Source organism: Patagioenas fasciata, chromosome 2, assembly GCF_037038585.1.
Source record: "Patagioenas fasciata isolate bPatFas1 chromosome 2, bPatFas1.hap1, whole genome shotgun sequence".
NCBI lineage: Eukaryota > Metazoa > Chordata > Aves > Columbiformes > Columbidae > Patagioenas > Patagioenas fasciata.
The window spans coordinates 165249934-165322022 of NC_092521.1; the positions used below are offsets into that span (position 1 = coordinate 165249934).

Consider the following 72089-nt stretch of genomic DNA (forward strand, 5'->3'; position numbering starts at 1 on the left):
GACTTTTGCAGGTTGTCACTGATTCAATCTGTGAGCGCTAGAAACCAAACAGTGGAAACATTACTCAGTCTGTTGTTTGCTGGCATCATGTCACTGGGGAACACACCTCCTTGTCTGAGCTAAAAGAGGGGCAGGAAATCTAAAACCAGCATTAACTCCAGTAAATGTAATCTGCAAACATTTTCTCCTTGGATTAAGTCATTTCAAGGCCTTGCAAATCTGGTACAGCTTTGTCAAATAGCTTAAAAAAACAGTCGTTGTCTGAAATGGGGCCAAAAGAAATGACGACTTCTAGACTAGGTTGCAGTTGTGACTGAAAGGTTGACAATGGTTGAGGTGGGAGAGGGAGGCTGGAAGAATGAGACCAACTGGGAAGTATTGCTGCCCACGCATATAAGTCATTTGATGGAAAAGCTTTACCAAGCGAAGGCTTAGCGTAGTGGAAAGTGCATTGTATTCAGGCTTACAGCTGCTGTGTGTCAGAGCCCTGTGAGACAACTGCTCTCCTGCATCATGAGGGTTTATTACATTTAGTTCCTTTGGGTGCTTCTTGCAAAGCATCCTTTTTACTGGCTGGGAAAGAGGAATGAGCCAAACACGCTGTGATTCAGCAGGGGAGAAATGCCCTTTGAAGACAATTAAAAAGCAGCCTGGAGACACTGGGGTAAGATCAGTAGGGCTTGCCAAGGTAAATTGCCATAATGGTGACCTAAATTGGATACAGTGAAATTTCTCCAAGGAGGCGACCATCCCCTCCCTGACTTTTACCAAGGGCAAAGGCTAATTCTTAATCACACAGCATGACAGAGACAGTCTTGGGACGGGGATTTTCCTCCTCCCTTTCCCAAGACTGGCTCCCACGAGGTGTGGAGACCCTTTGACAACTTGACAAACCTCTTTCAGCACCATCCAAGTGCATTTCTCAGTCAGGGCTTTCTCCCTCTGAGCAGGGAGGACAGCCAATCTGCTTCTTTACAAAGTGAGTCTGTGTTGTCTCTTTGGCATCCGGACACACAATTTGTTACTAACCAGTTTGAAGGGCTCTGTTCTTTAAAAAAAGAGTCCTGCAAACAAGCAGAATAAGGAGACAGACCCCAAGTGACTTGCTGGGATATTCAGGTGGGTGAGATGCCCAGTGTGTTTTCTCCACTCCTTCTCACAAATTGTTGGAAAGTGGGGCTGCCGTCCTTTAAGTGGTACCAACGGGGTTATGGTCAAACAAAAGTAAAAATAATTATTTTAAACATTTTATTTAAATATTTGGAGTAACTCTCTTATATGGACTTAATGCTGGTCTCTGAAAGGCTTCAGTTGTCTTACAGCCACCAAGGCTGGGAACTTGTGTTTCAAACTGGATCAAGCCTTTTTTTTTTTACATCTCAAATAAATTTGCAGCTTACATACGCCTTCTGGAGATTTTCTGTTGTCCTCTGTCACTGTCATAACGCTTGAAATAGCGTGTGGATGTGTGTATGAGGGGGTGTGTGCATATGTATATAGGAGTGTTTGCATGTGTACAGATCTACAGAAATAATTTCCTAGCAAAGGTCTAGGGTGCAGAGTGCCAGCTTGGTGTTAAGCCAATATTGTTATGTTCTGGGAAAACACACAAGAACTTGTATTTGGGTTATGATAAGAGTTCAATTTAATCACCACAGAAGCCAAGCCATCCCGAATTTAAGCTCAATGCAGATTGTGATAGCAATGAAGTTGCAGCACGTAGTTTTCAAAGACCATGAGCTAATGTCTAGAAAGTGAGAGCGGAGGAAAGTTTCTGGGTTTTGCTTCTGGCCCAATCACCAATTCCATTTCTGGTCTTGGACAAACCATGTTAGGTGATATTTGTTAGCCTGAAGGAAAAAAAAGGCAATGACCAAGTAAGAGCTGGTAGTGTCAAACCATAACATACATCTAAATATGGATATAGAAGACCAACAAACACCTAAGTTTATTTTTTTTCTTCCCCTGGGGTCAGATTTTCAAAGACATTGGACTGAATTAGGGACTCACATCTTAGCATTATTTTCTGTGGACTCTTAATTCACTCATATAGCCAAAAAACTTGCCCGTGATATGCCATTGCCTCAGTTTCCCTCCTTCTGACTTGGACAAAACTTCAATGCCAAAGCAGAATGATGTGTGTGGAAATTGATTGTATTTGCACAGCAATTGCAACACTAGCAGCAAACTCTGAATATTTTAATATTAAAACTACAAAAGTAAATTTATATTACCTCAAAAAGGTTTTGTGAAGTTTAATTACTTACTGTCTTGCAAATACCCTGAGATAACATTTTTATATCACGTTTATTGACATTATTTTATTGACTTATTTTCACAGGATGAAGTTATAGCCAGTATTTCTAGTTTAATATCGATCTCTCAGGTTTTCAGAGTTTAAACATTGTCCTTGTTGCACTGCAGGTCCAAGGGTATTTTTAATATTATTAAAAGGTATTGCAAAGAAAAGCATAATGCCTCAGCAAGATCTACATTATACAATATAGTGTGTAATTCATCTAGAGGATACTCTGGTGTCACACTTGATCTAAGATTTCTTTTTTCTTCTCCACATTCTGCAGAACTATTTTATTTTTTTTAATTTCAGATATCCTATCTATATATTTTTTTTACTTTTCTTTACTCAAACACTGTTTTGTGTTGTGGTTGTAGACAAAAGACTGCAACAGGTTACTTGCTGAATGCTGTATCAACTCTTCTCTTGAGAAGTACTATAAGGAAGAAAAAAGAAGACAAAAAAACCCGTTACTTTGAAAAAGTACGCAGCTGAGTTACACAAATTTCTTTATCCAAGCTGGAAGGCTAGAAAAGAAATAAACACCAATAAATTTCATGTATTTGAGTATTTAAGATGTCAGACTTTTCCTGATAGCATTATGATCAGGTATTTCTCCCCTCTTTGAGCCTTTTGAAGATTTTTTTAACATCTCCCTCACTTTCATAATACTACAAGTGCTTCAGCACATACAAAGGTACTACTTATGTTGTTTTGTTCTTTTGAAATACAGTTTTAACTCACTTGTGCCCCTTTACAGCTGTGCTGGCACAGTTCTGATCTCAACCATGGTTTACAATAAACCGTGTTGTATTAACAGCTCTTAGCTGTTCCTCTTCTCCTTCTTGAGAATTATTGCTCAAATCTCATTTCTGGTCACAAGTCTGCTTTTTTGCAGTCAAGTGGAATGAACTTCTGACCTTTTCAAATGCCTAGAACATGGATCCAGTAGTAAGGGACTTACTCCCAAACATGTTCTTGTGAAACCATCAGGGCTGCAAATTTGTCACCCAACAACTAATAATTGTAGTGTTAAGTGTGAATAAGATGGACACATCGAGGAGTGAGCTACCTTGCACTCATAGCTGGTGAGAACACATCTACCAGATCTTGCATGAAAGTCAATGAGCACAAGAACCTTTTACCCCATGGACTAGAGCTTGATGTGACAATTGAAATTTGAGAACCTCTTCCACTTAAAAACCATTGGACTCCTATTGATTAGTGAGAACTCACAAAACACTATGACTCGTGTATTCTGAGGTGTTCTCACTCAAAGACTAAGAAATGCCTTATCATAGAGCTGAGGGTCAGGGATATGCCCTAAGAATAAATTTCTGCCTTTTTCTATCCATGAAGTGATGTGAAAAGGTGTAGTTTATTAGGGCAGCAGCTGATAGATCCAAAGGTTTATAAAGGAGTATGGCCAATTCATACTATGGTAATACCCAGGGAAAAAAAAAAACAAAACAAACAAATACACCCTCCTTTTCCCCCATCAACTTAAAAGTGACTATATGGGTATTGCTGGGGGAAAGAAACACCACACCAAAACTAAAATAAAAGAATTTAAACCTCCATCTAGAAGATTTTCAAAATTTCTATCACACATTTTACCATCTGGAAATAATTTATTTCTGTGTTGATATTCAGAATTTCAGTAACACCATGTGAATGTATGTAATCAGAAGCAAGGAGCGACCTAATAACTATGGTGACGTGCCTATTGTCAACACCAAAGTCTAGAGCTCAGGAGACACTCACTCTGTTTGAAACATTTGAGCATCCTGCGTCACAAAAATCAAGTTGTTCCTGACACTTCACCCTACTACTCTCATCCAAACTTCAGATCATGTAGTCACCTTCCTGAGACAATTACATGTAGTACTCGTGTAGGGACAAGGTGTCAAGAATTCAAGAATTATTTCATTGTTTGGAACTTCCTGGGAAATGACATATACATAGTGTCATTAACAGTATTGGTTAATCAGTCTTGAAGGCAGATTTCTGCTTTTTCCTTGCTGATCACGTAGTGGGGAAATGTGCGTTTCTTTGCACTCATTAGGACAAAGTAATACGCCTTACTGTAACTGCCAGCCATTTGAAATGCTGTTTATTGTTATTACACAATGAATGCTGAGTACTAAATTATTCATACTGGTTACTGCCCCTCATTGCAATGCATCGTGCAAGGCAGAGATAAATAAAGAAGTTTTTGATCCTCTTCACTCATCCTTCAAGAACACGTCCAAGGAGAATCACTGTTGCCACAAGTTCTGTCATCTGTATATCCTACATCACCAGCTTCCCAGAAGTGGACTGGATTTATAAATGGTTTCCTGCTTTTCACAAGTCTTCTTCGATAAGCTTACAACTCTGCTTTGTTTGCAGTTTATTTCTTCCTCTACAAGTCTATACCCCCACCCTGGGATAGAAGTGGTGTTTTGCTGGCATGTGGGTATCCTGACATAGCGAGAGGGGAATGAGAGAGGGAAATTACTACACTTCCCCTTTCTGGTCAGAGAACAAATGGGAAGTTTGATGACTTTTGCTGTTTCAAAGGTCAATTGGTCACACTGTCCATTCCCAGTACTATGGTTCAGTCATTCTCTACCCTCTCCTTTTGTCTTTATGATTAACAATGCTCGGAAACCCACAAAATCAAGACAATGCCTGCAGTTTCACTTCCTGCAGGCTTTTGATCAGATAGGAGAAAATTACGGTAGAGCCACTTTCTTTACAATAAAAATGTCAAAACTTTCTAGACAACTCATTGATCTGGAAATCCTGTAGTTATACAAAACCAGAACATCAGTGAGCAGGAGGGGCCAGGGAGTTGCAGAAAAGCAGCAGGAACAAGCCAGCTCATGACCACGATGCCACAGGTATGGCCAGCCGATCCGCAGATCTGCTGGTCACAAACCCCAGATGTGTTAGGGAAGGAAATGAGGGAAATTCTTGCAGGTGGAGGATAGAAGCTGGTCGATTTTTTTTCCCAGACAGGGTCTTTTCATCCATGCCTTGCCTGGAGGATCTAAACTACATGCCAAATCCCAGCTGGTATAGCTACTATGGAGAACATGACATTACAAGAAAAAAAACAAACAAACAAATCCAAAGTAAAATTAAATTTAAAAAAAAAAAAAAACAACACCTGAGGCTGTATCTCATTTCTTCTTTTTTGAGTATATGTTTCTCTTTCATTTTTGAGACACCTCAGCTTCTGCAGATTCAAGTTCAGTGACTTTGCATGGATGAAGTCATTGAAGTGTAGTTTAACTTCAATCGTTGCATGAACTGCTCTTTGGCTGCTGGGTAGAGTTGTAGTTGCAGTTTGCATTTTGAAATAATCTGTAAAATTATCCAAGTAATTTCTTACTCTCTTTGACCCATCTTTGGATGAAGCGTCACAGCCCTTTTGGTCACATTTAGGTCTTAATGGAAGATAAGCCTTTGACACGGTATTGGCTTTTCAAGGCATTCAAAAGAACTTTTAAAATACTGTTATATTTTCTTTTTTTGACAATATGCTTATAAACACTGCAAGTCTGCTGTTAAATGAGACAGAAGAACCAGAGGGAGCTTAGAGAAAGCTGCTAGAATGAAGAAGCCAGGCAAGTAAGGTCTTAGAGAGAAACATTAAAGAACTGGGCATATGGTTGCAGAGAGAAATGGACTTTGGTGATTAACTGGGGATGGCTAAAAAATATATTAAATAAGAGACAAGAATCTGTTATTCCTTCTCATCATTACAGGCAGAATAAACGGGTTTATAAGACAGCAGGGAGGAATTAGATTAAATATTAGGAAAATTTTCATGACTACAGGAAAACCTAGGCTGTGGAGCTGGTTGCCAAGGGAAGATGTGAATCATTATCAGTACAGATCTTTGTATTTGAACAGCCATCTGTCACAGAATTAAATCCTCATTGCCGTAGTGTTGGATTAGGGTTAAAATACTTAGTTAGCTCAGTTACTGTAGCTAGAGTCAGTCTTACATAACTGGTATTCATAGTTATGGATAATTGGAGAGAAAACTGCTTTTTGTTGTTATGCCCTGTGTCTGTGAGGGACTGTGTAATAAAACAACTGGTACTTTTTTTTTCTTTTGTTCTTATTTATCCATCATTGAAAGCCATCAAAATATGGCAAATATAATGGGGTGAGTGGAGAATATCTCTTGTTTTAGTGTCAGTAAACCTCCAAAATCAATTTGTACCCTAGTGAACTAAGTAAGCGGATAGTCCCTTGTAAGGAAAAGAGGTGCAGATATGCCTTAATAGTCTAAATGACAGTGGAAAGAAATGTCATGGCAAGGTCTCCCTTCTTTGTTTATCAGAGGTTTCCATCCAGCACTGTCCAAACTGTCACAGTTTGGCACCATCTTAAGAGAGGAGATATGTGCGTGAGATAATAAAAAACGAAGCTCTGATGATGAAGGCTTATATAACAATGCACTACAAGATACTTCAAAGAGATTCACTGGGTGTGGGACAACTTCTTCTTGAGGAGACTCACTTAGACGTGACAATTCAATTTTGTGGGAAAGACATAAGGCTCAAAACTTGTCCATGGGTAAATTTCTTGAGCTAGTTTCACAAGTATCACTGTTTTGACAGATGTCTGTTCCTTTCTTCTCTGTTGCAAGTATAGACATTTTTTTCCTTACTCAGGGCTTAAGTCCAGGAAGATGCATCTGGAAGGTACCAGCAGCTTTGTGGAGTAAGCAAAGATAACAATGTTGACCAGTTCTGATTTTTAAAGATAGTGCTAAAGAGTGGGAAAATAGAGAATTTGTAGGGAAAAAAAAATTTACATAGAAAACCCTTGAGTCTGTGTAAAGTCCTGGTTAAATGATGGAGTTAGTCAGGGGTCAGACTCATCATAACAATTACACTGTAGATAACTTGAACTATCTAAAGAGGCTGAAATGGTTAAAACAGAGGTTTTGGTCATTGGGTTAATCTCATATTTTGTCATTCTACTGAGCCCTGAAGATGGTTTCAGGATTCTAAATATGTAGCCTTCAAAATTAAAATAAACCCCTGAGCTTTCTAGAAAAGCAGTTCAAACCCATACATGAAAAGACACTGAACCTGATGGCTAGCTGAAAAACAGCCAGTCAGAATCAATTCTCCCCCCAAAATTGAAAATGTATCATAAGATGTATGCATTTCATGTTGTTTTCCTTCAGAAGTTATGATGCCACTGCTTCCCTAGGTTGAACAAATTGTCTGAGCTGAGAACTATTTCTATGGTATTTAGGTTTGTAAGGAGAGATTACCTCCATGTTATTATGTCATTTCCTCAAATAAGGGTCTATGTTGCAAGATAGAGTAGTTAATTATGGTTCCCTTTCTCTTTAGTCATTCCTGAATTACCACATTGTGTAATTACTCAGTTACTACTGTGCAATCAAAATAATAATATGTTTCTTACTTTTTTCATTACTACGTAACCAGTGCAACCAGAACTCCTACTTTTTGGCCCAGCATTTTACAGTGTTAAACCATCTACAGAATAACCACAGGCAAAGGCTTATCTGTGGCACATGGACCACCAAGAGTGAACACTTAACTCAACTTGTGCTGCTGCTAACACTGCGTAGTCAACACCATGACAATCACTTGGATATCACCGACTTAACTATTTGGGCTCAGGGTGAGCTCTTCTTCAGCAATCTGCACTTGCAGACCAGAAGGCCAACCGTATCTTGGGCTGCATCACAAAGAGCATGGTCATCAGGTTGAGGGAGGTGATTCTGCCCCTCTGTTCTGCTCTGGTGAGACCCCCCTGCCGTGGAGTGGGGCAATTTACACACAATCCACCCCTCATCCCTTCACCACAATCGCAACAGAAATTCCCTATGATCATTCTACTTTTCACTATCTGTGTTCAGTTCGTGTTTTGCCCGTTAACTCTCCCAATTACTATCCTTATCTAGAATTCCTCATGCTTCACATTGGGTGCCAAAAAAGACTGTGGTCAGTTGACCTTGGCTGGATGCCGCATGCTCACCAAACTGCTCTATCACTCTGCTCCTCAGCAGGATGGGGTGGGGGCAGAAAACAAGATGGAAAAATCTCATAGGCCAAGATAAAGACAGTTTAACAAAGCAAAAGCAAAGGTCGCACATTGAAGCAAAGGAAAACAAAATATTTATTCTCTACTTCCCATCATCAGGCAACATCCAGCCACTTCCCGGGAAGCAGGGCTTCAGTACGTGTTGTGGTTGCTCCAGAAGACAAACATCATAACAACAAATGCTCCCCTCTTCTCCTTTCTCTTAGCTTTTATTCCTGAGCAGTTGCTGTATGGTATGGAATACCCCTTTGGTCAGTTTGGGTCAGTGGTCCTGGCTATGTCCTCTCCCAAGATCTTGCCCAACCCCAGCCAAAACACTGGTGTGCTCTCAACTTTGTAATTATCAATACACAGCACAGCACTGTGAGGGCTGCTATGGGGAAAATTAACTCCATCTCATTCAGACCAAATACAACCAGGGACAATATCCAGACTGAGGTTTCGACACCTTATTTTCAGCATCTAAATGTATGTAGGCAGGGGAAGAAATTGCTGGCCTTGGTGCTTAGTTTATTTGTCCTAACCTGATGTCTATTGACATTTGAGAAACTCCAAGGTAGTGAAGACACCTGCACTGGTGGATCTAGGGAACACCTGTACTATTCTTGATCAGCTAGAAGTTAAGCAGAATGAGCCAGAACATCTCTGATATCAGCAGCCACACAAGTTCAGATAACTGAATACTGTCCCTGATGTCTGAACTACACATTAAAGTCCATGGAGACCTTCTCAATATGTCAGGAGGTGATGTTGCATTAGGAAGGAAAACAAAACATCACTGCCAAAAGAAAGACACCCATCTCTAATAGGCAAGTGTTCAGTCATACTACTGTTCACTCCAGATCATGAGACAGCAGTAGTCTCTGTACTCTCAAAGATTTGTTAATGGGCAGCACAGAGAATAGAACAGAACCACTGAGTCCTGTCTTTCCTAGCAGCTGTGGTTAACTAAATTCCTTTTGTATGCATAGTACACAGGTTCTGCCATTTTTCAGGAGAAAAAAAAAAAAAAAAAAATTTAAAAAAATAAAAAAGAGCTTTCCAGGTGCTGGCCTTTAGCCCACTTTTTCTCAGCTTTTCCCATAATTAGGATAATCAGAGATTTACTTATTATCTTAACCTTTGGCCAATGATACAATCAAAAGAACAGTCATTGACCTTCCCAAGATGAAAGTAGGCTACGCAGTGGCTCAAAAGAAATAAACATAATTTTATAAAAGAATGGGTTATACTTTAGGTTATACTTTTCAATGTAGCTTTTATTGCCAAAACTTCTTGGACAAAAGTAAAAACAATCTTTAACAGTTATTAGAGTCTGGTAATGAAATAACTATCCACCTGCTTAATTAAATGCAAACGTTCCTACATCAGTGGTTTTTGCTTAGTGTCTGGGCAGGACAGTAGCAGTTTATTAGAGCATAGTCAGGAAAAATAAAGCTCATTGCTAGCCTATTGAAATAAAATTAAAAGACAACTAATAACTGTTTCTGTGAGGCTTTTTAGTTTATTATAGCATTCGACTGCTATATGTAATTCTCTGTGTCCTATGTGACTGTACTAATAATTGTCCTATTCTTTGTTAGACTTCAGCATTCTTTTGTTGCAGGCCCTTCTGCCATTATTTGCTATTAACATTAGTACATAAAACCTTATTTTTCCTAAATCTGTCTTAAATCTATAGAAAATTGTTTTATTATTTTCCATTTTCTCTTAATAATGTATTTAAAGAATCAATGAGTCACATTAACACAGAAATTTCTTCATCAGAATGTGGCATCATGACCTTTGAAGGTCCCTTCTGACTCAAACTATTCTATGATTCCCCAACTGTATCTTCTCTAAACTTTTCATGTTCGCTGTTTATTTTCACTATTAAAAGGCAGAACAGAAGCACAGATATTTGTGATAGCTGCCTGAGTTCACTGTGTAAGAGTTTTGGAGAAAGCTCAGTCAGTATATCGACCAGAGCTTCCACAATATCTCTTAGAAGGCAGAAAAGTCATGTGGTCATGACCAAAAAAGCACAGTCTTCTGTGTCCATTATCAATATTGTACCCTTGATCCTTTCCAACCAAGGTCCTCTTGTACACATCCACTGCACCAAAGACATCAAATCAATCTATAGGAAAGGAGAACAACTATAGAGGAGGGAACAGCTAAGGACAAGATGCTGCTCTTCAGATTATTGTGTATCAAGTATACATGGGTTTGTCCCTTACTAAGAATATGACTGACATTCTTGTTTTCCCCGACTAAGACTTCTTTTTTGGTCAGGAAATGTTCCATTAATTTAGAAGAGCAATGTCATGTTTATACTTCGTTCTTATTCCTCTATTCAGTGAAGACATTTTGTGATTTTACAAGGTTTGTAACTTTTGCACAATGAAGTTCACACTGAAGTTCATCTCAAAGGTATGGAATGTAGTGCCAGCTTTTAATTTGTTTTCTAGAAAAAGAAAAAAAATGGAGGAACATTTGCTTTTTTTCTCCCATTAGCTTCTGAGCTTCTCAAGAAAAAAGAGTGGAAGAATTAAATCCATTGTTCTTGCCAGTTTGACCAGGAAATGAATTACTGGTGTGAAAAATATATTTTATAAAATGTCTATTTTCTCCCCTTCAATTCTCATTTGTCTCAAAGGCCATTCACTTTGCCACCCCTGAAGACAACTCTGCTGGCAGTGCACTTCAAGGATCAGTCTCCTGTGACTGCTGGAAGTCCATCAAAGTACAGGGGAACAAGACTTGACAAGACTTCAAGACACCAACCAATCCATTGTCCAGCCCCAAGGCAGCCTCAGTCACCACTCCCATGGATGTTCATCTGATCTTTTTCAAAAACTCTCCAAAGATCCAGACTCCACATTTTCTTCATTTGATTTATCAAAGGCTTTACCCATTTTACTACCAGAAAGACTTTTCCTCACATCCAATCCAAAATTTTCCTTCAGCAGCATTAGCCAGTGTCTTTTTGTCCTATCTGACATGGGCAAAATTATTCCTGTCGCCTTTCCAAAAGTCTTTTTATAATACAAGATGTGTCATGTATCCGCTTCGTTTTCTCTTCTGGCATAAACCATTGCTTTCCTTCTGACCTTTCTCCTTATGCTGCAGTTTCCTGGCCTCTCCTCAAACCCTCTCTATTATTTCTAGCAGATCCAAATATTTCTTGATAAACAGCCCAAAGAAAGTCCTCATCATAGACTGGTCAAAATGGTCTGGCAATTTGCTCCATGTAGGAAATAATTATTAGTTTCATTTGTACACCAAATAATTTTGCCTTTTTGCAATACTATAACATCACTGACATCATCTACTCACCTTGTTAGTACCTTGACCCTCAGACAATGTTCTGGACGTCTGCTTTGTAAACAACAGCTTCATAGATCGTATGCTTGACTTTTTTAGCCCAGTATTGCTTTTTTGCAGCTTTTTCTGTTACACTTTATCCTGAAACTATTAATGTAGAAAGAAGTCACTTTCCTTCTCTGATGTAAGACACTGGTGGAAAACGACCAGCAGATAATGACAGATAACGAATGGAAGGACCATTTTTAGATCTTGAAAGGTCTTAATGAACAACTAATTAAATGAGAAACAAAAGAGCTATTTCAGACCACACAGTAACCATGTTTCTGTACAGATGGAAAAAGTAATCAATATATTTTATGTTAGAAATGAATGCTCTGTTTGGTTGAGACAACATTTTGCTTAAAAAGGAACTTAAATTTCCTGAACTGAAAAATTTCAAAGCCTTTCATATTGATTCCAGATGACAACTAGCTTTGGAAATGAGGTTTTTTTTGCACTCATCTGTTGATGCCAAGCCCAATTAACAGAAATCAAGAGAAACCAGTAAACAATTCAAGACAGAAGTTATCTCATGGACTAGACCAGAAATTCGAAAATTGCCTTCTGTAGAACTCATAAGGCACATGAAGATACTTCAAAGAACGTTTTTATTGACCTATTTGACTAAAAAAAAATCATTAAAATTATTTTTTTTTCAGGTTTTGTGTTATAATGAACAACCAATGGTGAATGATAGACAATTGTTAATCAATGGACAACTTGATCAAGTGATCATTCAAAACAGTTTCAGAGGAGAATGGTGTTCCCACCTCAAAATCCAAAGGAATTCTAATAAAGCTGGATGATGTGCTAACTTTTCTTACCTATCATTACAAGAAAACATGAAGTCTGAAGTTTTGTTTTATTTTTAGGTTCAGAGTTGTTTTTTTTTTGTTTGTTTGTTTGGTTGGTTGGTTTTTTTTGTAGTTTTGGTTGTTTGTTTTAATTGTTTTCATTTTATCTTCAACTTAGTTTTTGTTTGGTTTTTGGTTTGGTCTGGTTTTCTGTTTATTGTTCTTATTTTTTTTCCCATTTTGCATTTTCTCTGAAATAGAAAAATCACCATCCTCCAAAATTTCTGTTGGCTCTATTAAAAAATATAGAAAACTTTGTCCAGCTCTGGGTGCTGGTAGAAATATCTGATATATAAATTTTATTAAATGTGTTTGTATCAACTAGGGCTTTGTAGAATACTTGGCAGAATAAAAAAGCTCTTGTTATGTTATTGTATGTGTATTAACATTCCTACCATTGAATTGCAGCCTAAAATTTTTGTAACAAGCACATGGAAGGGAAATATTTTTAGAGGTAAATAAGGAAATCAAGTCAGATATCACTGATTAAGCCTTTGACCATAGCAAAGATGAAGACAATAAGTACACATGAGAATCCACTTCAATCTATAGTTTTTCAGTAACAGGCTGCCATAAAAAAAGCTCAGCAATCTATTTCAATCATTCATCCAGATCATGCACCCGAGTTCATATTTTCCTATTTCTGCATGCAATCTTTTTTTTTTTTCTTAAATTATTTTCCCCCTTCAGAGCAGTTTTAAATACAGCACTCAAATGACAAGACACAAGTCCAAAAACATCACCTGATTCTCTCTTGGTAGCCGCAAGACATGGTTTCAGGTTCGTTTCAGCGGCGCCTGCCCTCTTCTAAAACCAGCCCTGGCTCCTCTACCAGGGGCTGCCTTCTCCTTTGGCATTTACAAGGCTTCGTGAGGTGAACGGGGGAACTGATTCTCCCTGGGGGAAAAAGAATAAAATATGTTTATTTCTAGTCTGGATTGGGTTCCTGCTCCAGTTCCCCACTATGCCCACAAATAGCTCTGGTGGGGAGTAAGTAGCCCAAAGAAAGTTGAAGAGGGAAGGGAAAGAAGTGCTGAAGCTTGCACTGCGGTCAAGTAACTGTGCCATAGCCTTGCTGCCAAGCTAGAAAATGTATCCCAGTGGAAACAAAATCCATCAAGCACACTGGTGCAAACCCATAGTATACAAGTCCTTAAACAGATTTAAATTAATGTAATGTGATCAAGAGTTAACGTTCTACATTTTGCACTATGTTTAAACAGCTTTAATTAAAATCCATCTGTTAATTTCATAAACGTTGAGAGCAAAATGATCACCCATTTACACTGTGTTGTAAAGAAAAATTAATTCCACTGCATAATTATGACTGCATATTTTTGATTTTGAGTATTTAAATGATAATTCAAGGCCCCATTTATAAAACTTTTTGAAGCTCTGGATTGTATAAAGTTGCCCTGTTTAGAACATTCCTTTTTGCTTCAGAAACTAAACATTTTTCTGTCACGTCTGCACAACAAAATTGCCTATTCTTGGAGCTGTGGTTAAATGACATAGACCCAGCTTTCCTCCCTCCTCCCCTCCTACACCTTTCCTCTAAATTTTGATAGTTTTAAAGAATCGTCATGGCAATAAGAACCTCTGGGAGACAACAGTAGAGACTGAAATTCCCCATTATTCCACTGCAGATTTGCCTTCAATATAACAAACTCCATCATGACAACGTGTGGCCATGGGTTTGACCTTGATAGACCATAGAAGCAGTTCTGACTCCATTTTCACTTTTGATATTGCTGATTGGATTAACAAGTTCAAGACATATTGCCAACTTTTTTCAATGTTGAATTCTAATGTCTTTTTCTGGGCATGATTCTTGGGAAATACGAAACTGTAGCAATGTAATCTCAGAAGCCTTAACTATTTAACCCAAATTGTTTACTTTTAACTTTGGAAGATCCCTGGGGTTTTTTTATGTCAATAAAATAAGTTTTTGTTATTGTCTTTTTCAGGTAAGTAGTAAGACTGTGAAATATCCATTTATAGTATTAAGGTTTCCTCCAACTTTGCATCATCACAAGACAACTAAATATTATTAATTGCTGTGGGGATGTTAATAAATTTTGGACTATATTGTGCTGGTTAATGTTCCATACCATGGGTAAAATTTAGCCCAACCAGTACTACTCAGCACCTGGTGGTCTAGAAGTCAGACAATATCCAGCCATGAATGTTGGTGGTAAGGACAATTTATACTCATCTGTTTATAAATAACTGCAGCAGTATGGTGGTTAATGTAAAAGGACAGATGAACCTGAGTGTTGCCTAAAGCAAATCATTTGTATACGAGCACTGAGTTCTCAGGGCTATTAAGAGAGGTCAAAGTTAGTCCAAAATAATTACACCCTTGCTCTTGTTGCCTGATGAAATCCAACCACTCTGTTCAGTGTGGCCAACTAGCTTTGCTTTTTTACTTTTTGGGGTATTTTTTTTGTTCTTATTCACTTTATCATAATGTCCAGCAACCAAATCAGAATAATTGCATCCAAAAAAATGCAGGTTTCCCTAGACATATTCAAAAATGGTTTAAATACCAGAAAATAAATAGTCATGTTCCAAATGTATAAGATTATTATCTGTGTAAATGTCCTTGTAGCTACTAGGGGGATCTTGCAAAGAGAGAAAAAGTGGCAGAAAAAAACACAAAAAAAATAGAGTTTTAGATAAGTTTGGGGTTGCTTCTCTATGTGTAGGGAGTACAGAAACACGGCTGTTGAGGCTGGGAGGAGGCAACAAGCTGTTGTGAAATCAGCCACTGTCTGACGAGCTAAGCGAGTTGGTAGCAAAAGCTAAAACCACTCTGCAAATGCAGCAAGAGAATCCTGGAGAGAGCTGTGAAAATATCAGACTTTCACCTTCAGAGAACCCGTGGGGAGAAGTACATTTCCTCCTCTGCATATTCGATACTTTCCAGCCCTAAAATCAAGCTGCCACCACGAAAAACAACTTGGCAGAGGAGCCACATGCAATATGGAGTGTGTTGATCATGGAGGTGATGAGTCGAGAGAAGATGTAGTAATTACTGATCCATCAGATGCTTTCCTCTGCTCAGAGAAGTGTGGGAGTGGACTTGCAGGGGTGGTGGTGTTTGAGACTGAAAAACTTGGACAGAGCTGGTAGGAAGTGATAACTTTGTGCCTCTGGAATTACTGGTTCTTCGGATGTGCTTTTATGGTGAAACTAAGAAGCTCAAAGTTCTGTAAGTTACTGAGGAAACTTTTTTTTTGTTTAAATGAAAAAATAGGGAGCTTTAAGAAAAAAAAAAAATAAAAAGACCCATAAGCACATTATTTTCTTTTAGACATGTTCTCCTTAACCACAAACAGCTGGGAATTTGCACAGAACAGCGACAGTAGGAAGGAACTCATTTTAATGGAATGTCTGTGCTGCAGATTGGCAGAATAAGGCTGAAAATACAGAAGACACAGGTTTTCCAAAATGACCCATGCTCATCAGAGTTCATACACGATGGATTTCAGCATGAGACCCCTCTCACTCTCCCTGAAAAATGAAAGACTTTTCAAATGTCTTACATAGGGTTCCCTGCATGCTCTGGTGTGTTAAAACGTGGTAAGTGATGCCTTCTGTGTTTTTTTATAGGCATGACTTCAACAGCACTGAATAAACACATATAACGGTTCAGATAGGGTGGCTGAAATGGAAAATTCTAATATGTACACCAAAAGCTTACTCATAGGCAACATATTTTTCTAATCCACAGACCAAAAAAGTGCATCTCTATGAAACATGAAGTGTTACTCTTTCGAAACAGGACTGTTCATGATTCTTTTTCAAACACAAGTTGAAACGGCTGAAAAGTACATGATTTGTAGGCCATTTGTGGGATTCCCTAAAAACTATTAACCTCAATAGCACTGATACATTACAGGAAACATGAAAGATGCTCAGCCACAGATTTTTCTTTAATCTGGAATCTCTTTGGGAAGGAAAGAGGGAATATGTCTGAGTGCTGTAACACAGCCTCTGCTGGCAGGAGCTTGTGATGACAGCAGCAGTCACCATGGTTTTATAAGATTTTCAAGGAGTATAACAATATTAAATATTTGTGAGACAGCTAAAACTCCCTGTTATAGTCTTACTACTGAAAGCACTTTGAGTAGTGCGAATATTCATGTTGTCTACCTCCTCAAATAATAATATGAGATAATCTAGAAATCACTGGTAAAAACTGAATATTGTTTCCAGACATTATTTTGAAGGCATGTAGTACAGTGAATTAAGCCTATGTAGGTTTAAGTTCTCTTACCACCTTTTTTGATAACTTTAGCATCTGAAAAAGTAAATTTAAAACTATGAGCTGAAATTTTCCCATGCTATACCTCTGCAGAGAAAGCTACCAGTTCTTGAGATTCTGTAGCTTCTGAAATAAAATTAGGAAAAATGTGAGAATTTACCCATGATAAATTCACTTAGAAGTGTTCGTTTATGAGATCTAGACCTTCACACTAGATGTGCAACTAATTGTCGAAAACTGGCAGGAAAACAGCTCTAATTTGTTTTGGTTTGTTTGGTTTGGGTTTTTTTGTTTTGTTTTAGACAGCCCTGTGAAATCTTACCTAATTTAGGCAAGGTAAAGGCTTTGGGGAAAAATGAAATAAATCCTTATGTACATTCTGAAAGGAAAGCTTGCCAACTTCAGCTCTCCAAAGACCCCTTCTGGCATTGCACATACTCAGTTCCTTTGCAGATCCAACTTACAGTCAAGCCCTGAAGGTTTCATCCCCACAGGTGTTTGAAGATGTAGTTGAGACCTGCAGGAATACAACTTTAGTTCCTTATAGCTGTGGTGACTTCAGGAGCTGGGAGGCTCCTCTCCAAGGTCTTAGCATGCCTGTACCCAACACATGTAGACAAGCAAAAAGAGGACATTTGATATAACTGCAAAAAAGATGAGCATGGAAGATGGACAAAAAACAGTGCCAGATGTGAAAACAGGGTTGTAGGGTGGACTGTTGTGGGAAGATGGGAGCTGGGGTTAAGAACTGATTTTGAAGAATGACATAATAGGAGAGTAGAAGAGTGAAGAACAATATTTTAAAGGTATTTTTATATCTTGCATCTCTGATTTTGCAATGTTAACCTTTGGTTAATGTTGATATGGAATTGGAAGTCCTTCAAGACAGTATACACTGACAGACAAGCTTTCATATATGCACAACACGATTGGGGTATAGCTGACCTTACAACATCTAGACATTAGAGATTTAACTCTGAGACTGGGTATTTCTGGAGTGGGACTCATCTGTTCTGTCTTAAAGGCTAGGAAGAGATGAATGAGCCGAGTGTACATATTTCTATATTTTGACTAAAGAAGTTGACTAGTTCAGATTCGGACACTGAACTTTCACAAATCTGAAGCAGAGACAAGAATTCCTTGTGAATTTTGCCTTCAAAACAACATCCAAGAGGTACCCAGCAGAATTTATGTTCACATACCCATGAGCAGTTTCTGATCCCTGTATTTTGAAGTATAGTACCATGCTCCTTATACTCCATACAAACACACCCACATGCAGATACACTGAAGCCACACCATGTAATGTGTTTGGTTAGAATAAATTTACATTAACATTGGGAGAGGTTTTCTCTTACGCCAGCCATGTTGTCTTAATGCAGGATTAGCAACATTTAGAGCTGTCCATTCCTTCTAAAATCTTTTTATATTGCAAAGAAAGGAACAGGGATCTTGCCAGGGGTATTCCCATAATCTTGGGATCAATCACTCAATTCAACCAGTTCAGTCTTCGAGCATTCTGCAAAGTCCAAAGGGTGCAAAGCAGGTTAAATACAGCTTAGAGAGTTGTTAATATTTATTTCCCACTTCACTGTACTGTTACGTCATTTCTGTGCAAAAACATAAATGCTTCAAATCAGCAACTGCCAGGAGGAAGAGAAGTCAAAAAGCAGATAAAGGATGCTAAGAAGGGCTAAAGAAGTGAAGTCTGACTCTCACTTTGGAACATGAATTCTAGAGCTTTACACCACTGTGCTCTGTACATCCTGAGTCTGGCAGTGCTTGTAAGTAATTGCATGAAAAAAAAGCTTTTACTTCATTGTTTTTCAATAACTGTCTATTTACTTCTTGAAGAAGATGGTCAGATACAGCTCTACTTTTTGCATGGGTCTCTTATCTTTATTTACTTTGGATTCTAGTTAAACAAGGGAAGACTGTATGAAAAGTGTGAACAGAAGCAGAAGAGATACACACTTTAGGATCTATATAACAATGCCTTTTACTGCTTTATTACCACACAGTTACTAAGGAGAAACAACATAATTGGCAGAACCTCCCCTTTTTTGTGTATGGGTTTTAAAAGATGTTGGCAAAGAAGAAGGAACTGGAGGAGAGCTGTTACATCAGAGCAGTCGAGTTTTGATAGAGTTTTCTTAAATTTCAGATTACACAGTGTGTTTAGTTAGAATTTCATTTGCCTTGTTGGTAGCATTAATGTTATTTAATACGTGAACAGCTGAAATGCTACATGGAACAAATGAGTCAAATCAGAGAGGATGCTTATGGCAGAATTAGAAGTATACAAATACATCAAAAAGCCTAGAGCTCTTGCTGATATCTTCCTTTGGACTATGATTAGTAAACCAGCTTTCAAGATCACACAGATACCAGGAAAAGTCTGTGAAAAGTGGGGAGTTTGCTTTTGACAGTAATTACATTTTCAGCATCTTCTTTTTGTGATACTTCTGCTCTATACTTTCCTCTTCCCTGTGAATCTCTTCTCTGATCCAGCATTTAATGGGTGGCACAGCAGTTTGGGTTTTGTGGGTCAAGAGAAATAAAACACTGTGAAATGACTGAAAAGACTTTATGCTGATGTGAAATTATGGTTTCCTTTGCATCGTATGTGTGACAACCTCCACTTCCCTGTAGTGGGAGCAGATAAGAATGATTGCTCATAAGTAGAATATCAACATCCAGTGCTAATACTTAAAATATCACTGAAAATCTCTGTAAGAACATGTTCAATTTACCCAAGAAAAATAGCTCTTTCTTTTATAAATTTGCATTGGTTATAATACAACTACGCAGCGATCAAAAACAAATTTCTGTGTATAATGTATAATAAAAATCTCCTCATGTACTAAGTATTCTATTATAATAGAGGATAGGTAAACAACTGTTATTTGAGTAGAAAATGGTGGAAAAACAGCCACCTGTTTTCATTGTTGATGTAACTTAACAGCATGCTTTGCCTAGAAGAGCTGAACTCAACTTTTGGAATGGTTTTAAATGCTTAAGAGGCTGACTCTCAGCTTCCATAAACTGAGGTTTTTTACTGTCATTGCTTGTATGGTGCCTGCTGTAATGTGAACAGAATGCAAATATTGATCCCTTGTGATGTACATGAGAGAAAACAGAGATAAAGCAACAATGAATCAGCATTGAGAATAATTTAAAAAGAGAATTTTACTTTCTTGTATATGCATTTCGTCTTCCTCTTTTTGTTTTTTGTTTGTTTGCTTGTTTTAACTGTATTTATTTACATCGCCTTAATAGGACTTCTAGCAGGGGCCCTCTGACAAGGATAAAGATTTGTTTGATTTTTGGTGGTTGTGCTAACCTGTAGCTCCATTTAATAAATTAACTGATGGATATAGCAACAGCAAATGCATATTCTATTTGGAACATAGCAATGTTTGTTTCATTTGTAGTTTAGTTTTCCTCATCAACAAGAAGATTTTCATATGTAGTTGTTCAGCAGGACAGTCTGAAATATTAGCCATGGTTTCCTCAAAAAGATTTTCTATTTTGGCTCCTATTGCACAATTCCTATCATTTTTGCCCTTCTAAGAAAAATATTGGGGAAATACCTGTTTCCTTGTGTTACCTCTGAATGGGGTGCAAATTTGACAAGAAGAAAAGCAGTTACACTTTTTCTAAGCTATGTTTTTTCTATAAGTGATAATCTGGTTGTCAGGCCAGGATCTTGCCAGCCAGAGCCCATCCCACCATCTACATGATTAGGAACTTTCTTCCTAATCAAACCTCATTGGGATACTGGTTCCCTCAAAATATGGGAAACAAAAGCTTGAAATTTCTCAGCTTTGGCAGGGAATTGAATCTAGGTTTGCTGCACTGAACATGAGCATTTTAACCAATAGACTCCTAAAAAGGTGAGCAATTCAGCTGGTGACAGCACAGTTTTAACCGGAGACTGGTATGTTCTGCTCAGCTCTGTGAAATGATTGTAGCTACTGAGCAAAGTCTATATAATAGGCATGCCTGCAGACCTCACCTACTGTATGTAAAGTGAATCTTAGGGAAGTGCTACTCTACATCTGTCCATCTTCATGGATGCAAGCGACCATGAAAAGTGCTAGAACCTCTGCTTCAGGTTTCTTCTACTAAGTACCAGAATTCAGAAAAAGAAACAATCCAAGTTCAAGTATCTGGTTTGCCTCATCTACCCAACACAATAAGGTGCACTGTGGTGGAAGGGCCCACATTCATAATAATATTAAACATTTTGTTGAAGACGCTTAAGCAAGATGGCAGCTATCCAGGACTTTCCCTTCAGTACATTGGGAGGGGTATCTCTCCTGAGGACAGCTCAACTCCTAGGCAATTTGGATGGTCCTCTAGCAGTGGTGTGTAATGAAAAGACAAGAGGCAATGGGTACAAACTGAAATACAAAAAATTCCATTTAAACACAAGAAAACACTGTGAGGGCAGCCCAACACCAGAAGAAGTTGCCCAGAGAGGCTGTGGAGTTCCTGTCCTTGTTGATATCCAAAACCCAACTGGATGCAGCCCTGAGCAACCTGCTCTGCTTGACCCTGTGTTGAGCAGGGAAATTTAATTAGATGATCCCCAGAGGTTCCTGCTAGATTCAACCATTCTGTGATTCTCTGGCCTGTGAGCTACAGAGGGAGCTTCTGTAGGAAGGATCCTAAGACAATTGAATTACCAAATTGGCAAACTAAAAGATTTTATGGAACTTCTTTTCTTTAGAGATCCTACAAACCACAAACATTTATTATCAGCTGAGCTAACAAGCAGAATAGCACTGCTGTAATGATCTGTGCACAAGCCTGCATAATGTCAGCTGAAGTAAGTGGTTTTCATCTAACTCAGTGCTGAAGACCCAATTTAGAAAGTAACCATGGATTTAATAGTCAGGAGAGTCCTAGTGAATTGAATCTAAACCATATTTCATTCAATCTAAAAGTATTAAATAATTCGACTAATCTATGCATAAAAATGCAAGTTTTGTTCTGTTATCCTCATGAAAGGAAACAAAGATGTCTAGATCAGATAATGATGTTGCTGTAAGATGTAGACACCAAAGGAAGCTGAATCATGCACACAGACATTAATTCGTACTTTAAAGAATGACTCATAACTCTATCCCATTATTTGATGCTTCCAGAAGTGGGCAGAAGGGAAGCAGGTAAAAAATGGGATTAAACAAGTAAAGCTATAGATGTTTTCAGGGTAGCCTGGAACCTGATTCTACATCTTGTTTGGGAAAAGTATTCAGAGCTGTCTGGAAAGCATAAAGATCTGCTAGATGTAGTCAAATGCTCTGTGGGGATGAATACATCTAGAATACAGCCTGGGAGTGGAATAAATCTTTTGAGTTTATTTTACCTGAGTTTCTGTCATAGCAGATCTTGCACTCAGTGTTTATTCAAGCAGTGGTTAGTACTGACTGGAATATAAATCGTGAGAGCAACTCTTAAGTCAGGTCTTCTTGAAAGAAGAGGTAATAATTTAAATACATGGCACTTGATCAGCCTCACCTTTTTATTTCAGATACATGTGGTAAAGTGTTCTCACGAGTCTGGAGACTTAGAAAGAAAAAAGAAGTTTTCCTGGACTGGTGAATAAGCCAAACAAGCTTTTTTTCTTGCCATGAACATTTCAATGGGCAATGAGAGTTTTCACAGGCAAAATCTAGTCATTTTTCTGCCAGGAGAAATAATTTAATACTGCAGAAACGGGTACATTTCCTGCCTATTGAGGTTTTTCTGGGCACAGTTCACCAAACCAAGAGAATGTTGTAAAATAGTTTTACAGTCAATGGCTTGACTGTTTTTTTCTACTGACTAATAAAGATACTTTTTGCAAGAGCTGCCAAATATGATGGGTAGTGAGCTTTTCAGCATAGACGAATTTCATTGGCCAGGGTGAGTATAAACTGAAAGAATATATGTGGGTATGAGAAGAGACACCAAGTGAGCAAAGATGTTCACGGTAGATGCCAATTTTCTGTCATCCTGCTTACCATTGCATATCTTAGTGGAGTTGAGGGGCTCTCTAGACTACCTGTTTTTACTGATTGGGGCTGATATCTCCTATGCATCAGATCTCCACCTCCTGGGGCTAAGGCAAAGGCTGGCCTCTGCTCCATCCATTCATGGCTACCTCCATCACACATACACCAAACTTCATTCAGCCTTGAGTATGGGGACCTCCTTTTCATTGGTGCCTTAAACTGATCCATGGCACTGCTGTTTGTCAGTTCGGCAGGAAAACCACATCCTCCTAGAAGTGAAGTAAATGAGAAGCAGACTATCTCCTTGAAGGGCATACTTGTGGATAAATCGCATTATCAACTGCCAGGGTCCAAACCCCAGAAAAGCAAAGACTGTGCAATGTTCTTCAGCAGCATGAGACCTTCAGGTTATTGAGCAATATGCAGTTCAAATGCTTTGACACCAACATGAGACATAGACATTAGCATGGAAGGGAAATACTGGCTTATTGAAACCAATATGATCTGCCCTCTGAATGAACTGAAAGCCAGCTATTTATTTTCCAGATTACCTGAATATTAATCTTCCCTGAATGGAATAAAGCTGAACCATATGCCAGCCACCTGTTCACCATGCAAATCTCATCCTGAGTTTATTTTCTGTTGTGTATATCTATGTCTTTATATTCATATTCACATATACAGAGCACACTGGCACCAGTGGCCAGGGTGTGGAGCTAAGAAGAGAGCATCTCTGATGACAACTGGCTTTGTGGGACTGGGGACAATGGGTATGGTTGGATAAAGCACATATTGCGTTCTTCATGAAAAATAGATGTACGTACTTCTGCACAGGGTGTACACCCACAGCAGGCGTGGTGTGTAACAGCCTGCTGCAGACTTTGTGCTTTGGTGGTCCAGGCACCCTGGATCTCTTCTAATTCTCTTATGGTGTCTGTGTAAGCACTAGTCTAATTAAGGACTAAAGCAAACAAAAGGCTCCTGCTGTTAAAACATTAGGTACCATTTTTTTTCTCTACACCAGTATACCAAACCAACAAACACTTTGGTAGAGAGGTTTGGGTTTTTTTTCCAAAGAAAGGAATTTTGCCTCCCATCCTGTGTAAAGAAAGGCAGATGGCAGAAGGGAGAGAACAGATTCATTCCTTCTGGAGTGAAGAGCTCATTCAAAAGACAATTTTGCAGTAATTGTGTGTGGTTTCAAGATGTTGTTTATTTGGAGGATGTCAGGGGCATGTTTATGCTGAGAAGTAGGCATGATCTTCAGCATGCCCTATAGTGCTGGGACCTTCACTCTAAAGAAAAGGAGCCCATCCAAGTGTACTCTGTCTCCCTGGACCCAGATTTAGCTGGGGCTAAATTCAGGGTGTAAATGAGTGCTGCATTCAAGCCTGGGCCCTAGTGAAGAGATCTTTCATTATGAACCTAACCAGAGAAATCTTACAAACTTTCCTCTGAGAGCTCTACTGCCTAAGGATTTGCTCTGATATAAAGTGGTACAGCTCAACTGCCTTTGATAGAGCTCATCTAGCTTCCTCTGCCAAAAGCATTGCAATTTGTGAAGAGACTACTAAACCCTGAGGTCATGCTCTGTGTCCTTAACATTGCCTTGTTAGTTGAAAAGTGGGTCTCCTGAGATCCTACCCATCACCTTCTTACTAATCTGCTGAAACTCTTCTCCCTGTAGGTTGCTGGGAATGTCCACCCAGAATGTGATTTTATGACAGAGCTGAAGGAAAAGGAAGCTGAATGTCTGGAGGACTCAGAAGAGCGTGGAAATGCAACACTACCAGGTAAGCATTTCTGACAGAGGAGCAACACCCTAACTAAGTCAGGACACAGCCATTACGCCAATGTGCGTGCATGACTGTTATACTTGTTGTTCCACATCCCTATTCTCTGGTCAGCCCTTTTTCCATCTACTCACATTCCTTTCAATTATTTTTTTCAATATTTTTTTCACATTAAAATATGGACAATCTATCTATCTGAATGAATACCTGTGTTCTTGTCCTATTCATGACACCATGGGTGCTGTGTGAAGGTGTGTTGGTCTTTAAAAACAGAGTAACCCCTTGACAAGTACTGTAATCTGGTGTTTCCTCCAGCATCACTGTTCTTCCTATTTCCACAATACATTTTCATTTACTGTGTTTTGTCTGAAAATCCACCCCAGTCTAACACAGGAAGTCTGAATAAAGTGGATTAAATAGTCCTGTGGAGGTGTTTATTTCTCACTGTAGAATGAAAATTGTCGCTCAACTATTTTTATATGTAAAGGCTAGATGGTCAAAGTTTTAAAGGAATTTTTATTATTTTTTATGTTGCTCAAATATAACTACACTTAAAAATGTATTTCACTTTCTGTCTGAGGTTGCAAGAGAACTTGGGACAAATTACTGTGCTGGCCAAAGGCAGATGCTGGAGAGACCCTTGCCTTACCATGCCCAAATATCCTCTCTCACTTCATGAAGGAGCCAGGTGATGTGCTATCGTGGTTGTTCTCTTGACGTTGTGTTGTATGCCATGCAAGAACATTTCTAAAAACGAGGGGTGAAGACAGAACATTGCAAGTTCCTGCTCTATCTGGATCAGAGCATTACTGCAAATATTTCAGAAGGATCTGAGGGAGCTTAGCAGTTCTTTTCATATTTTAAGCATCATCCATCACTGGATATAATCCCGTAGTCTGTGATTAGCACCTGAGCCAAAGAACACTGAAATCAGTGGAGTATTTCTATTGTTTTCTATAGCCTTTGGGATCAGCTTGTTGCGTGAGTTTTCCACAGAGCTTGTATGGGAGTTGTCTAGGTCAGAACTTAAGCATGGAGCTTTATGAGATCTATGCTCTGATTAGTGTGGGATGAAATATAAGGTGGCAGAATGAATAATGTGATTGTTCAGTAAGATCACGGTTGGAGATGCAAAGCAGAATTTTGTCATTGAAGAAGCATATGTATTGGGTCAAATTCAAGACTCTGCTAAATAATGCCTTTGTGATTGCTTACTTTCCGGGTGAATGTGGCTAGGAAAAAAACCTGCAAGCCTATAAAGAGAGAACGATCTTCCAGGAAAGACCTAGATTTGGAAGTTCAACAAGAAAAAGAAACTGTAAAGCCCAACCTCTGTTTCACCCAACACATGCTAGTTATAAACGAGGGATAAGGAAAATCCCTTTCATCTCTGTAGATTCATTTCCTGCCCTGGGATTCTCTTACTTATCCTTCATCTGACTCAAATCTTTTTTATGAAAACGTGCTATCCTCATAGAAAAAACTGCTTATTCCAGTCTCTGATCTGCAGTGAAATATTAAGCTCCAAGAAAGGTGGGAGCAGGAAGGGATGCATGAGAGAGGTGCATGTTGAATGAGGTAGAAGTCGGATGGAGAAGTGTTTCCCAAGCTTCTTCAACCAATTTTCCTTTCCCTGATACTATTTATTCCTTAGTCCTTTCCACCTCTACCTCAGTCACTTCAGTTCTCTCCCTTCTTCCCATTGTTTGTCTCCTGATAAAGTGAAAAATTTTGCAACTCACTACCTGAATGTACAGCTGAAAAATGTCCTGTCAACTCTGTGAGATGCTAGTGGAGATGATCCTCTCCTCCTGGTATAACCTTCAGACCAGGAAGAGATCTCCTGGGATTTTTATTTTCTGTGTTACACAGCTCTTCATCAGAAAAAAAAATAAAAATAAAAATAATTGTTCCTGTTTCAGCTGGAATAGTAAAAAGGAACTGCACAAAGAAAGGCTGGTCTGACTCATTCCCTCCCTACCACATTGCTTGTCCAGTAGAAGACGAGATTCCACTTGAAGAAGTAAGTTTAATTAAATAAATATACATGAATCGTGTACTGACGTTGTAGGATTCCTTTCTATTCCTGCAGACCACTGGGGAGGGAAACTCATCTGAAGCTAAAATTTCTTACCAAGTATGGAATGCAATTCAAATATTACTCTAGCCACTTATTTGGAGTCTTACTGAGGATGTTTTATTATTCAGGTGTAAGAGTATAATAAAAATAAAGCCAGCTGCAAATTCCACAGAATCATGCAGTTCTGTTCAAATTGCTCACAGATGTAACAGCTAGATATATATTGCAAAATATTCATAAAATATTAAAACATTTCAATAATATCAGTCACCAAGATGATTTTGTGGCATCGCAGCATCAGTACAGCATGCATTGCAAACTCAGTGATATCTAAGGACAAGAGGGGTTTCTGGTTTCTCATCCTGCCAAGCAGAAAACATATTATTGAACAAAGAAATAACAAGAAAAAATGTTTCAAAATCTACATCTCTGTACTGCAGATCAGAATTTGACATATTTTTTTTTCAGCTAGATTTGCACAATTGGTGATATTTAGAGGTTATATGTACAGGGAAAATATAGTGCTTGATCTCTACTTAATAAAGGTATAAATATATTGTATAGGTGTGTTTAGCTTCCTGTAACTCTTGTTCCAGACAAAAGAAGGAAGTTAAAATACTATAGCATATTTTAGTGAAAAAATATCACAATCCTGAATCTGAAGATATCTCCACTAAGTGAAAACTGATAGAAAGGAGGTAGAAATCATCGTAAGTGATTAAAAATTAGCTGTCTAGTCTAACTCTAGATCTCTACCCTTCCCCTGTACAGGTTAAACACTGCGCATTTTTCTTTATTTGTACAGGTCAGGCGGATAGCATACTTTTTTTGTCTACTATAGAGAGAACAAAAATAACATTTATATTGTAGTTGATGACATCTATTCATCTTGCTGGAGAGAATTTCATTTATATCATCATGGGGAGATTTATCTTTTCTTCCCTCTACTTTTTGTACTGACTATTATCACACTGTTTAACTCAAACTTCCTTTCCGCTCTCTAAGCCACAGTACCTGCTGCTCTTAATAAATAAACACTGAACTGCAACTCTTTCTTTCCTTCTTTTATTGCTTCCTTACATTTCCGGTATAAAAAAAATCTTAAATGACTATGGATTTTAGTAGTAACCCACATTTTATCTCAAGGTAGGCTATTCAGTTGTAGGTTCATCCACTTAAGGTTCTTATTATTGTCCGTGCTTTTCATCTCTGATTTGCAAGTGGAGGTTGCTAACTAAGGTCAGCCTAGCACAGCTTTGATGGGTTTCTTATGGAGTGGTGGCTTCCAGACTTGCTGGCTATCTCTGTAGCTCTGAGAGACTTCTCTGAGCTCTGGCTGGAATTGTGCATGATCAGGTATGTGGGTAATTATATATCAGGGGTGTCAAACTTATTTTCACCAGGGGCCACATCAGCCTCGAGGTTGCCTTCAAAGGATCAAATGTGATTTTAGAACTGTATAAACATAGGAGACCACAGGCTGATGCGGTCCCTAGTGAAAATGAGTGTGACACCCTTGCCATATACAATTTAGAGTCCATCCACGACAGAAAAAGTCAATATACATGGTTTACATATCATTTGACTTCACTAATCTCAAAAAAAAAAAAGAGAGAGGAAAAAAGTGTAAATCTAAGTTAATTTGTACATGGTGGATCTATATTAGTGCTTTGGTGAGGATCAGGTGTGAGTTTTTCAAGGAAATCTCTTGGTTATCCCCACTTACTGCATTTACACTGAGGCATGTTCTCACAAAGGATGATCCAGCTTCCTACGGATAAAACTAATGCAGAAGACAATAGCAGGGTGCACCTAGTGTGGTCTGACCAATAATAAAATTTCAGCCCATGGATTAGGCTGTGGCTAGAAAGCAATGCACACGACATGGATGTAGGGTCCTGAGCACCAAAGGTTTTGCTCTACTAAACCAGACCTATGGACCTGCCCTTGTTAAGGCAGGTGTAGTGGTAGATCTCTTTTCTTGCTGATAGAAAGTGATAAAGTCTCATCTTACCATCAGTTGAACTGTCTTCTGGGGGTGTTTATTTCCCTTCGTTAACTAGAAAAAGGAACAGAATAAGAAGAAAAACAATTGTGTTAACAATGAAACAGTACAGTCCTGGGGCCACCCTCTCACACTGCTCATTTTACCATAGACCCATCTGCTCATATTTAGGCACCTAAAAAAAATGAAAATGAATCCTACTCATTGTCTACCCTATAATGCCTTTAATTATACTTAAGGCTCAAAAAAAGTATCTGCCCTTCCCTACCTGGAACTGTGTCAATGCGCTGCATAGTTGCATAGATTTTAGGATATAAAAACATTGAAATGGGACCCAAGAAGCAGACCATGTTAGATCGAAGGGAAAGATCTGCAGCCTGGAGCTTATTCATTCTATTTTCTGCTTCCATGTGTGATAGTTGAACTCATCCTCACTCACAGATCATGTCTGATAGAGGCACCAGTGAAATTGAAATGGATTTTGATTGACATTATGACTGAGTAACAGTTGAGTTTGGCTGCAAGAAAAAAAAAAAAGAGGGGGAAAAAAGAAAAAAAACTCCACCAACTAAAACAAACACAACACAATAAAAATGGAAAGGAAGAATAGATAATAAAATTGTAAGCTAGGCAGCAGAGTGAAGGGGAGAAACATAAGGAAAGGCTAACAGAATTCTGTATTCATCATGCAACCAGTTGCCAGCAGGACTGTCCTGCTACTGTTGTGGAGAAAACATGGTGTAAAACTCAGTTCCTATAAAGATGCCTAAGAGTTTTTAAAATGCCTTAGTGGAAGACTAGCTAGTTGTTTTTTTTTCTATGGTTTTATGAATGAACTTGAAACCATCCTGATCAGTCCATGTTTCTTTATTAGCCTGGGCTGTATCCACGTAGCTACAGAATGGGACTTTGCAAAAGAAACATGAGTGGTTTCTGGTTAATTTTGCTGTGGGATTAAAAGGGGGAGAAAAGGCAGTCAGAGATGCGAAGAGATTGGAATCACTAAAAAAAAAGCAAAACTAACAGAATCAGTAAAACAGCTGTCATTTGGCTGCAAGTTATGTGAGAAATAATTATCTTCTTTTACAGCAATCCTACTTTTCTACTATAAAGATCATCTACACTGTAGGGTACAGTGTATCCATCACCTCACTCATTATTGCTGTCACAGTTCTTATTGCATTCAGGTATGTAAATTTATCATCTGACCTTTATTATTTTAACAGATCTTAATATCTTAGACTGTATAAGACTACTTTAGATACAACAAAGCAAGATAGATCGACATTCAGAAGAATAAAAATAAAAATTCTTGGCATATTGGTTTAATAATATTAAATTGAGGCTGGAAATCAAAAGTGAATAGAGAGAGCCAGGCATAAGAAAAATCAGAATTGAGAAATAAACTCCAGATGTCTATTGGCAAAACTCAGCAACTCACTTTGATGCCAAATAACCAATAGATATATTTGCTTGCCCTAGCTGGAATGAAGATAAGTTTTTATAATCTATGTATGCTTGCCTTTTAAGGCTTCAGTGAAATTTATATTAATAAGAAGACTAATAAAAAAGAACTAGATTCTGAATCAATGTTCCTATGGCACTGCCTATATTACTATTGAAATATTTACAACTAAAGATATGCTTTGAAACTTAGGCTCTGAATTTAGCTACATTTGGTAAAATTTCTTTCCTACCAAACTACCCAGTTATTAGGCATTTTCAGGTATAATTCAGAGTATCCAGAGTAAAACTGATTGTTTAATTTCTCATATAATGTAGGTTTGATGTTTGCTGCTCTGTAGGATTTATTTTATTAATCTTTGTTTATTTCTCATATTTCTGTAAGATGATAAAGAAAAGAGTGTTATAGAGTATAGTATATTTAATATAGAATAGTATAGAAAAATAGTATTATTCTAGAATAGAGTATTATTCTGTGAGAATCAGGTTTCTCTGGGGAAAGTGTCTTGACCTCTGTTGATTCTTAGTTCATGTCTGGAAGTCAACAGATATGTTTATTGACATCCACTCTGACCTCAGGAAAACAAACCAGCCCAAATAAGGGGAAAGAGAAACAATGGACATAATGGACATAACGAGACTTAGCAATAGGGAGGAAAAAGTTATAGTTAACAATGACGTTGGCATGTGAGTTTCAGTAATAAAATTCTGCACACTCTAAGTAAACTTTAAGATTAGGTGACCCTGAGATTATTTGATTTGGGTGGAATTCAGCTTTTAATGGAACTCTTTTCTTATTAGCTAAAATCTTCAGCTCCAAATGAAAACATAAAGTTGAAGCGGTGTAACTCCTCCAAAAGTCAAAAAATTAACCTGAATTAACTGAGAATTCTAAGTAGATGTGCCCACTTGTTTTAAGCTCATATCTGAATTCATTTAATTCATACGAGTAACTTGGGTAAACTAAGGAAGAATTCTCTAATTCTGGATAATGCTGTCTACAAAGGGGTTTAATGCAATTTAACTCAGTCACAGCACCGGGTATAGAAAATCTTCCTAAGAATTTTTACCCTGTTCATTGAGAAAACTGTCTAGTTAGTCCAGGATAACTCTGCATGCTTGTTACTGGTCGTGGTTTAGCCATAGTCAGAATTGTATCAGTAAATAACCTTCAAATGCAGGTTTCCTTCGAGTCAAAAATAATGCCAACCAAAAGCCTGGCTTAGGTATCTTGAACAGAAACTAAAACCAAGATTCCTGAAATTTGGCAGACCAGAAATATCACCTGGGCACCACCTAACAAGGAACAAAATTAGGATGTAAACTGTGGGTGAACTGCTTTACATGAGGAATGTTTTTATCTCTGCCTGCCTGCAGGGAGAGCTCAGTGCATGCAGGTGTTCTTTCTATTGGCACCTGGACATACCTGAAATAAAGCAAGGGCTTATTGCATATTTTAATTACTGACAGCACAAGTCAGTTAATAACCTCAAAAGGATCTCTCTTCTTTTCTTCCAGGAGGCTTCGCTGTCCCAGAAATTATATCCATATACAGCTCTTTTTTACTTTTATCTTAAAAGCTATTGCTATTTTCATTAAGGATGCTGTACTTTTCCAAGAGGAGGACATTGATCATTGCAGCTTCTCTACAGTAAGCACATGAAAAGCAGGATATTGTGGTACTTGATGTTTTTGCATACCATCTATAGATGGTTTCACTTTTCATGGCTCTTTTTTACTGCCTTTTTTTCCCTCCTAACATAGTAATGAGAACTATACAATTCTTTTATTAAGTATGTTTTACCTCCATAAGTGTGTACCTCGTGCCCTTCTACATTCTTAATGCATCAATTCATGATCTAGTATTCTAGATCAGATATAGACTTTGCCATAGAAAAAGGTAGTATTACACTGTTACACTTCTATGATCTGAAGACTAAAGTTGACGATCTCTGAGTACCTCAAAACACAGCTTTTAAAATATGTTTATTCTGGAAATGTTGGATTTCTTGTTTTGACTGGAAGCTCTGATTTGTAAACCACAAGACATGCAAGGTATTAGGCAGTCAACTTCACTTTGATCCAGACACAAATACTGGCAACATGGCAATGGTTTTCAAACAGAGGTTTATGGGATGATTCTTTTGCATTGCTATACAAAAAGTTAAAACTGAACTTAAGCAGGAAAGTGGGTCCTTGAGCTTTTGTCAAAGGGCTATGGAGCATTTGACTTTACTTGTATAAGGTACACAGAAGACAGTAAATTTGTGGGGTAAATCACATGCTTGGGAGATCAAGCTGTGTTTCTAACATAAAGATATAAAGTAAAATACATTAAAGATTTCAAGGTATTATGATGGTTAAAGTCTTACTATTCAGAAAGCCATATTATATTTGAAGTTCTCCCTTTAAACATGCATGTAATTGTGAGATGTCATTCTTTGTGGATCCTAGCCAGAGTTACAGATACCTATTACATCTGTAAATCCCACACATGTATCCACAAGTAATGCCTAAACTATGACTTTCCTGTTCCCTAGACTGAATGCAAGATCTCAGTTGTTTTCTGCCACTACTTCATGATGACCAATTTCATGTGGCTGCTAGTAGAGGCTCTTTACCTAAACTGTCTACTACTCTCATCTCTTTCTCATGGAAGAAGATATTTTTGGTGGCTTGTTCTCTTTGGCTGGGGTGAGTAAGACTTCTACATGAAATTAATAAAAGGCAAGATGTTAAATCAGGCTTTATCCACCCCATTAGAAATACTGGATGTGGAATCTAATCTGCCTAATTGAAGTGCCTAACTTGTGTATTGCTTTGAATTTATTTTTACATGCATATTAGTGAGGAGCAGACGAGTTTGGTTGGTTGGGTTTTTTTTTGGAGTATGGCATTCAAGCCCCTATGAAACATGTAGAAAATCAAGTATATTTGGGAACCTAGAGAGGTCCAATCCACTTAACCTTCCTCTCCCCATTGAAAACACAAATACCTCTAAGGAGCTATAAAAAACATCAAAGTTAGGTGTACCCTGATCCCGTACATGCAGAATATAATTTCACAGTTTTCTTCTGAGAATGCGCCCATCTGGAGTCAAAACAGGCATTTTGTAGTCCTGATATTGCTATAGCCCACCTTTTGCATTGGGCAATTGTGGGAATAAAGGAGCTCTGTCAACTAAATAACAGCGCAGGCATGAGGCAGCAACATCCCCACTCCTTTTTGTTGTAGTCTGCAATAAATCTAATTGTTCAGAACTTTGTGGTGATTTAGAAATCAGAAACTAACTGTTCGCCTTCATAAATTTTCTGTATAAAGGAAAAAGCAAAGAACTCCTACATGGCAGGTGAATGCACTTGCCCAGGTGAATTTTTGGGTATTTCGGGGAGGTGATCCATGCACGTTGCCACCAAAGGTTAAGGTAGGCCTGACAACTAAGCAAGCTGAATCACTTTTTGTGTTTTAAGGATACTTCATGCGCCTTTTTAGGGAGGTTTAACCTAGACTGAATCACATTCTGTGTTTGTAAAGTTCTAATGTTACTATTATAAGATTTGGTAAATGCTAATCCCCAATATTTTGTCATGCAAGAAACACCCTTATTACACAAACCTGGGGTTTAATGTGCTATCTGCATACAGGTGCTAATTTTAGGTGAGATCATACAGGTGAATTGTGCTCATGTTAGTAAGAGGTCACAAGTTCAGGCTTTCATGGCAGAACTATTAATATATCAAATGCAAAGCAGCTTCTGTGTCCCTTTATATCTTCACATTGATGTATAATCACCAAAGAGGCAGTGTCACAACTTGTTTCATTCCATCGTAGGTATCAACAGATGTATTTTGAGGTTTGTACTGTGAGTTTAAAGCAATTCCTGTTACATGAACAGGCCACAAAAGGTAATTCCAGTTCTGAAAATGAGTGATATGTATCATCACAGCAGACTTTCGGTGGACAAGATCTGGATTAATTGATCAAACTAGACAACCGCAGTTTTTGCTTAATCTCTGACAGGTTTTCCTACACTTTTCACCCTTATATGGATATTAGTGAAATTCTACTTTGAAGACACAGCGTAAGTCACTGTTTCCTCCATTATTCTGTATTCTTGGTTCTATTTTTAAATCAATTGCAGTGATTACATACACCTACTTTTCTAAGCACACCATTATTTTCTCAGATGCTGGGATATTAATCAAGGCTCTCCTTACTGGTGGCTAATCAAAGGACCTATCATAATTTCTGTTGGGGTAGGTACTTCTGAGTTTGACAACATTAACTAGGAAAAAAAAAAAGATTTTAACTTAAAATCTGGTTACTGTTTGCTGAAATGTTGTTTGAAGTAAGGAAGAGCAGTGGTACAATTTCTACTGTAAACTTGCCTATGTCCAATGCAAACTAAAAAGAGGTAGAGAACTACCCCTGCCCAAAGCAAATATCCTTTAAACAAATGAAAACTTTCACAGAATTGTCAGTTTGTCTGAAATTAATAGAAGGTGAGTGGTTAAACCATCCTTACGATGCTAAAACCTAAAGTTTTAGTCTAAGTGTCCAGAATCAGCCATGAATTTTAATACAAAATTCCAAGGGCAATAGGTTTCTGTCCATAGGTGATGATAATGATAATAGCTCTTGAGCCTGGCATTTATTGAATAAACTGACAAGCTTTAAATTATCCTCATGTGTTATTATTCCGATATGCCATTAAACCCAAACGGTGTTTGAGAAAGCAGCTAATAGACGACCATAAGGCCATATTAAAAGCTTATTTTAATTGGAGGACAAATGCATACAAATAAAGCATATATATGCAAACAATGTGAATGAAAAGTCAGTTCTGGTCATAGTTTGCCATGTTTCAATAATACATTACATCTCCTTCTATCTCCATTTTTTTTCTTCCTGCTAGTGCTCATCTGTCATCCACATCTAAAGTCAAGAGATTCAGGGGATTGCAGTGATGATTTTCTGCTGGAATGTACTTAAGAGATCACTGATGGATAAAATGAGACTAGACTTTCTGATAAAATAAGAGAATTCTTAGGAAAATTTAAGCATTCAGCCTCACCTAAAGAAGAGTTGGCGTGTACAAACACACAAAAATGTGTAGGAAGAAACTCTCTGCGGAAAACTAAGGTTCACAGACTTGGGTAAAACTGTGAAGAACTGCAATTGTAGAAAATTTGATCTGCAAGTTAGATACTTATATTTCATCAGATGAATTCTACTAATAACGTCTAAAGATATTAGCCAGAATTTATTGTAATAACCATTTCCAAAGAAATCAAAATTACATGAGCTACAACCCCCCAAAAGAATCACACAAGCTATTGATGAAATAGTTTACTTAAGAAAGTCAAATTCTCAAGTTTTCATCTTGAGCTACTTCTTTAGGAAGGAATGCAACCTACTGAGATTTTTGAATGCTGCCAACAGGAATGACAATAATCATCTTACATTGATCTCATCAAAACTGCACAAATTACATAATAACTGAAGTAAACCCCCCCCCCAAAAAAATGAAACAGATTATCATTGCAAAATTCTACATGTGAATGTAAACCTTTCTTTTTTTCCCCCCCAAAAAAAAAATGTGAACAGGTCAATTTTATCCTATTTATCAACATCATCAGAATTTTGCTGAAAAAACTAGACCCTAGACAAATCAACTTCAACAACTCTTCTCAGTACAGGTAGTGTATGCATTAACAACAACAACAAAAAAAAATCACTAATTTTATTCATAAAAAAACTTGTCTCATCATTTTTAAAAGAGGAAGCACATATCTGGTGTCATAGACAGGCTCAGTTTGGTTGGCATTAAATTTTAGAAATTCCCAACTTTATCCCATTCCCAAGGAAACCAGACAAAGGATGAGACTTTTCTCACCTAACAGTGACTGTCTGAACATGATGTATTCAGATCAGTTCAGATGTCTAGCTTCCAATTACAATCAATGGAGAGACTAGGAAACCATTAATTGAATCTACATTATATCTCTGATTTAGGGTAAGATAAATTACTCTATAGATGTTTTTTTTTTCTGTATATGATCTGTAAAGGAAGCCTGCATATTACCTCCTCTGAATTTACTTACAAATAAATGTCAAATTTTCAATTGCTCCCATGGGGCAAAATATATTTTACTTCCTTCTGTTTTCCTGAACTCCAATCTCAGTCAGAAAGACAGAACGTCAAAATACCATTCAAAAAGCCATGAACATGATATTGCCAGGAACATGGTATTGCAAGTAAGGCAACAAGCATCAGAAGTCTATTTCCAGCTGGTTTCTTATTACGCTTTCTGCCCAGCACTGTAATTCGGAAGAGATATGAGCTTCAAATGTAGATATTTAGATCCTCTTTTTAACTTCAGTTCATTACTGTTTCATATTGCACGCATTAGTCTACACTCAAGAAAATAATATTATCTTGCTTCTGCTAATATCCCATGCTAGACGCCTCTCAAGGTCAACTCTGCTTCTAATTCCATTATTTGGAACCCATTATATCGTCTTCAACTTTCTTCCGGAATATACTAGCCTGGGGATTCGTCTTTACTTGGAGCTCTGTATTGGATCTTTTCAGGTAAATTGGCTTCGGTTCCTTCTTAGAAGATTTTCTAATTTAATCTACTTCCCACACAACAACTAGTATTGTACAAAAAATATAATTTGATCCTGAAGATAGTGTCTCCTCACAGAGTTCATGGTTCTTTGCTGAGTTGTGTTATTTGATGTGACCAACATCCGATCTGATGTAGGCTAGACTGTCATATTTGCAGATTTTGCCAATACAAGGCCAACTATTTCAGATGCATGCGTAAATTGGGTGGTGGGTCAAAGTCAAGCATGTAAAATCTTCTTCGCTACCAGTGGTAAGCCACATACCTTCACTGACAAAATCAATCTGATTTAGGCTGACCTTAAATTATCCAGGGGCAGTCAAAACTGTAGGTCCAGCCCCCTTTCAAATTCTTTGGCAAAGAGTAAATTGCTAGGCAAGCATATAAACACAGAATAGTGACTGATGTACATATCACATGCCAACTAGAACATCTACTGGGGCTGTTCTGACTTACCCTCCAGGTGTTTTTGCTACATGAGTTATAAGAAAGGCAACACCCAGCTGCCTTTTGCTTTCCTCCCTCTCCCTCTGCTGCATCTCAGAACCTACAAGAAGCAGCTGTTGGAAATCCTACCCAAATTTACAAGGAAGCATATTTCCCTCTGAATGGTTGCATGGCATCATTTCTTAGTAAGCATCACTAAAAATCCAGCAGTTGTGCTGGTTTAGTCCTCTTGAGGATTCAACCCATGATGTCAGTCCCGTCCAATATACCCTGTACACCTTAATCCTGACCCTTTGTGTCTGGAGCTGGCCGTTCATCGAGTTAATTTACAATGTAAGGAATAAACAAACTGAATAAAAGCATGAGGTGTTTAGCTGGTATCTGATCACATAGATCCATTGACATGCTAGGATTTTCCTGGGTTTATCTCAGTTCAGAATCTCAACAAAAGTATTCAATAGGCCAGAATTTGATCTCATCTGATGTACTGCAAAGACACAGAAGGTGACTAGAAAGCCGTATGAGCTACATACCTAGATCCACTTATGAAGTCTATGTTTCCTTACTGATTTATGCTATGTGAATAATTAGCTCACAGATATTTGGCTGTAGAACGGACCGTACTTTTGTAAGCACAGTATGAGAGAACTTCACGTGCCATATCATCTGCTCTTGTGAATTCATCTCACCTTACTGAATTTACTTTGGTGAAATGCCACTAAATAGTTGATTGTCTGGCTGTTCAGCTTTATCAGAGATACATAAGGAATTTTTCAATTTATAACAATGCTTCAACTTATAATGGTACTTATTACTTCACATACACAGTACCATCAAGAAGTCAGATAATGCAAGTGGCTTTTCAAACTGTACTAACACTCAACTTTTCTCTTTTTATTTCTTTTTTCTTTTTTATCCAGGGGTTTATTGTAGCAGTTCTATACTGTTTCCTGAACCAAGAGGTAAGGGACCTATATCCTTTACAGCATTGCTTTCACTAGCAGATATATGGAGCTAATAATCAGTTTCACGCAAGCAGATAATAAAAACTTTTAGTTCCTTCGGGTTGTCTAGAAACATGGAAATCAACGAAGTCAAATTTCACTTCAATTATCTTAATGGGAATGAAGCCATCTAGTGGAGAAATGCACTTTTACTACCTTGCTATTCTTATCAAGCATTTTTTATCCTTTCTGCACATTACTGTGCTACAGTGGGGTTTGGAAAACCTATTCAAAGTCCAGACCTGAAAGTACAAGCTGCTGTAGTAATGCAAATAGATTTCCATTTACTAAAGGTCTATGATTAAATTGGAAGGAACTGAAATGTATGCTGACTGCCCAATACTGGAATATTATTTTTTTAGCATTTTTAATATGCTTATGAAGCTTCTCAATATTTCTTCAGGTTGATAAATCTATTTTTTCGTTTAGGGTATGTAAATCAGAATTTTACTGTTGGTGGAACACGAATCATTCCACTTAGCCTAGTATCCAAGTCCATTTTTGTAGTCTAGATGTTGTGATAAGAATACATCTTAAATGAATTATATAGGCAACATAACAGTTTATCCTTCATATTTTACAATGGGTTGAAACCCTGGAATTTCTTCTTTCTGAGTATAGGGTAGCTGAGATGGCTGTTTTAAAGTATGGCTGGGATTTGGTTTCAGACTAAACTAATATTCTACTGGTTTCTACCTGCAGCTCCTAAAAAGGAAGAGTCTCTTGATTCATATAAACCACCTCACAGGGCATCTCCTAGAGTGTCAAAGGTGTGTTTAGGAGGTGAATCCTGTCCCTAATCATCACAGACAGTGAAATATTCAAATGATCAAGTACAGTTACCTGTGTTAGAGATAACTGACCTGCTCTAGACTCCCTGGTCTGCATTGACTAAATCTCCCTTTTCAAAGTTTAAAGTCCAAGGCTAATTAAGCTTTCAAACAGTATTTAATTGACCACATCTGTGCCATGGTCCACACTTACTTAATTTTGTCAGAAATTTCTGAAATATGAAAACAAATATCTTCAAATATGTCAACATTTCTTAGCCTTTTGGTTGAGTTTATGGCTATGAATTTTGGACTGCTCTAATGATGTGTGTGTTGAGTTGACACTCCTGTTCATTAGTTGATTAATAATCCTAATCTCTTCTGATTGTAGACCATAGCTTTGCATTCAGCTTGCCATTCCAGACATACAGGGCTTCAATTTAGAAATTTCCTTTCTATTAAATTACAGGAAAGGCACATTTCTAATAAGAATCAGATATGAAAGCAGTCTTTAGTGGCTGGTCTGGACCTGTTGTGTGTTTCTGTGAACATGCCAATGCATGGCATACATAGTGGTAAACCACAGAAAGCAAATTTGTCCTGAATGCTAACGACTTTCACCTCACTTTCTTAATTAACAAAGTAGTATTATTTCTCAACCACAAATTGGTGAGCATTGATTAAGAAACTTACTGCAGATTATATCATTCAAGAAACAGATGGAAACGAGACTACATTTCTTAACAGCTGAGGAAAAGCAAACAATGTGGAGAGAATTAGTTTAATTGTGTAGGCAACATTGGTGAGACCACTGCTGGAATAAATTTTCAAAGGAACATTAAAAAAAAAAAAGTGAGAAGACAAAAAAATGCTGAGAAAATATTCTAGTGATGGACCAAACGTTTTACAGTGCTAGAGTTAGAGACTGCAAGTTCTTTTATTTCTTAGAAGACTGAGATGACTTGACTATTCATAAAGGTCTCATAGTGTCACTGCTTTGATGGGAGAAAGTTATTTAGTGCTAATACACTTCTCAGTTCAGCAGAGGAAGGCAGATGGAGGGTCACCAGGTAGAAATTGAAATCAGGTTAAAAATGGAAGTCGGACTTTTTTCTTTTATGTAACTGTGTGGCAGCTCTAATAATAAACTCTGATTGTTGGGCCCACAGTCATTAAATAGGAACACTTATGCAAACTCACATGAAGCATGTCCTTATTTCTTGAAAGAAAGAGTGGGATTCATTTACTCTTTTCAACAGGAGAAGCGAGCTCTGAGCTGGCCACTCTGGGTGACAGGCCAGGTGAAATGGTCTCTGGAGGATCCTACTTTTCTCCATCAGCTACAAATGGAGCCCAGAGGAACTAACTTGAACTGAGATGTCTAAATTTTACAGTTCTCTAGCCACTATTTCTGTCTGTCTTCTTTCTCACCAGTCTATTCCTAAGCAGTATTTGACAACGAAATTACATTTTCCTTTCCTTTTGAGGTGCAAACGGAAATTGGCCGGAGGTGGCGTGGTAAGAGATATGGACTTATGCCAGTGTGGAAGAGGACGAGATGGACTGTGCCATCTAGCTCTGGAGTAAAAATGACCACATCTGTGTGCTAAAGACAGCTTCAGGATCTGGAGTAATCACATATAAAAACCTGATTAGGAAAAAATACAAACAACAAACAAAGCAAAAAAAAACCCCCACCAAACATAATGACTGTAGTTCATACTGACCAAATTGGAAGAGGATCCACTTCTACAGCAGTTCTGCCCACTGGACATCTTCTGCAGGACAAAACATTTCAGTGACAGATTCAACACTGACTGGCCTTCTAAACAGACAATAATCCTCTAATCAATATACTATGCATCACGTAAAACACAGAAATCTCCTCTTGGTTCACTTCCTGTGGATTTTTACTGATAGTATAATGTGTCTAGGGAGTGGACACCATTAGTACACTTCAGTAATACCTCTGGAAAGTGGTATTAAATCCTCACACAATGGGAAATGGAATCCATCCAGCTTGTTGAAGCTTTGTTCCTTGTTTTGATTCAGTAGACAAGCAAATAAGAAAACAAATGTCTTGTTGAACTGCAACACAATGAATAAAAAGTTCTCTTATATTTTCTTTTTATATTGTCTTGTTAGAGGCAGAAAGATTCAAAGTTCAACCAGAAAACTCAATACTCTGTCATGTTGTGGTGTTACTCTAGTAGCTACTGGTTAGAAAATGGGTAGCAAAGAAGCGGAAAGTGGAGGTGTTGGGAAGGACAAGGCTCCATAAAATAATCATTGAGGAAGAGTTGCTCTTTGCAAGTAAATTGAAAAGCAAACTTCTGCACAAAAGGAATACTGCTAAATATTTTAAGTGTGACTGTTTTTGCTCTCTATTCAGAAGCTTGAAAATAAACTTGCACTCCCAGTGTTTGTATTTGAGTTGATTTTTCTGTTTGGTTGGTTGCTTTGGTTTGCCTTTTTAAATTTTTTTTCCTAGTGGTTGTTTTAACCTGTAGATGAATGGATTGATTAAGCTCTTTGATGGGAACATCAGGGCTTGGAAAGGAGTGAAGAAATCTAAACAGTACTGAACGCTGAGGACTCTCGTACCAATACATTTTCACCCTGCTCTTCTGGACATTCCAGTGAGCTGCCAAATCCACTTAAACAACAGAAATGATAGAGAAAAGTGGATCTGCCTTCATTTTTCCTTTGTTGTATCCTGGTAATTACAGCTACCTTGAGGAAGTGGAATATTATGCCATCTAGTTTTTATGTAAAAGCTGACTTCGAAGGAGATGTATTCCTCTGTCCACTGAAAAGAAAATCCCAACAAACAAACAAAAAACCCAGAAAAAATCCCAAACCAAGCAAACCAACCCAAACAAATGTATTTTTCTCATTGCTTTTCCTCCACTCTGTGAAAAATGCAGCAATAGTTGAATTCAGATCTGAGGGTGAGAGAAGAGGCTGAGGGAGCAGTGGGAAGAAAGGGTTTATTTCCATATCTGCAGTGACTCCTTGGAACACATATTACAAAGTGGGGTCCTAGACATTGTTTGCATTGCTTTCCTTCCCTTATGGAGAAAGATTCAAGGCAGGTGAGATGGAAGCATGTGTTGAATGGCTGGTCATCTGCTGAAAGCAAAAGACTAACAGAGAGATTAATTTGCATGGCTTTTGGTGTTATATAGCATCCAGATAAGGTGAAAAAGTGGTATAATCTGTAAATATGGGTGTCAAGGCAGTTGAATGAGTCTTCCTTCCTTGAGAAGGAAGATTTTCAGACTCAAAAAGATCATGGTCTCTGTCTGTCAAAAAGGGAGTTCAGGCTAAGAAGTCTAAATTTTACCCATCTCTACCCACACAAACCCAGACAAAAAATTTCTTACAACTTCTGCATTTCTGTTATTGTATTGTTGTGAAGTGGCATCATGTTCCATAACTGGAAGATAAAAGAAGAGAGAAAAAATAAATGAAATTCTTTCTTATGCTGAACAGATCAGTCATTGTCTGGCTCATCTTATTTCTGAATGCATGGTGGCATTTTCTTATCTCCACATCTCAATCAGTGATATAACATGTCATAATAAGACTCTTGTAAACTTTGGCTGCATCAATTGGATTTTCTTGCAGTTAAGTCCTACAAGTCTGAAATGGCATTACTATGATGACTCTGACATTAAATGGACATGTTAGTAACAGACACGAAGACTTAGGAATACAGGGATGTCTCAGGGCTCTTGTTCTCTGCTTTTTGTAGGAGACTGAATTAAGGGATGTGCCCTAAATCCCTCTGAATCAAGAATATTCAGTCTGTCCAAATAATGTCCATAGGCATCGTATCATAAGTAACAGAGACAATATTTGGCTGCATTGAAGTATCTGTGGTATCCATTCCATCTAAATAGAGCTATCAAAAACTGTCTTTGTCTTGTTCTAACAGGATCAGAGGTAGGAATCATCAAAGAGCATTTCATTCATTTCCAAAATAAAAAGCTACTATATTGGGAATGCTTTCCTGTGGAAAAGCTGAAAACGGAAAAAAAAAAAAAGAAGCAGCAATAATCAAAGACATGATTCCAATTATTTAATTAGAATATTATCATCACTTACGAGTAGACATAGCATGGATATTAAGGTTACATTACATTTTTAGTAAATTCTATCTTGATTATAAAGTGTTAGGCAGAATTTAAAAAGCTAAGACATTTTCAACTTCTCAGGAGAGGAATTGCAGTGAATTTAGATCTTTTTTACCGAGCTTAACTCTAGCTTAGGAGCATGTCTACACTTATTACACAAGATTATGTTTCTGGAAGTTCCCATCTGTTACGTGCAAAGTTTGATAAAACAGGTATGAAAAGTGGAAGTAGCAGAAACTCCTTAACCTTTGAAGAATAAATTATGCTAAGTATGATTGACTTTCACTTGGAGTAGGGCCAGAGCAATGGAAAATTGACCTTTAGGTAAAGCATCATTCCCAGGGTGTGCAAATTGCTACAGGGTTTACACCGCAGTCAGTAAAGACAGAATGAAAAGAGAACTTGAGGCGTGATGGATGAGCTGGTCTCACCACAGGAAAAAAAGAATAATGAAAAAAAGATCAGTTTTAGGTACAACTACCAGGTTTCTAACAGTTTATGTGTAACCTAAGTCACTTGGACTTGGTTTTTATGTTGTTTCACAACCAGTTCTATGACATTGATCGAATTTTCTCCTTCAACCCTCAAAGATACCTGCCAGACCCTTAAAAATAAGTAACATTTCTGACAGCATGGCATCACTGGAGACCCCATTTCCCTCTCATTTTTGAATGGAAATATCTCACTGTAGAGTATTTGATTAACTTCTTCTGTGGTACACAGTCAGGTGGCATTTTCTGTTCGACTCTTCTCTTGTCTATCAGTTTCGTCCTCCTTTTTAAAATATTTTCTCAGACAGGCAATTGTCCTTTTACAATGTTGGGCTTTTTAGGTTTTGATTTGTTTTTTTGTTTTGTGTTTTTGTTTGGTTGGTTGGTTTGCGTTTTGTTTGTTTGTTTTGGGGGCTTTTGTTTGTTTTCTTTGTTTATGGGTGTTTATTATTTGGTTTTGGTTGGTTGGTTTGTGTTTTTTGTTTGCTTTGGGTTTTTTGTTGTTTTTCTGTTAAGCTTAGTACCTTATATTGCTTCCCCACACAGTGTATCTGTTAATAACTTTAATGGAAATCAATAGCAACGGCAAAATCTCTCCTACTAACACCATATATTTTATATTAACAAAATCAAATGATGCATCATATTGCAGTGAACCCCTGCGGTTCTTCTGTCTTTATCTAACATCAAGGCAAGGCTGCTATTATTGTTTTTACAGCATGGAATAATTTCAGATTTGAGTGATTAAAGGGCAGCTTTTCAGTGTTTTTTCTTTGTCTGAATTGTGATTCCTTTGATAATACAGCAAAGACTTGGTACCTCTGCCAAGGATATAAAGGCCCTCTACAGAGATAAGGACATTGGACCTATTGTAGGACACTATAGGGAAGAGAAAACATAAAACTACTAAAAGTAACCCAAAGTGTTTATTGAGATTTACACTGATTATTCTAATAAAAACTCTACTGGCAAAATGTATTATCTAAACCAATTTGTACATGCAAACCTTCCATATATTAGGATCCCAGGTCTTTTCTGTTGCCTGTATGTGTCTGTGGGAAAAGGGAGATGTCCCTGTCTGTCTATAAAATATGGGGAATGAGCATGAAACATCTTTTAATTACAGTGATGTTGTTCCCTGATGATCAGGCGGAGGTCTGGAAATTAAAACTGAGATCGGGCACACGTGACACACATCAGCTTTGATTGCAAAAGAGAGAATTACATCTACATGATCCCTGTCTAGTTTGAATTGTGCTCTCATATTACCAAATTAAAATATTAATAAGATATCCTTAAGGTGAATATCTTGCAAAAATCCATAAAGAATAAAGCTTTTAATCTGATCTTGCCTACCACAAAAGAGATCAGAATAACGGTGAGGTTTTTGGTTAGTGAAAATGATTTTATAACATACTATGAAAATCTTATAACTAAAGAGTTTAACAACAGAATTGTAGTTTGTATGAATATTTCATTATGTTTATACTTGCAGAACATCAATGTTGTTTAGTAGCAAATAAAAATGCATTGTATTCATATCCCATGTCATAGTATTAAATGACTGGAAATGTTTATTTCCACTATATTTTGGTTAAATGCTATCAATTTTTAATATATATTAATATTTTACAATATGAGAAAAATAAACTGAAGAGATTATATGTAATTTTATATAGCAGTAGGGTTTTCCTGTCATTTTGTATGTGACTGAACAAAACTGCTGTATCAAACTGGAAAATAAATAGCTTTCTTAAAGCAACAGAAGCACATACAGTAAATCCTTAATATTGCAGTGTACACAAAAATATGTATAATAAATCTGTGTTTCTTCATTTGTCCTGTTATGATCACTTAACTTTACAGATTGTTTTATTTGTACCATAGTCGGTCATGTGCAGAGCTCTTTAGGTGATAGTGACACTCTTTGCTCCAAATTTATCTCATATGGTTCTTTCTTTGGGTTAATACCTTTACAAATGGGAGGGCTATAGATATCCATCCCCTTTGCCTAAATTCAACTCGGATCAGATTGATCTCTCACTGCTTTTTGCATGTTTAAAATATTAGAAAAATAGTTTCTTTCTTGTAACAGCTACCTGTTATGCCACAGACAGAAAATATTCATTTAGTTGAATTTCAACTTGAAATTTGATAGAGCTGTATTAGGGAGGTGAGAAGAAGCACCCTGAAACTGACCATTTTCCATTCTCCAATAATAATAGATGAAGCAGAAATCACTAACTTGGATTCTCCATAATCAGAACAAACAGCTATAACCACACCATTAAATTAAGAAAAGGATTCACCTCGAGCTGTTGTAGCTAAGCCAAGATTAGGAAATGACAAGAGGGTGAGGTAGTGCCTCCCCTGCCCTGCCCAAGCACAAGCTTTATTTTAATAACTCAGTTTGATTTCCAGCCAGACCAGTTCCTTGATCCAATTGACTGTGTCTTCATGAATGCTGAAAGCAGCGCACAGAAAATTGTAGAAACAGCTATTTTGATAATAGCGTTCATTTCTGATGATTTGAAGTGATTTTAGAAACTAGAGAAAAATCCACACCTAATCCAGACTGAGTGCATTAGCAGGTTAAGGGTTTTTTCAGTCTCCTTACTGGACAGATAATAACAATCCGGAAAAGAGAACATTGAGCCCAAATCAGCTTGATGGGAAAACAAAAACACATGATATTCTGCTTATATTGTGTTAAATGTGCTTTTGTATTCAGTGGAGTCTACAGAAACAATGTTAAATTTCATAAGGGAACACAAAAGCACATTAAAGCAAAGTGAGCATTGTCAGCATGGAGCTGAGAGGTTTTTCCCTTGAAAAGTTCCCTCATCCCCTGCAGGACACTGTTTTGCAAATCCCCGTCACACATGCAAATTTTGCGTGGATTCAAGACAAGGTTGGACAAATGAGTGGAAAAGGTGGAAAACGCCACAGACACAAGCGGGAAGTTCTCAGAGGAGCAGCGTACATCCCTGTCTTATGCTCACTCTCTTCCCTAAGTGTTTTTGCCACCATCGGAGATGAGGTAGAAGCTTAGACCTGATGTATGTTCTGATCTGCTAGGAGTATGAACAAATAGTGCTGGTCAGAAAGTTGTCAAGTGAACTCCCCATGAAAATATCTGCCACCTTTTCCAGCAAAAAAAGAGCTGTGGAACTGAAATACCATATGACTACTCTGAAAAGATTCCCAACTTGCCTTTAGTTGGGAATTAAAGCTCTTCTGTGTTTTTCCATAGAGGTGAGAGAGAGGACAAAAACCGTTTCAGAAATAGTGGGTGTGACATCAATGTTCCTTTATCCCCTCCTGTTTCCTGTGGACACAATATGTTTCTCTCCTCAGTTTCATTGATGTTTGGGCTATTTAATTTTTTTTTTACTTTTTCTCAAATGCTTTGTGCACAGATGATAGGTTATTTCTCCGTTATTCCCATATATACTATTTACATATTGATTTTAGTCCGAACACACTTCACGACTCCACTAGATGGCAGCCGGGACCTTCACAAAGCTCCTCCTCGCTGGAACCGAATTACACTTTTGACAGATTCCCTTGACAAATAGCAATTAAGTTGTTCTAATCGATGGATGAATTATTCCACCATTTTTCTAGTGAGACTCTCCGCAATCAGTACAGCACCAATGGACTTCACTATCCATCATACAGCAGGCCTTTATATCTTTCTTTCCTCTTCTTCTTGCTCGGGACCACTGAAATGATGACAAAGGCATCTGGAGGGCTCTCCACAGGGTTGTGCCATGTGTTTACACTGGATGTCCCTTAGGAAAGGAAGCCCAAAGCACCCTTGAGGCCAGCCTGTCAAGCCTTGTACAGGTTGTGAGACTGCAAGGGTGGATTCATAGGATCATAGAATCATTTTGGTTGGAATAGACCCTCAAGATCATCGAGTCCAACCATTAACCTAACACTGTCACTAAACCAGGTCCTTAAGAACCTCATCTACACGTCTTTTAAACCACTCCAGGGATGGTGACTCCACCACTGCCCTGGGCAGCCTGTTCCAATGCCTGACAACCCCTTCTGTGAAGAATTTTTTCCTAATATCCAATCTAAACCTCCCCTGGTGCAACTTGAGGCCATTTCCTATTGTCCTATCACTTACTACTTGCTACTTGGTCCTATCACTTGCTATTTCAGGCATGGTAGAAGCTCATACTCATCCCTGAGCTTGGTCTGCAGGCTCCTGGGCTACCAGCCACGACTGGAGAGCAGCCTGCAAGCTGTTTGCAAGGCCACTGTTGACTGACAGCTAAGTAGAATATATGTCCCTTCACTTTTACAGTCACACTGGAGACCAGTCAGGGTCATAATAACTTTCTATCTCCAAACACGAAGGGAATTTGTTGGAGTTCCTCTGGGAGCTGCCAAGTCTCCTTGTAGTGCTGGTGGGAGCGTCTGGGAGGAGATGGACTTCCGTGGGGTATCCCCACCCATTTGAACAGATGAGGAAGAAGCAGGCAGATGGCAAAGTTGACAAAGCAAAGCCTGAATCATCTGCATGTATTAATCGGTGCCTCAGAGCTCGCGTTTGAGTGAAAACAACTCGTGCCAGAAGAAGGGTTCTCTGAGGCTTTACCCCATCAAGCAACAAGCGTGGATTTGGCACCAAAGCCTCCACCTCCGGTACGGGCAGCAGCATTGCTGTGGTTGTACAGAGCTCAATTCAAGCTTTAAAACCCATCTGAGATGCCAAGAAAACAAAAGTATTAAAAAGTGACCCATCATTAGTGCCACAGCTGCTTGGCTACTCACAGATATGGGAAGCTCATTCACAAGGTTCCTCATAGTGGCTCGGTCCCCCGGTTGTGACAGTAGTAAATGCATTTGTGAAGACAGCTCTGTAAATCATGCAGTGCTCCTTTTTGTGACAGAATCTTGGTAGTTCCCTGTCTTTGTTTTAGTAGTGCATTTATAGTGTTTTAATATGTTTTAATGGATTTTGGAGAGCTTGCAGTGACCTCTGTGAGGCTAAGTTTTTGTAAAAAGGCTAGACCTGAAATGCAGATGGATTCCAATACTAGTAGGTGGCTATTTAATCATAGAGTTCATTAAAAAAGTAAATAAATATTTTTTTTCACTTGCCTTCTGATAAATAAACAGCTGTGACAATAAAGGTGTTGGAAACATTAACTTACTATTAATTTCCTAACCAGGGCTATATGGAATATTTTGGAAATGTTAAAATCTTATTAAGAAATTAATTTTTTCTGCTGTTTTTTGAGTTTCAGTAATGTTTCTGAGGAGTTTTCGTATCCTTGGAAAACAGTTCACACCAGTTGTGGAAACCAGCTTGACCTACTCACATGGTTAATATTATGCACATCACACATACTTCAGTCTCTTTTTGGAACAGGGATTATATTAATCCAAAGCATGGTTTTCTGTCTTTTTTAACATAAAATTTGCTCTGGTATCTTTCAGCAGGAAATACAGACAACTACCAACCATTAAAAATCAAAATACCCTCCTTATCAACCCAATAAATGCATCAGGGGGTTCTCTTTTGTTGACCATCTTCTTTTTTTTCCTGCTGAAGATCTTTTTGCCATAGGAACTGTGAGTCTAATGGCCTTTGCAATGGGAAACTGCTATGAAGGAAGAAAGGTTTTACCATTAGAGATGAAGTCCCAGGGGGAATCATCTGGTCAGGTGCAAAGAGATGGGATTCATCTGACATTATTTTGTCATCTAAGAGGCAGGTGCCTAAATTCAAGCCAGGAAACCCAGGCTCTCTTGATACAGGGAATTGACAATTAACTAATTAACACTTAAAGAAATAACACTTGACACTTAGAGAGCTAACCCTTTAACCCACATCACTATTGCCTAGCCTTGCTTAGCTCTGTATAACTAATTGTAGGAGAAATAGGACTTCACTGAGGCCTTGCAAAGATAATAATCCTTGGATGCATCCATGGGTGAACTAGATAACAGAAACCTGGGCACAGAACAGGAGATACGCCAGTTTTAACCAGCTCAGCAGTCTGAGATCCAACCAACTCATCACACTGGACCAAAGGTGATCGTGTACAGAGAAGAGGACCTGGGGTCACGATCACTGTGATCACAACCAGGAGGAGCCAGAGGTGGATACTATGGAAATGGTCTCCTGGAACTCATTGCAATAAGAACCGCCTTCTTGGGGACAGGTAATGAATATATATAGGAGTTTCTAAAACTTTCATGAATATGTAACACTTTATTGTATTTAACCAAACTCACAACTACTGTAAAATACACATGTATTAGGTGAAATGATTCCCTGTGTGTCTGGCGTCGTAAATAAATAGGTAAAATACATACATTCCTTATAACCTCAAGGGTTGTAAGGTCAGTTCCAAGCCTCACTCTTTCTTGTCAAAAGTGAAGAATAGATCATTTTGAGATGTGGTTTACCTGATCTGTATCAGATACCAGGATGGGAAAATCCCAAAGATTTTTTTAAGTATTTAAGCAGGTGTTTACCTAATTTGCTGGCCTGTGCCATTTTCTTTGCAGTTTCTGGCACTTGCATGGATATTAAGGGGAAAATGCACTGCAGCAACCAGGTGCAAGTGCTGTCTGTCCTCATCCCTCAGCTTTTAATGCATCTGTTTTCCTGAGTGCCCTTTCAGAAGATCAGTAACAAAAGGAAAGTAGCTTTTAACTACCCGTTGGATTTTAATCTTGGTCTGTCTTACTTTAAAAGCCATGGAAAAAGAATAGATTGGTTTTTCATAAAGTACCAACTATTGGAACACCAGTAATTTTCTTTCCTCAGAGAGACACAGTGGATAATAAATCTAATTTGATTAATTCACAGCTCATATTTAAAATGTTGGGTTCCTTTTGTTTCTCTTTTTTATTTCCTTTTTCTGTTTTTCCCTTATTTTCCTTTTGGCACTTGCATTTATCAGCTATTTGAAAACAATTCAGATGCTTTTAGCAGGAAGTGGTTACCTCTGTACCCAGCAAGGAAACTGCCAGAACATTGGTACCTCGACTTCTGATACGTGATGGAGAGGAACATTTGGTGAGTCATGTAATGACGCACTGAGACAAAAGGAAGTGAAATTCCTCTGATTTTTCTGCTCTTTCATTTCACAGGTGACTGCTCAGCATTTGGTCATGTACTACATTTCTATAAGTACCCAACTTGTCTTTCTTTATAGCCACATATTTGAGCAATGAAATATGAAAGTTACAGAAAGAAAAAGGAAGGATGCTTCCATTAGAGCTGGCTGGAACATTCTTTTAATGATTTCTTGGTTGGTTTTGGAGGTCACTACGTGTGTCGAAAATCCTTCCTCAACGAAAATAAGATGTTTTGCATAGATTATTGGTTTTGAAGGATTATCAAGCTCACACTGAAAAAGTGAAAGTCAGACTAAAATATCAGACCTGACCATTTCAATACACTTTAATTACATGAAATAGTCTTGAATGTTTCACTTTTGCGTTTTCCTTAGGGCTCCTACAAGCTATTAGAATAGGCATTTGCTTCATCTTGCTCATGACACAATGACAATTCACGAAGACAGGCTATTCTTAAACTGTTGAAGCTGTTTGAAAACATTTATCTACGGTGTAATTTCAGGGAGAAGACTTTTGGAGAAATGTTAAACTGTTAATTTCCTCAAATGAAAAAAAAACAAATGGGGCTTCTTTTTTTTTTTTTTACCAGTATGTAAAAATATTCCAGAACACACACAGACGGACACAGGCACACACAAACACACAGGCACACACACTTTTTCCGGAATTGTCTTCCTCAGTACTTACGCTGCTTTTCTCCAACATAGAGATGGTTTTTATTCCTGTATATTCATACAGCTCCACCTCCTCCAAATTACTGTTCTCCTGCATCTCTGTTTACCTGAACATTTATAAAATAGCTCCACAAAGTGTAACCACTGGAAATATCCTGATAAAGAGACTGTAACCAGAGTCTGTGCCAGTTTGTGGCATCGGCAAGAGGTGATACAGGCAACGTTGGAATATAGTCTGGCAAAAGATTCTTATAAGAAATGTGGTTCCTCTAACAGGCGTTTAGGAGTTCAATTTCAAAATAAGACATGAAAAAGTGTTCAGATTTGCTGCTCTGTGGTTTCTGTTACGCTCCACACTGAATCTTCCCTAGGGCAAGCTTTTCTCTTGCTAGCTTTCCTATATGTTTCAAGTACAAGCTATATTGACCCATAGTCAAGTAATTAACACATGCCATTCAAATACTTTGGGTAGGACTTAGCTTAACACTACAGTTTTAAATATCCACAACACAAAGAAGGTTGCCTGGATATGTGATGGAGAGAATCAAGCACCTTTCAGAGAGCAGTGCAGTATCCTGAAATTAAATAAACTGTCTTTTGATGATGTGTCTTTCTCTCTAAACTCATGAAGGGAGCCAACAGGACACCTGTGTCAGGCTGAGGCAGCAGCCTTTCAATATTGTGTTAAAGGAGACAAATTCTGTCCTGCATTCTAGAGCTGCAGAGAATTTTATTCTTATTACTTAATTAATAAAAGTGTTATTAGCACTTATATCTAGCTTCACAAAACAGTGTAGGTGTTAGATATCACCAAGAGATGCTGGTATCTGCTAAATCTAACCTTGTAAAAACCAAGCATAAGCAACTAGATTTGATTGTTCACAAATGCCTACTGCTGTCTGAGGAGTTCTGAAATATCTTTTACACCTACATGAGGCAGACAAATACAATGTAGGAGTCGCATTAAATCTATGGCTTTCTGACAAGAAGGGCAAGTGGAGGCATATCTCATAGGGGGAGATAATTAGATAGTTTCTTAAGATGTTATTCAGCTGTCTGCAGTCGTCTATTATGATGAAATTTAAATGAGACGTTCACAATATGAGTTACTTTAGGGTTTTCAAAACAGTTGTATGGCACTGACAGATGGGATCCAGGTCAGACAACTGACATCTTAAAACAGATCTAAAAAATTACTCACTTGTACAACCAGAAGGCTCAAGCATTACAACTAAGATATACCATAGATGCTTATATTTAAATGCCTGTATTTAAAGCTAACTCCCGTTTTATCAAAAATAAGACTTAGCCTAGCATGATTTTTCAGGATTTTTGAGGACACTTGAAATATAAGCCCTACTCCAAAAATAAGCCCTAGTTACAGTTCATTAAAAAGTCAATTTAAATAGTGTCCAGGCAGCTATAAATACAAGAAGTAATAAGTTTTAGAGCAAAAATTAATATAAGACCCTGTCTTATTTTCAGGGAAACAGGGTCCCACCACTGAAAGTGAGAATATTAATATTAAGGATGTGATTCAGCTGTCCGTACATGGGTCTCTCGTGTCATCTGAGATGCCCTGGTTTACTCAAGGTGGCAGAGATGACTAAGGTCCTACAGGACACCTGTGTCCTGAATCATCTGCTAGAGGTCTAGTGGGGTAAGAATTTGGTGGAAGATGAAGGACCAACACACAAATTTCTTGAGCTGCTGGATTGTGTGATAACTCACTCTGTGGATCATATTGACTTTAGCTTGAAGCTTAGGTATAATTATCATTATTGTTCACTAATTTAGATGTTAAGTTTTACATGGTGTCCTGGATATTTTGGAAGACAGTACCCTGAGAGAGACTGAGATTACTGACTGGGACTTCTGACCACTGCTGTATGACAAAGTAGATGTTTTCAGCCTCCAACCATGCTAAATTTTTCCAAGGCAAAGTTCTCCCAACCAAGCTGAATGGGATCCGTGAAAATTATCATAGTATTTATCCAATTACATTGCTGCTACCATGGCAGCATGTGTTTTGTTGTTTTAGCTAAGAAAAACATGACTTTACTTTTGATGCCTGTCTGGAGGTTAGAAGCCACAGACAAGACTTCATTGTGGTCTCTCACTGTAGTGTCTTCTCAAGGGAATGGAAATGAAAGCATGAAGACTTCAAGAATTTTGAAGTGTCAGGAAAAACAAAGACTTAAAGAATGATAAGAGCAGAAGATGAAGAAGCAGCATCTTCTTTCATGAAATTTTTCTTTTAAAATTTATGCAAAGAAGATGAAGCTTTGTAAAGGGAGATGAACCTAATCCCAAACACTGACGGCAGTGCTCAGACAATTAAGGCATTTTGTTTAATTATAGATGCAAATTGTGGAAGAATTAATAAAAAATCATGGCCCCATAGAGCACCACTGTAGTGTTTATTCCCCTTGATGACAGAAGGCCTGAAAGCCTCATAGCCATTGTGTATATTACTGCATGGGTGGAGGGAGAGTTTTTTTCAAAGGTGCATAATAGATTTTGATGTATAAATCTGACTACATGACAATTAAACCTACATGGCTAATTGCTGTGGGCAAGCTTAAAATCCTAAAGTTAGATTGCGTTGTAACTTTTAGCCATTGCCTCAGGGGCGGCTGTGGGAAATGTGGACAGGAGGAGTATATGCAGGAAACCTTAGAAAAGATAAAAGACACAGTGAGTGTTGAAAATAAATGAGTCCAAACTAAACAAGTAAGCAAGTGAAGTTACTTTACCTTCTATCAGCTATTCAGAAGTTAGAAATCAAATCTAAACATTTGGTGTAGAACATCTCTATAGTAAATAAAATGAAATCCAGTGAAATGAAATATAGAATTTTCCACCTCTAATTCAACCGACTTCCGTTAGTCACACCTTAAGGGAGACTGAATTGATATTTGGAAGTGTCTGTGTGTCTCCATTGACCGCCTGCAAATTTAGCTTGAAAACCACAATAAAGTAGAATATTTTCAGTTGGAAGGAACCTAAAAAGATCATCTAGTCCAACTGGATGACTACTTCAGGACAAAAGACTCTTAGCCTTCAGATGAGATGAATGCAGCTTCATCTATCTCTCCAAAACAAGAAGGCTTATTTTCCGAAAGTTATTGGTGATCAATATGTCCAGTTTGCGATGTATAAGAGTAGCACACACAGAGAATCTGATCTCTTCTAGGTACCAGAGAGTATGAATGTGGAAATGAACAGATGACTTCAAGTTTATTAATTGCTTTCACCTTCAGTTGATTGACACTTTGCTTCTGAGCTTTCATAGACATTAAATTTCTACTTCCCTTACTAAAGAAACCCTTCCTATCTATCTAGATTGGAGAGTTCTTTAGAAGCCAGAAAATTCTGACTGCGAAGGGCAGTCAAAGGAAGATATATACATAATTTATTTTCCCTTGGGTAAGGGTATGAACCAGATTAATTACTTTTCATGAGCAACCACTGGCAGATGGAGCCCAGCTATTATTACAGTCATTAAGTGTCTAGGAGGAAGATAATCAATCAATCAGTCTGTTACACTTGTAATCGTGGCATCTGAAATAACCGAGGAGCAGCAGATCTTTTCATCTGCCTGCTTGTCTATTTTTCTACCTATTCATATCTTCTAGATAACAATATCTATCTATCTATTGCCTAATAATCATTACTTTGTAAGACATGTTCTCAGCTAGTAGCAATGTAGAACTGTTCAAACCAGTTGAGTGTCAGCAGTTTCCTTTCCTTGATGGGTCATTCTGGTATTATTTCCTTTCTGTAGAGTTAAAGTTGAATGAAAACAAAAGCAATTAGCATTTAGATGAGCTGAAACAGGGTCAGTTGAATCAAAGAAGCAAAACAGAAACCCAGCATAGCAGAGGTTCTCTCTCCCTTTCCATCTCCAGAAGATTTTACATATTAAAGAGAAACACTTTATTTTTCAATGTGATCAGAACTTAATTACAGATGCAGTTACTAATAAATACCATTGCCAATAGCTGTTTCTGTTAATATATTGCATAAATCATGTCTCTACCCTCTCCTCTGCCAACCCTGTTCGAACTGTTGTCTTCAAGATGACTTTTGTAGAATATGTCCTCAGGGTCAGGGTGGCCAAAGAGCAGAGAGAAAAAATCCATGATTATTAACATTCTGGAACCCCAGCAAAGCTTTTTCCTGTGATATACAATTGATCAGAGAAAGGGGGCATTTACATTCATGTTTATGCGTAGCACGTATTGCTCCTGTAGATCAAGCATTTCTCTGTCAAGCATCTTCCAAGTGATCTGAAAAGAATAAATTTATTTGTTCTGTGCTGTTAAGTAATTGAAGAGACTAATGGAGGAGTAACAACATGAGTTTGGTAGCTCATATAAACATGAAATTTCAAGCTGAAATGATCCTCCAAAATTATTATTGTGCATTTTGAGTCATGGATCAATAATACGTAATTCAGCTGGCTCTGTTTTGAAGATCTCTGTGCAGCCCATGTCCTGATTTTCTTCAATTTTCCCTCAACGAAATTTGTGTTCTGATAGACATGATCTCCAGTTTTTCATTGCAGATAAGCACAAAACCAAAAGATCATTGAAAATGCAGCTGAAAAGGTCTCAAGAGATTGTCTAGCCTTTATTCTTTTTCCAAAGGAGGCCCTGCTTACCTAACAAATTATTTTAGATATTTATACAATCTGCTGCTAACAAAATCCAGAAATGAGAATATTGCAATCTGGCTGGAGACACTTCTTGCTATATAATGCTTTGTAAGTAATGCCTTTATGATTACCTGAAACATCTCTTGCTGAGGTTTAAGCCTTTTTGTTGTTGTTTTAGCTACAGCAGATGCAAACATGAATGTATAACCTTTTTTTCTCAGACACACTTTATATCTTTTAAAGATTATATGGGGATTGTAACTGCAAGGGAGTGACTATTCTTTCTTTAGTTTTATGCGGGCTTTTGACTCAAAATGTAACAAATAGATTTGGAAAATCCTACAGATTATGATACCAAATGCCAGAGAGAGAAGAAAAGCTGCGATACACATACACACAATCCAAACCAAACCAAACCAACAACAAAAACAACAACAACAAACACAAAAAAAGCCCAGCAGCCAAATAAAAATTCTTCTATATTATGCTGGGATTTTGTTTTTTTAATTGACCACATAAATGATGGAAAATAAAGCTGACAAAAACCAAGAGTTTCACATCACTGTTTCTTACTGTTTCTTCTCAGTTTTGCTGCTAAATATAATCCACAATTTATTATACTTCCTGAAGCTTTACAGAATGATTTAGGTTGATATGTTAATCGATCACAATTACTTTAGGTTGATATGTTAATTGATCACAATTAATTTTATCACGAGAGCTCTCCATGCAGGCCACTTAAATAAACAACATACTTGAAGTAATTTTGCCTGAGGTCCTAGTTATAAAGCATTCAGTTCACCTCACCCGACTGGAAATATTTAAACGTTACATCTCTCAGTTTATGCTAGTGTGCCATTTTTTATAGTCACGGAAGAGAAATAGGCATGTAAGGAGGTGTATTTTATCTTAGACAAATCATCCTATTGCCATTTTTATTTGTCTCCAGTGCATTTAAAGATGACTAGTTTAGGCTTTGACAGGTAACCTGCCTACCTCGCATAAATAAATCTCACCTAAGAGTACAAAACACAGAGCAGATTGAATTTGATGAGACTGTGGCAGGTGTGCACATCCCTTCCTGCCCTCCCACAACCCCCTAAAAGAACCAGAAACTCAGAAACTTCTCCACTAATGGACCACCATGGTCATGCACACACTCCTTGGTTGACAGACAAAGCTGTTGACCAATGAAACACCTCAGTTGAGAGAAGTTTCTGGACCACTAACATAAATGACCACAGCCCAGATTCAACTAGGCTATAAATAGAGTTGCTGGAGACATGGCTTGGTCTTTTTTGGAGCAGTGTGTCCACATCTGAAAACTTTCCTCTTCATATCCAGGAAGCTGTTTAAGGAAACTTCCTCAAGAATAGAGGCTTCTTTCCTTGCTGGTAAGTGATTATATCTTCCGGGTACCCTTGAGAGTCCTCACTTTGTAAGAGTGGGAAGATGTACATTTTGAATCATCACTCTAGAGTTTTGGGATTACTTGAGTCTGAATCAACTGTGTAGTAATTCAACTCCTAACCAATATCTGAATTGTTTTGGATAAACATCATTGAACAGTTCCAGTTCAAATTCAGTCTGTTTGGAACTTATCAACTGCCTAAATTAATTTTTAGGTTGCCTTCACAACAGAGGCTTTTCGACCAAATGATATAGAATCAAAAGGGGATTTACCCCAAAATATGCTGCAGTTCAATGTCAGAGGCAAGAATCAAACCCTGTTCTCCAGAGAGTCATCCTGTTTTATTACAGAGACATAATAAATCCATGACAGTATGATTGTTTCTCCAGAGTAAAAATGTGATGCAGAACAAAGTAGAGATGAGAATTAGATGCTAGTACTAAGTCTAAGATTACAGGAGCAGTTGCCATAAAGAAACTCACCAAAAAGTGAAAACCAGAAAATGACAGTAGGATAGATGATCTCTAAACATCTTATTTGTCTCAAGTATTTTTTCATCTATTACATGGCCCATCTTCCTTTCTTCTCATTAGAGGAGAGAAAATTTGTAGCCATAACTGTAACAGATTTTCAGGATAATGTACCATCTCCAAGTTACGGTCTGGAATACACAAACGAAGACCTTCAGTGTTCACATCCTACCCCTCTTGTAGATAAGAGCAGCCATTATCTCAAAATCAGAGTGACCTTTTCTTGGTGTTCTGTTTGAGAAGGAAATTGTTCATTTCAACTGCAAAGAGGCTAATGGTCTGCAAATATTTTCCCAGCTGAAAGCAGACCGGCTGTATTTCTGAACTCTATATACAAAACCAGCATCTTGTCTACATGTGTACACTGTGTGCAGACCCCTTATACCTTCAGTGGACAGCTTGATTCAGTTGTGGTAACACAGATGATACTGGAGATGCCCCAGGACGTCTGAGTCATCTGTGTTGTGACTCACTGGTAGCCCTAAGGAATCACCAGAAAACCAAACCCAACCTCCTATGGTGGGTTCTAGAAGGTACATCCTAATATACCATCCTCCATCTGGTAAGTGGAACAGCTCTTTAGGGTCTGCAGTGTTGATCAGACTTTCACTGACCTTGATGAACCCTTGGATACTTTGCACACATGCAGATATGTATATTTAGAGAATTAAATTGATGTGTTTTAGTAAAAAAAATGAGTTCCATCTCAAAGGAGGAATAACTTACAAGTATAGAGAAAGTGCATAGGATGCTTAACAAGAAAGGATGAACAAACACACATGTTTGTAACAAGAACATTTCCAATTGTTTTAAAGAAAGACACAGATCTCTACTTGCCCAAGAAAAGCTTTTTAAAACAAGGCTCGCTACAAATAGCATTCACATAATCTTTCGTTAGCTGGATTGTTGTCAATCACTGACCAGATTATTTAAAAACCACCCAACCTCAGCTCATTCCTCTGTGAAGCAGTTTGTCAAATATCTGAGAGGTCACAGAGATAGTCCACACTGAATATCCACCAACAGTTCCTCACTTCAGTAGAAAAAGGGACATAAGGAAATGCACACATAAATTTTACTTAACATTTATTTCCTGCTCCTTCTGGAAATGGACCATTTGTGGTTTGTTTGTTTTTGGTTTTTTTTTGTCTAAGTGAGCATGTCAGGATCTAGTCTCTTAATCTGTAAAAGAGCATAGGTATTCCTTGAAACTATTCAAGGATCTAATCCATTGGATAGAAAGAATTCCAGCAAGTTTCCTCTCACTAATTAATGATTCTTTGAGAGCTGGAGATCGTAAGATAAATATAAGTAACTATAAGTAACTTAAACTTCCATGACAGGAAGCTTTTACTTTAAACTGATCAAGGTTCACTCTCATTTCAATTAACACTTTTGAATTTCTGCTTATACATTAAATTCCAGGAAATATGTAATAACTCAAAATAAGTAACTTAAGAAGATTCAATGATGATATCACTCATTGTATAATTTAATATATAAGTTGGTAAATAGTGTCCATAAGCATAAAACTAGAACCTCAGCAACAGTTTCATGTCATGATCATAGCACAGTCCTGGAGGAGTGAGGGGAGCAAGGGACTCTCCTGTGTGGGGTGGCTTGTTGGGATGGATCACTGTACCCAATGGCATCACTGCAACATTTTTTTATGTATTTCTGCCTTATCAGACTCTGAGAAGTTGACTCTTTTTGTTTATATATATCTGTTCACATTGGCAAATTTCTTTCTGGATTTCTACAGGTAAAGACCATAGATTTTACTTATTATTAGTGTGATGACTGCATAAAGGAAACTGAGAACCTGCCTGCTGTTCTTAAAATAGATACTGAATCATTGGCTTCCCTTTTGTTCAGTAGCTACAGGGCTTTAATATTCTCTTTGTGTTGGCAGTTCTTGAGTAGCACGTAAGAGTGTGAGATCCCAGCTTACACAGGGAATGGTACCAACGCCTGCTGATGATCTGATAGATACAGGGGGAATAATGGTGACATAAGAAGAATTTAGCTTGCTTTAGAAATGGCAAAGACTGATTTCATTTTCTGAAGAACTGGGGCACGTTAGGAATTCAACTGCTGCTTTTTGCATATGAAGCAAGGAAAGAGAGAGCAACTCAATTAAAAAAACCCTTCAAATTTATTCCAAGGCTGATTTTTATTCTAAAATAAATGTTTATACTTCCTTGCAGATATTTCTGTTGAGTCAGCTTTCCATCGTTGTTTAGATTTTTTGATATGGAAATTGCACCTCTTAGGATTTAGGACTATGTATGAATCTGGAGAGGTATTAGTACATATTGCCCAACAGTAGGAAGACAAAGACAAATTCACATAAAGTTAAGTTTTAATAATCAGGGCAAATAATCTGTGAGTTAACTGTTCTCTTTCCTCATCCCATTACCCACTGAATACAGCAGTGATTTCTCACAAGTTTTGAAAAGAGATTCTTCAAGAAGAGCCAATTTCAAGACACAAATTGCTCTTTGGCTTCTTAGAAAAGTGATTGAATGAAATTACGGGACAAAGTGGACAAATGAGACTAACTTAGGATCCTTCCTATCCTTAAGCAATTGTAAATCACATCTTCGGATTTGGGTGTAAACAGACTCTCCTTCTACAAGTCCATTTTTCCCTGGCAGTAGCATGACTGAGATCACTTTCGAGGGGCTTTCTGTAGATATCAAATTGAGATGCTCCCCAGAAATCTGGAAGCTAAATCCAACTCCCTGAGTACTTAAAGAGCTCTGCTCTCAAATTACGAATCAACTGTCTTGGCAAAACACTTATTTGAGAGACATGAGGCAAAAGAATGAGAAGGGAGAAAACAAGAGCACACAGGGGAAAAAAAAATAGCCTTTTCCCAGAATACAGGAACAATAATTTAAACTCTCTTTAATTTCTGATGAGGTGACTAGAAGAGGAACTGACTAACCTCCACCTCTTTAATAACACCTTTTGTAGGTTGTTGTGCCAAATTCTGCAGGTCTCTCGCCGGTCTGGAGATGGTCAGGGCTTTGTTGCTCTGCATCTGACCCTGTAGGTAGAGGTGCCTGCAAACCCATGGCAGGTAAACATTCCTTTCTGTAAGCTTTCTGAGTAGCTACCAAGTGCTGTCCTCTGCTCAGCAGAAATACATCAGACTATATACCTTAGAACAGTATCTCCCTTTCCCCTGCTTCTGATTTAGGATTTTGGTACCTTAAGGTTGCAAGCTACGTAATTCAGTTAGTTTGATAAGATCCATGCAGGGCTACTTTGTTAGTGCAGATTTATAGTGATGATCAGTGTATCATGGCCCTGAGTTTCGAGGACTAAACTCTCCCACATGTAATAAAGCATGAAATGCAAATAAATTATTTTTTTAGGCATTCCAAACAGTCCAGCTTAGTGACCTGTATTTCCATGGAGGGCCAGTAAAGCACTACTGCTATTAAAATTAACTTTCTATTGAGCCTTGCAGCAGATACTGTTCTTCACGTTCAAGCCTCAGTAACCAGAATGACACTTCCCTTGCATGTTATGCTTTAAAAACAAACAAAAAACTAAACAGCAACAACAACAAAACCACAAACAAACAAAACCACTTCCATTTTATTGCATATGAAAAATATTTTAGGAAAATAATCTTTTCAAGTCAAAATAGTAAACCATCAGTGCATCAAACAGGAGAGTTTAGTTACATTTCACTTTACAGAATGCCTACCCATCAAGCGTAAAATGAAAAATAATTGGTTTTGATCTCACAAATCAGAATCTGACCTGGGCAATATGTGCATGACTGAACCCTGAGACATTAAAATGTAACTGAAGAGCATCTGGTTGTCAAGATTTTCAGAATTTAAATCATCAGAGGAAGGATAATCCAGTAAATAAGATATTACATTAAGATTCAGGAGGCACGTTCAAACTTGCCGTCCACTACACACTTCTGGTGTGAGACTTAATAAATCACTTTGGGTCACATTTGTAAAGGTGGATAATGTGTCACAGTGCTACTTGTTACTGTGCCTTCAGGTGCCAAGCTGAGAGCAGAATTCATAGGCATCCAAGACAGAGCTGCAGAAGCTGGAAGAGCCAGTTCTGTCCATAGGGAACTGTGCAGGCTGGACAATAAGTAATATAAAAGAGGGGGTTGTATCTTGAATTCTGCACCTCTGGAAGATTTGAGTATTTCATTCTGAACTGAGGTGACCTGCTGACGGGAATTCACAACTTTATACACGCACCTGGAATTAAATAACTTAGTATCTTGCTTGCTTTAAAACAAATAAACAAAAAGCCCAAAACACAGAGGAATCTTCTCTTCCATGGAGAAAGTGCTGTCACCCTTGGGAGCAAAACCTCCCCGTCACTGGTGAGAAACATTAACGTACTTCCAGAGCTTAAACTTATGTGTGTGCACAGGGTGCACCCACCGAAAGGCTATCGGCTGCTGTGAACTTGTTTGGTACAGGGGGAGCAGATGTTTTCACTCTCTCCTTAAGCTGCTCCACTTTGCATGAAATAATTCAGTATGAATTGGACCACTGAGAGAGATTAGTAAATGTAATTTTGAACCCCAGAGGCTAGTCAGTTACTGGAGGGAAGGGAGCAAGACTTCAGTCCCATCTCCAATTAATATAAGTAATGCATGCACTTGTTGGAGCATGGTGAAAATGCAGCTCCCTGTTTCCTGGATCCATCAGTTAACTGCACATCCTGTTCCTTTCTCAAGCTCAGGTAACTGAAAATTACCATGCATGACAAAAAAAATGGCAGGAGGATTATAGAACCCCAACAAACTGCAACATAATGATTACAACAGGTTTATGTGGGTCTGGCTCTGCTTGGCCAAGAGACAGACTTAAAATCTTTGACCGTGAGTTAATATGTAAAAAAGTAAAAACCAAAATGCTTCAATTTGCTGAACCTGCAATTGGTGCAGTAACTTTCTGTATATCTCCATCACGGATGTGTGATTTAGGGTCCTGCTTGCTGCAGAGCAATGTTCAGATCACTGAAAGAAAAGTGTGACTTAACAGAGTTCAATGGCAAGGTTCACTTTGTTGCTTACTGTATGAAGGAATCAAAGTTCATAGAAAATAATATGAAGGAGTACAACAGCAGCAGGGTTGGCTCAAGCTGGGTGCCTTTGAAGAGGCGTTGAGCCGAGCATACAAATCCCCAGGTAATGATACCTTTTTCAACTATTTACCCACCCCTCACACGATGATTCAGTCCAATAGTAATATCTGAGTTTGGGGTCTTCTTGCTTCTCATTGAATTGTTTCATTGTCTTCAGATGGGCCCTTATCTTGTTTAGCTACAGATGCTGATTGTAGCATCTTTGTGCCAGCCTTGAATGTGTCATTTTGCTCAAGTGGATCCTGCAATGTCCTGTAAGATACAAAACAGGCCTTATCTTGCAGGTATTATTGATAGTTTGCTTCTGCTTTGTTTTGCTCAAGTATATGAAAGTTTGGTAACTTTACAACATGTAGTTCAAGATTTCAGCAAATTTATCTACTAAGTAATGTGAAGCAGACAGTGTACTAAAAATCACATCACCCTGTAATTCTAAGTGATTCATTCTATTTAAAAGGCACTTATTTAAGCTAAATGATTAATATAAAACTTGAATTGGGCTCATCAGCTAATCTGTGATTATTAAGAGATCATTACCATACAGCCACACTTGTCTGACAGGGGGAGCTTAAAACAGGTTCACCCGGGCTGTCATATTTATGGAATAAAGTGGTTGTCTCGTGGGAAAGGTCTACACGAGACTTCTTGCACCCACAGCCTATTGGTGTTCACTGTGTTGTTCTGCTCCTTTGTGTGTTTCCTAAAGGAGTTCTTGGTCAGGGTACAGTTTAGGCCTTTGCCTCTTTTGGAACCTGGACCAAACTGCTTCTGGTTTGGTTAAGAAGGGTTGAGTGCATCCACCACAGTCGCTTAACTGGTTTTGGAGAAATTATTGTTTTTTAAATCCTGACAGCGCATAAATATGAGTTACACACTTAGCCGCTTGGTGCCATCAAAATGTACCTGGTTCTGGGCAAGTCTTAAAGCAAACATCTTCTCATGGCAGTTGACTGGTGGAGGTGCAATCACTTTGGGAACTGTTTCTCTTAATGTGTCTGCTGTTTTCTTGCTGCTGTAATGCCTGACTGGGAATCAGATGACTGCCTGATTTTCAATGTGAGGTGTGGGTTTTATATAACAAAGTGTGGATGTTTGTAGCATAGGTACCTATATATGACCATATCCTTGACTCCCTCTGTAGGCAGTGGAGATTTAGTTAATCTAGTCAGTGGATTGTACGACCAACTCACTTCTTGCCAAATAAACATCTAAAATAGCTTACGAAAAACAATAACCCTCTCTCTCTTTCTATTAATTGCTGAGAAAACCAAAAAGATATTTTAAAAAATAAAATACCATTTTCACATTAGCTCTGGCCACCAGTTCCCAGCAAGTTCTGCTCCATATTTTGGCATGTGATGCTATCATTCACATCTCCACACAGAATTTGCATAAAATTTTGGTTCAGACTTGTTGGTATATTATAGAATCATCAGTTGTTTGCTGCTATCAAGTTTGGGTATTATGAAGAGTTAGAACACTTGGCAAGGGACTGCTGCTTCTCAGGGTAAAGCTGTAAGGGACTCTGAAACCTTATTAACTTATCTGTTTCACTTCACACCACAACTGATAAGCACCTTATACATGGTCAACCACCACTTAGCTAAAGAGCAAAACCGTATGCTTACTCATCTTCATGTTGCAGTCAGGAAAAAAAAAGGCTTCATAAAGGATCAGGAGGACAAAATTTAGACCTCTGTCCTAGAAATTAGGAACATTAAATTAGCTAAGTCTATTTCTTCTTTGTTATACAGTCCTGTAGCATATCAAAGGTGGTTTAGAAGAGAGTCTAATGAGTATTAAAACATCATGTGATGGTCCAGTGCTTTCAGGTGTCAGGAGAATTAATAGAGCCTTGTGGTTACTGTCAGACAGCTCTTTAATTGAGCTCCATCACTCTTAAAATGAATAACATGTAATAGCTCTTCGGCAGTAGTACCTGGACTATTTTAAAGACCTTGATATATTCCTACTCCTTTTCACACAGTCTGTCACCAGCATGTCCATCCACATCCATTTGCCTGTTTTTTAAAAAAAGACACCTTTCTGTTCTGATTCTGAGCCAATATAAGATGTTTAGCTGACTGGTTTCAAGCAATCTTCACAGACAAAAACTGTAGTGGAAGATGCTGTGTGGCTAAGAAAGTCACAGTATCTTATTAAATTAATACAGTATGCAGAGTAGATTTGACCATTTGTTTTCAGCAGCTGTTCATTTGAGTTATTTTCCCTCAGATGTTATTGAATGTAATAGAGTTTTAGAGGAAATCCCCAGTCCACAGTTTCATCTTCCTTTAGTCTTAAAAGCTATGATTGAATTTGCAGACTCTAAAATGTTAAGACCTTTTACTGACAGAAAGGAACTATCTTCCTGCAAAAAGAGGGATGGATCACTAATTTCGGGAACTGTGGTGTCTATTTTTAGGTATGAAATTCGTGTCCTCTGATTTTAAAGGCTTCAGACTCAGACACGTAAGTTAAGGTGTTGCAGTCTGGACCTCCCTCCACACATGAGGCAGGTGCCTGAGCTCCTGTCCAGATACCTATTGCAGCATAAGTTGTCACAGGATATCCAAAACATCCATGTGGAGTTGGCAGATGTAACAACCAACCTATATGCATCCTGTTGTCTTCTGAAAGTCCAGGCAAGACCCTTTAGGGCATCTCAGATGGCATTAGACACTTGTTGTATGAACAACTGAGGCATTTATGTCAGTGATCACCCCCTGTACTGGGCACTGGGAAGGCCACACCTCGAATCCTGGGGTCAGTTTTGGGCTCCTCATGACAAGAAAGCTCTTGAGGTGCTGGAGCGAGTTAAGAGAAGGGAACGGAGCTGGGGAAGGGGCTGGAGCACAAGTGTGATGGGAGCGGCTGAGGGACCTGGGGGGTTCAGCTGGAGAACAGGAGCTGAGGGGAGACCTTCTGATCTCTGAACTGCCTGAAAGGAGCTTGGAGCATGGAGGGGGTTGGTCTCTTCTCCCAAGGAACAAGCAATAGGATGAGAGGAAATGGCCTCAAGTTGCACCAAAGGAAGCTTAGGTTGGATATTGGGAAAAATTTATTCCCAGAAAGGGCTGTTGGACGTTGGAACAGGCTGCCCAGGGCAGTGGTGGAGTCACCACCCCTGGAGAGGTTTAAAAGACCCATAGATGTGGTGCTTAGGGACACAGTTTAGTGGTGGACTTGGCAGTGTTAGGTTAGTGATTGGACTTGACGATCTTAAAGGTCTTTTCTAACCTAAGTGACTCCAGTATTCTATGAACCCCCAAAGTGTGTGGGATGAGCCATTCTCTGGAGATCCCCTTCCCTTTGCAGTTACTGAGAAAGCTTAGACTGGATACATGATGTGGGCAGATAACATGAATCTCACAATAAATTTCCATAATCTCTTATCTCAGATGTTTTACATCTATTGTGCAAAGAAGCAAAATTGAAAAAATTATGTATAGAGAATTTGAGTACCTATATTTTTTTGAGATCAAGAAGAGAGCTTCTACACTGAATATTCATGGACACTTTCTAAGATCCTATTTTCAGATTCTCTCTACAAGACTGAGTATTCCAGAAACTCTCTGCTCTGTTCTTTAGAAATGTTATAATTTTCAGATTAAATTCATGTGGGAAACTGTGAAAGAGCCTATATCTATAGATAATTCCTTGAACATGGAGATATAGAGATTGCAGAGGAAGCCTTCAGTGCTTTTTTAGGATACAGTTTTGTTTCAGAGACTTAATTGTTTTAAAATATTTGAAATTTTCACCTCAAGTAAATTAGCATAGCTCTGGGTCCTCAGCAGAAAAAAAGGCAGCGATGTCCAGCTAACGGTCTGTTTCTCCCATAAAATTAATTCAATGTAAGTATTTTAAAGATCTCCTTGAAGAGAAAGCTGAGCAAAATAAGATTTGTTAACAGTCACCATTTCAGTAAAACAGTGAAGAAGCAGCACATTCTGATTGCGTTAAACAACAAAGTAATATATAGTTAAATAATTTTGTTTTTATCAGCCAACACTACTTTATGGGTAACTGAATACCACTTGGATCTGAAAAGGCACGATAAAATGCTTCTAGGTAATCTAATTACTTTTGTTATTAAAACCACTGCTCCTAACTTATGCATATTTATTAGCCTCCCTTGAGTATTAAACTATGTTCATGAAATCTTAATTCCATTCCTAACATGACATTAACGGACAAAGTAATGATCCTCGGTATCCAAAGCAACTATAAAGGGGTAATAGCTAGCATACAGCTTATTTTTAACTCACTGTTCTGCATACAGTAAAAGTGCTTTTCCTTTCCTCTCAGCTAGAGAATATAGTATAGATGTTTACTCTTTCTCTCTATTTTTGTTTCTCCAGTCGAATTATCCCATTTACTAAGGAATTTACAGTTACCCATATGAAACTAATTACAAATAGAAGAGCAGCACTTCAAGTGGTTCACACTTGTTTCTGCACCTAATACATTAATATTTGATGTAATTATTAAAAAAAAAAAAAAAAAAAAGCATGTCCAGGTTTTTGGAAGAACAAATTAATGTATGGGAACATTTTTCAAGAGCTTTACTAAACTTTGGGTTGTGCCTTCATGCACAAAACTCTCTGGCATTTTGCTATTAATTTAAGACAGTATATAAAATGCTGGTGAAAGTGACTCTTTTGGAAAAGGTATGGAACAGACACTGAGCTTCTCCCTCTGTGTGTTCTCTCTGTCAAAGATGTAGAGTCCAAGGAACTACATGTCTGCCTCTGAGACAGCTGATCACCCTCTGTTCTCTGATCATCAGCAGCAAGTTTGTCCAGAGACTATATCTGCATGATTTTTTGTATGGTTCCCTGGAGGTATTTCTTTCCTTCCGTAGATGAGAAAGGCAGCAACTTTCTTAAAATTAGACATCTGCCTTTTAAAGGGTTAAATTAGGATGCATGCATCATATCCTGAACTACTCCTTTTCAGTTGTGTTATGAATCAAGTGGAGCATAAACCTTCTCAGAGCATCCTTTAATCTGCACAATTTCATCATGTCTTTGCACATGAAAACCAGTATTCATTTTTGGTAATCAGCATGCCTGGTGTTCTTAAAAAAAAAATCACCCCCAGAAGAAACAAAACTAAAGCTTGGTTAAAGATGGAGATATTATTTTTCCTACTGCTAAACAAAGGCTTGATTTCACCTCCTCTCCTTATATCCTTAAGTCTTTGTGGCCTTATCCATATAAATGGTAGAATCCTATAGCCCTATAGTATAGCATATAGTATGTTACAATTTTATAGTATAGCACGGGGTGGTAACAGCTTCTGGTTCATCATAACTGCCTTGTATATCAGTTTCGGAGTGGGACAAAGGGATGCCTGTATACATGTAACTTGTTCTGTTTCCTAAAACCACAACCCAAGCATCTAAATTAGACAGCAGGTGGTCATTGAAACTCAGTTTTTGAGTAACTTCCTCAGTCCATTGACACCAGGCAAACTAAAAACTGGAGAAAATAGTGAGGAAGTCTGTTTTTCTGGATCTGACACATTAGCAGCTCTGATCTTGTTCTCCATCACACGCTGCCATTACATCTCTAGGAGTTTGCTGGAGGGTGTTGCTGTTTTGTGTGGTGGATTATCAGTTTATTTACTGATCAGCATGAAGTTATGCGACCTCTGCACTTTCATGTAAACGCTGTTATTTCTCTCCTTGTTTTTCACTTGATCTCTTATGAGTTCAGTCAAAAAGTACAAACTGTGACCATCAGTATGGAAATCATAAAATAAATCACCCTTGTAAGAGTGAGAAGGAAAACTAAAAAGGAAGGGGGAAGGAAAGAAAAAGAAATAAAAAAGCCTCATCAATCCCACACATTGTTTTGATCATTGAACAGATGCAGTGCATTCATATTAGTTCACCGGAACTGTATGTGATTTCTGCTTTCCTAACTCTTTTGATGTCAGCCGTAATAGGCGGCAGGAAAAAAATATCATGTGTTTAGTTCTGAACATTCTATTATCAAGTGTATAATGACTTTGGAGGAGGTGGATACTGCGAACGAATTACACTAGAGAGTAAGTGACAGAGTTTCTGCTTTATAATTTTTGCTGTGTGCATATTATGCTGCTTTATGGGTAACTGAATAGCACTTCGGTTTCAGCAGACATAATAACACCTCTAGGCAAGCGACTTCTTTTTTCTGTCAAAAGTACTTTCTTCTCAAGTAAAATATAATTCCATTTCCTGCTTTCCATTCCCAGAATAACAGTATCTCACATTTTATTCAAGTGAAAAATAACATATAAAATTGCTTTCAAGAAGTCTGAATGCTACAGATTTACCAAAAGAGATTTGTCAATTTGTGCTTTAGTAGGGCAAGAATGGTCTCTGTGCTTTAAAATGAGGGGGGAAGTAGCTGTATTTTAATCGAGAACTTTGTAGACGTAAAAAGTGAATTTTGCTTGAAAATAGGTGTAAGCTGGAAATGATAAAAAATAATTCATCTGACAGTTTGAAAATGTGTAGCTTCTGCAACCTGCTATACAGAGCAACTATAAGAAAGAGCTCTCTATCTTTATTTTAATTGCTTTCTCTGCGATTTCCACAGTATTAATGGGAACCAGCTCATGCATGGTTAGGATTCCCCTTGCAGAGATAAACTGGCTCCACAGATTGCCAAAACACTTTTCTGTCACGTCAGTCCCTTCAAGCAGCTAAAACAAGAACCCGTCTATACTGCTGCTGCCGTTATGCTACAGGCTCTCAAAATAAATATATATAAAGAAAAAGAGGGAGGACATTTCCTTGGGTGTCACAGAGTGGTTGGGGTTGGAAGGGTCCTCTGGAGATCATCCAGTCCAACCCACCTGCTAAAGCAGGGTCACCAGAGCAGATCACACAGGAAGGTGTCCAGGCGGGTTTGAATGTCTCCAGAGAAGGAGACTCCACAACCTCCCTGGGCAGCCTGGGCCAGGCTCTGACACCCTCACCATGAAGAAGTTTCTCCTCGTATTCAGATGGAACCTCCTGTGTTTCAATCTGTGCCCGTTGCCCCTCACCCTGTCACTGGTCACCACTGAACAGAGTCTGGTCCATCCTCTTGACACCCACCCTGAGATATTTGTAAACATTGATGAGATCCCCTCTCAGCTTCTCTTCTCCAGCTGAACATCCCCAGCTCTCTCAGTCTCTCCTCATAAGTAAGATGCTCCAGACCACTCAGCATCTTTGTAGCCTCTGCTGGATTCTCACCAGCAACAGAAACCTGAAATGAAAGATTTACCATTACCGACCCCATTGGCAAATACAGATTAAGTGCCAGGCATTCAGGCTGTTAGAACTGGATGGCATAAGCTTGATCTCTCAACCCTTTTGAAAGCACAGAAGAATAAATACTCAAATTATATTTATTCTGTATAAGGTTAAAAAAGAACAAAGTATGTGGCAAAAACTTGGTAAATGCACTTTTGTTAATCCCAAATCATTGTCTAGTAATAGCAGTGAGAGAATTTCTGGATCTTTATATGTTGAGTTTGAAGAGAAAACAAATATAAATGGCACCTTGAATTTTGGAGCTACTAATTTTTCAATGAAAATAAAATAAAGAATAGTGGATCAAAGGCATAGGTACTGGGAAAGGAGTAGTTCCTCTGAAAACCTGATATATCAGGAAATATTGAAGTACTAAGTTTTTTTGGAAAGTTCCAAACTCAGAGTGGCAAAACTAGAATGAATAAAAGCTAAAAGAAATCAGAGTTTGTTTTTTCTCTTCCATTAGGTGTTTCTGAGGATGAAAAATAAACCAGCTCCGTTTTTGTATAGCAACAACAGAGAACTGAATGTTCCTCCTTGGACATTTTTTTAAGTAGAAAGATTCATATCGTTCTGAAAATTTCACCAATCTGCTTTTTCCTCTGATTCTCAGGCTGCAATCAAGCAAATTTGAGAGCTGTATGTTGTTACTATAGTAATAAATGTTGCAGTGCATGAAAAGAAACGGGCAGTTGAAGACATGTCTCCCGGGGAAAATGGAATACAATTTTTTATAATTTTGACCACTCAGTGCTTTTGTTGAGGTGGGTTCTAAGAAATGAATGTCCCTATGTCAGTACAAATGTTTTCCTACTCATTTGTAATTTTCAAAATTAACAGACATTTGAATCAAAACAAAAAGTATGTTCCAAGTTGGCGGTGTAAGCAAAGAGACAGGGCTTACAGTACAATTTATATGACGTGTTGCTAGGCACAACTCATTATATTTGATGTCTTCTATACCAGCTTAATTTTAAAGCTTTCAATTGAATAAATTCATAAAAAATAGAAAAATAGATTTATAGTTTAGTTGTTCAGGCTACATGTCTTTACACATACACAAATTGATTTTATGTGTGTTGATACATAAAATAGATCTGTTCTTCTGAATCTTCATGCATGGGGGTGTCTGTGTATTTACATAGGTGTGTGCATATACATAGCAATTGGATTATAATAATAGATTAGTCTGGATCTAATTAATATTGAAAATTGCTACCATGTCAAATAGAATTAAAACATAATGCAGCAATCATTCTAAAAAAAAATGGAACAAATAAGGATAACTTCTAAATAAAACAGAACACCGAATTTTAATTACAAGTAACCAATTAATCGCGAGTACACACAAGAGGATGTGGAGGTGACAGTGAATTCCAGTCCGCATATAAGTTAAAAACATGGTGCATTTACTGTTGTTTTTTTTTTTTTTTTTAAAGAGACTTACTTGGGGATTCATTTTAGGTAAATGTTAGCTCACCAGTACTGTGAACCCTTTTGGGTTAGAGTGTCTGGTTTTTGGGAAATGAGTAGAGATCCTGAGGAAAGATGTTTAGCTATGTGGATGATGAAGATGGCAGTCAACAGAT

At 38.0% G+C, this 72089-nt stretch overlaps 1 protein-coding gene across 2 annotated transcripts; it reads left to right on the forward strand.

Moving 5' to 3' along the window:
- Positions 1-18504: 18504 nt before the first annotated feature.
- GHRHR (growth hormone releasing hormone receptor) lies at positions 18505-42243 on the forward strand. Of its 2 annotated transcripts, none has more exons than XM_065832453.2 (13): positions 18505-18636; positions 24542-24647; positions 25228-25335; positions 26570-26670; positions 29822-29919; positions 31715-31847; positions 32737-32890; positions 34217-34277; positions 34383-34452; positions 35804-35895; positions 36662-36791; positions 38196-38237; positions 40484-42243. In XM_065832453.2, exons 1-13 carry the CDS (start codon positions 18580-18582, stop codon positions 40634-40636), a joined length of 1305 nt encoding a protein of 434 aa, XP_065688525.1. In that variant the 5' UTR covers positions 18505-18579; the 3' UTR covers positions 40637-42243. The 2 variants fall into 2 exon arrangements, with proteins under 2 accessions (XP_065688525.1, XP_065688526.1); XM_065832454.2 differs by having other exon boundaries at positions 40537-42243.
- The last annotated feature ends 29846 nt before the right edge of the window (positions 42244-72089 follow it).

Excerpts from the sequence above, each read along its gene's own strand:
- GHRHR (XM_065832453.2), top strand. The coding sequence starts at position 18,580 with ATGAATTCTAGAGCTTTACACCACTGTGCTCTGTACATCCTGAGTCTG. Across the intron at positions 34,453-35,803 it reads CTATCATAATTTCTGTTGGG|GTCAATTTTATCCTATTTAT; the intron begins GTAGGTACTTCT and ends AAATGTGAACAG. Across the intron at positions 35,896-36,661 it reads AACAACTCTTCTCAGTACAG|ACGCCTCTCAAGGTCAACTC; the intron begins GTAGTGTATGCA and ends ATCCCATGCTAG.